Source organism: Thalassophryne amazonica, chromosome 6, assembly GCF_902500255.1.
Source record: "Thalassophryne amazonica chromosome 6, fThaAma1.1, whole genome shotgun sequence".
In the NCBI taxonomy this organism is placed as follows: domain Eukaryota; kingdom Metazoa; phylum Chordata; class Actinopteri; order Batrachoidiformes; family Batrachoididae; genus Thalassophryne; species Thalassophryne amazonica.
Window position 1 is genome coordinate 75,468,287 of NC_047108.1, and position 72,089 is coordinate 75,540,375.

Consider the following 72,089-nt stretch of genomic DNA (forward strand, 5'->3'; position numbering starts at 1 on the left):
AATCTTTTTAGTCACATAGCACTACTATTATTCTGAACACTACTGTATGTGATTTTTCATGATTGGAGTGTATGCTTTATTCATGAACTTATGTAGCATTTTTCCACAAAACATGGTGGGGTGGAACATGGTTCAAAAAAAAAAAAAAAAAAAAAGTCTATTCAATTTTAGACTGTATCCACTTTCAGGAGCATATCCAGGAATTTTTATTTACTTAATTGGCAAGTTTGTGAGTTTCTTCTGAAAATAATGTAGAAATCAAAATTTTGATTTATTTTATCCATGGTATTATTTTAATTATACATATGCAAGAAGGTTGTGGGATTGCGTCCCACCTGGGGCCTTTCTGTGTGGAGTTTGCATGTTCTGTGTTTGTGTGAGTTCCCTCTGGGTGCTCTGGCTTCCTCCCACATCCAAAGACATGCAGGTTAGGTCAACTGAAAATTTTAAATTGACCATGAGTGTAAATGTGTTTAAATGTGGCCCTGCAATAAACTGACATCCTGTCCAGGGTGGACCCCGCCTCATGCCCTATGACTGCTGGGATAGACACCAGCCACTCATGACCCTTGATTAGAGTAAGCGAGTATAGAAAATGGATGGATATTGTTGAAGGTGGGCAACAAGCCTCCCATGACCCTAAACTGGAATAAGCAAACTCAGAAAAAAGATATGTGAATGTTCTCATAGGTTTGAAATATTGATTGATGTTAACATGCCTGAACAAACTGTTGCACTTTGACAGAGACATGTGTTGTACCATGTGCCACAGAAATTGGGGGAATGATGCGCAAAGTGAATTTAGTTTATTCCTTTTGAGTTACTGAATTTTTATTAGAAAGTTCTATTTGAATTGTGTTTGACTTTACTAAATTGTAATGTAACTAGTGCAAACTGGGAAAATATGCTTTTAAAAGGCATTGCAGTTGTTACAAGATTAGTTCCTTTCAGGTCACTTTTAATTTGACGATCACATAATTTATCATGTCAAGCGAATACTTAATTAAATAAAGTTTAGATAGAAATCAGTTATTCTGCAATGAATTTAAGTATTACATACTGTTGTGAAAGTGTAGGAACACGGACCCACAACAGGGGGCGCAATGAACGGACAATGGAGAAGGTAAATAACAACATTTACTTCTGTGAAACAAGCACAATTAATATAACAAACACAATTTGGGGTCGAATCCGCTGGTGTCGTGTGGGCAAGCTCGAAGGTAGGAGACGTCCGTCTCAGTCGAACCGGAACCACCCAGATCTCCTCTGCCACCGAACCCTGGAAATACTGGAACCGCCAAGTCCCGAATTCCCAGGTGGCCACTGCCTCCGCTCGTCGGATCCGGTACTGCTGGCAGGAGAGAGCAACAACACACAGGCGTGGATGACCGCACCCAGTAACGGAGAGGGGAGAAGCCGCCTCCACCTCTTGTCAAAGAACAGCAGGAAGGTGAGTACTTATCCAAACAATGAAGCTATCTGTAGTCACCAGTCCTGAAAAGGTTTAACGGGTTTAGCTGGTTATGCGATATATAAATGCAGAGAATACTACCTTAGTCTTAGGCGATATCTCGGCACTGAGGTGGAGACGCCATCCTCCTGATATACCTCTGTGCTGAGTGGAACAACTGTGTCTGGTGATGGGTGACAGCTGTCACCCAGGCTACTCCCATGATGCGGCAGCGCCCTCTGGTGCCTGGAGCCCGCACTCCAGGCAGGGCGCCCTCTGGTGGTGGTGGGCCAGCAGTACCTCCTCTTCAGCGGCCCACACAACACATACAAAGTTTTTGTTACATATTCTGCCTGCAGAATTGTAAGGAAATGCATTGAATGTGATAGAACTGGTCTTTTGAATAATTTGTAACACAAAATCAGGTAATCGTGGCACATCTGTCTGAAATAAACATGCAGGTTTCAAATAAACACCTACGGCAGTGCAAGTGATGCCTGAAAGAAAACCAGTATTTGTTGTAGAGAATGGCAAACACTACAACCCCTGGCAAAAATTATGGAATCACCGGCCTCGGAGGATGTTCATTCAGTTGTTTAATTTTGTGGAAAAAAAGCAGATCACAGACATGACACAAAACTAAAGTCATTTCAAATGGCAACTTTCTGGCTTTAAGAAACACTATAAGAAATCAAGAAAAAAAGATTGTGACAGTCAGTAACGGTTACTTTTTTAGACCAAGCAGAGGAAAAAAATATGGAATCACTCAATTCTGAGGAATAAATTATGGAATCACCCTGTAAATTTCCATCCCCCAAACTAAAACCTGCATCAAATCAGATCTGCTCGTTGACATTGACCCTATGCCATGACATTGATCCTATGTGTCTTTTTGCAAGGAACGTTTTCACAGTTTTTGCTCTATGGCAAGATGCATTATCTTGAAAAATGATTTCATCATCCCCAAACATCCTTTCAATTTTCCAAAATATCAACGTAAACTTGTGCATTTATTGATGATGTAATGACAGCCATCTCCCCAGTGCCTTTACCTGACATGCAGCCCCATATCATCAATGACTGTGGAACTTTAGATGTTCTCTTCAGGCAGTCATCTTTATAAATCTCATTAGAACGGCACCAAACAAAAGTTCCAGCATCATCACCTTGCCCAATGCAGATTTGAGATTCATCACTGAATATGACTTTCATCCAGTCATCCACAGTCCACGATTGCTTTTCCTTAGCCCATTGTAACCTTGTTTATTCTGTTTAGGTGTTAATGATGGCTTTCGTTTAGCTTTTCTGTATGTAAATCCCATTTCCTTTAGGCGGTTTCTTACAGTTCAGTCATAGACGTTGACTCCAGTTTCCTCCCATTCATTCCTCATTTGTATTGTTGTGCATTTTTGGATTTTTGAGACATATTGCTTTAAGTTTTCTGTCTTGACGCTTTGATGTCTTCCTTGGTCTACCAGTATGTTTGCCTTTAACAACCTTCCCATGTTTTTTGTATTTGGTCCTGAGTTTAGACACAGCTGACTGTGAACAACCAACATCTTTTGCAACATTGCATGATGATTTACTCTCTTTTAAGTTTGATAATCCTCTCCTTTGTTTCAATTGACATCTCTCGTGTTGGAGCCATGATTCATGTCAGTCCACTTGGTGCAATCTTGGAGTCATTTTTGATCAGGATATGTCATTCAAAGCGCATATTAAACAAATATGTAGGACTGCCTTTTTGCATTTACGCAATATCTCTAAAATCAGAAAGGTCTTGTCTCAGAGTGATGCTGAAAAACTAATTCATGCATTTATTTCCTCTAGGCTGGACTATTGTAATTCTTTATTATCAGGTTGTCCTAAAAGTTCCCTGAAAAGCCTTCAGTTAATTCAAAATGCTGCAGCTAGAGTACTGACGGGGACTAGCAGGAGAGAGCATATCTCACCCGTGTTGGCCTCTCTTCATTGGCTTCCTGTTAATTCTAGAATAGAATTTAAAATTCTTCTTCTTACTTATAAGGTTTTGAATAATCAGGTCCCATCTTATCTTAGGGACCTCGTAGTACCATATCACCCTAATAGAGCGCTTCGCTCTCAGACTGCAGGCTTACTTGTAGTTCCTAGGGTTTGTAAGAGTAGAATGGGAGGCAGAGCCTTCAGCTTTCAGGCTCCTCTCCTGTGGAACCAGCTCCCAATTCAGATCAGGGAGACAGATACCCTCTCTACTTTTAAGATTAGGCTTAAAACTTTCCTTTTCGCTAAGGCTTATAGTTAGGGCTGGATCGGGTGACCCTGGACTATCCCTTGGTTATGCTGCTTTAGACGTAGACTGTGGGGGGGTTCCCATGATGCACTGTTTCTTTCTCTTTTTGCTCTGTATGCATCACTCCGCATTTAATCATTAGTGATCGATCTCTGCCCCCCTCCACAGCATGTCTTTTTCCTGGTTCTTTCCCTCAGCCCCAACCAGTCTCAGCAGAAGACTGCCCCTCCCTGAGCCTGGTTCTGCTGGAGGTTTCTTCCTGTTAAGAGGGAGTTTTTCCTTCCCACTGTTGCCAAGTGCTTGCTCACAGGGGGTCGTTTTGACCGTTGGGGTTTTTCATAATTATTGTATGGCCTTGCCTTACAATATAAAGCGCCTTGGGGCAACTGTTTGTTGTGATTTGGCGCTATATAAAAAAAAAGTTGATTGAGTTGAGACTAATGAGCAGATCTGATATGATGCAGGTGTTAGTTTTGGGAATGAAAATTTACAGGGTGATTCCATAATTTTTTCCTCAGAATTGAGTGAGTCCATATTTTTTTCCTCTGCTTGGTCTAAAAAAGTAACCGTTACTGACTGCCACAATCTTTTTTTCTTGATTTCTTATAGTGTTTCTTAAAGCCAGAAAGTTGCCATTTGAAATGACTTTAGTTTTGTGTCATGTCTGTGATCTGCTTTTTTTCTACAAAATTAAACAACTGAATGAACATCCTCCGAGGCCGGTGATTCCATAATTTTTGCCAGGGGTTGTAGTAATCTAACTTAGTTACTTTTACAACTGAGTAATCAGTAAAGTAACTAAGTTACTTTTTCAAGGAGTAATCAGTAATCAGTAACTGGATTACTTTATCAAAGTAACTGTGGCAACACTGCATATGACACACATGGATGTTCTCAGAGGTGTCAAGTAACGAAGTACAAATACTTCGTCACTGTACTTAAGTACACTTTTTAGGTATCTATACTTTACTCCTTTACTTATTTTTCTGCCTACTTCTGACTTCTACTCATTACATTTTCACACAAGTATCTGTACTTTCTATTCCTTACATTTTTAAAACAAACAGCCTTGTTACTCTTGGCAGCTTCAGTTTATATGTATATATATATATATTTCACGTCATGTGCGCCTGTAATCAACTTTTCTGCAGCGCGGCTTTGCTTTGAACCGTGAACCAATCGAAGCAGTGGTTCGCAGATTGAAGCAATGCTTCAACCTATTGCTTCGTTTATTCTTTCTTTCGCTTAATTTTCCCCCGCTAAAACCCTAAAGAGCATACTTCTGTGAGTATTATTTACCTTTTCTATGTGTTTCTTAAAGCCAGAAAGTTGCCATTTGAAATGACTTTAGTTTTGTGTCATGTGTGTGATCTGCTTTTTTTCTACAAAATTAAACAACTGAATGAACATCCTCCAAGGCCGGTGATTCCATAATTTTTGCCAGGGGTTGTAGAAGTGGTAATACATTATAAAATATGACCTTCATCCAACCCTGCACACAACTGTTTAAACATTCAAACTGATATGTAATCAAAGCAATTTTCTTTATATCTCTTCTGATCGTATGTGATTTCTCAAATTAATTGCACTTCCAGGTTTAGTGGCATGACACTCGTGTCAGAGTGTCACATGCATGCTCTTGAGCTTAACAGGCAGCTGATTATTTTGTTGGGGGGGATACTGGTGTGTGTGCAGTGCAGCAGCGGCTGTGCAGGGTAGAGTTACCTCAGCACTGCAGCATGAGCACTTTCACAGCCCCAAACTCCCCATCTGATGCAAAAGAATTTGAACATAAGGCAACGCCTTCTGAGCTTGCATCAGAAAACAAACATTTGCAAACATGACATCATTTAACAAAAAAAAAAAAAAAAAAAAAAAAACACCCCAAGACTGCAAAACCAGTTTCACAATGAACATCTGATTGTTTTATTCAGTCGACAAAGAACACAATGCTGGATTTAAAATGATTTATTCAGCATGTATAAATATGTATTTACATGCAGCTTTCTAAGACTCTTGGATTTTTGTTGATTAAAATTAAAGACACCTCACTGGTCAGTAAAAATGTTTGCCAACATCTTAATAACAGAAAAACATTGCACATCTAATTAGTTGAAATGTGCACAGGAGACATTATTTGCAACATTTTGGTAGTAGACCTTCAGCAGTCATATGTATTGTAAATTGTGTGCAATTTAGACTGTGCAGGAGAATTTTCCATTTTTCATGCAAACATGGTTAAATTTGATGTCAAAATATAGCACCATTTATGTAAGTATAAATAAATGCTGGCATGTGCACATTATTATTATTAAACTGTTCAAGAGGTTAGTGCACTTACAGTGAGGAAAATAAGTATTTGAACACCCTGCGATTTTGCAAGTTCTCCCACTTAGAAATCATGGAGGGGTCTGAAATTTTCATCTTAGGTGCATGTCCACTGTGAGAGATATAATCTAATTTATTTGTATGTTACTGCTGCAAATAAGTATTTCAACACCTGCCAATCAGCAAAAATTCTGGCCCTCAAAGACCTGTTAGTCTTCCTCTAAAAAGTCCACCTCCACTCCACTTATTATTCCAAATTAGAAGCACCTATTTGAGGTCTTTAGCTGCATAAAGACACCTGTCCACCCCACACAATCAGTAAGACTCCAACTACTAACATGGCTAAGACCAAAGAGCTGTCCAAGGACACCAGAGACAAAATTGTAAATCTCCACAAGGCTGGAAAGGGCTACGGGGCAACTGCCAAGCAGCTTGGTGAAAAAAGATCAACTGTTGGAGCAATTATTAGAAAATGGAAGAAGCTAAACATGACTATCAATCTCCCTCGGACTGGGGCTCCATGCACCTCGTGGCGTATCAGTGATCCTAAGAAAGGTGAGGAATCAACCCAGAACTGCATGGGAGGAGCTGGTCAATGACCTGAAGAGAGCTGGCACCACTGTTTCCAAGGTTACTGTGGGTAATACACTAAGACATCATGGGTTAAAATCATGCATGGCACGGAAGGTTCCCCTGCTTAAATCACCACACGTTCAGGCCTGTCTTAAGTTTTGCCCATGACCATTTGGATGATCCAGAGGAGTCATGGGAGAAAGTTATGTGGTCATATGAGACCAATATAGAACTTTCTGGTCTTAATTCCACTTGCCATGTTTGGAGGAAGAAGAATGCTGAGTACCATCCCAAAAAACACCATCCCTACTGTGAAGCATGGGGGTGGAAGCATCATGCTTTGGGGTGTTTTTCTGCGCATGGGACAGGAAGACTGCACACATTCAATTATTATCAATGCTGACACTGATAACAGAGAAGATGACCGACTGCAATCTGCCATCCCCACAGGACCTGTACACCTTCAGGGCCCCAAGGTGAGCAAGGAAGATTGTGGCCATTCCCTCTCACCCAGGACACAAACTTTTTGTCACCCTCCCCTCTGGCAGACAGCTGAGGTCCATCAGGACTAAAACCTCAAGACACAAAAACAGCTTCTTTCCATCCGCAGCTAGACTAATAAATAATGCCAGGGACCCCTATTTACTCCCCCCCCACACACACACAGTTTCACAAGTACAGATTGGTCATCCCTGCACTGAAAGGTACTGTACGTCTACACACCAATCACATAATTTTGCACAGTCCCATTCCAATACGTTATATTTATGTATTTTATAGTGAACATAGTTTTGACTATTTGTCTCTTTTACTTCTTACAGAAGTGTTTTTTCCTTTTTCTTTTATTATTGTTGTTTATGCACCAACAACACCAGATCAAATTCCTTGTAAATGAGATTACTTGGCAATCAATTTGATTCTTATTCTGATTCTGACATCACCAGAAAAATTAACAATTCTTAAAATTGTATTTCTGCAAATCAGGTTTAGCAGTTTAAGTAAGTTAAGCCTTGAAAGTTATGTAACACATGTTTTGTCAGCCTCCATGCAGAAGACTGAAAATATTCAGTAAAAACCCAAATGGAAGCTGTTTTTACAAACAATATGAAAATAATTTTTTAAAAAATGATATAAGCTCCCATTTGTGTTCCACTAGATATAGACCAGTGTGGATGGCAAGAGTGGCTGAATAAGGACTAACCCAACTTATTGTTGTCTTAAGTAGTCTTTGATTCACAGTTTTCATTTTACAAGGTTGGTTGACAAAAATGTGTATCAGCCGTGAGGAACAAGTTATTTAACAATTACAAATGGAAAAACATCTAAACTATATACATAAATATTTACAGTGGGTCACCATGCACAGCCCAGTGTCACAATTAACCCTTTAAAACAGGGTTGGAGCTACCCCAAGCAATGGTCCAGTATTTGGAGAATTGGTTCCATCATTGAGGGAAATGACTAAGGATGAATGGGCAACACTTTTTTATTCCTCTTTTTCCCATCAGCCTCATTACTGCCAATATACAATACAATAGATGGTTAAAGTTTCAACCTGTTTTAATTTGACAGATAGTCATGCAACTTGTATCATTTCAAATGTTATGCCAGGTCCTTTTAGCTTCAAACCATACAACTCTTCCACAGTGAAAGAGAGCTGGCTTCACAACTAAGGCCAGGTCATAGCTGCTTGTAATTTAATAAAGTGGCAGACAAACTAGCAAAAAGCTAATTTATGCAGAGCAGATGTTGTAAGGGGTGAACCCTACGATGAACTCCCCAACTCCAACAAAATACATGACCTGAACAATGCCAAAGAGAGGTGCAATAACCAGTGCCCGGCAACTGGCCCCCTTGAGGAACGCTCCAGGACCCTCCTTTCTCAGGATGTTTCTGCAATGAGGAGCACGGTATACAGTCAGCATCTGAATAGCACTGGACATATTTGACATTGTTTGCATTCATTTATAATCAGATGAGTTATGATCACTCTACCTGATACAGTCCATGACTCCAGTGTAGGTTTCCTCATTAGCTCCTGTTTTAAGTGACTGTAGCCTTGTCTTGACCACTACACAATGCACACAAGTTGTTTTATTTGAACTGTTAGTAACTACTTAAATGGTTAAAAATCTCAGTGGTGTTCAGATGACTCAGAAATTACCACTTCTAAATCATCGGCCATGGTTTGTACATAGACTGAGCCACTCACCATCACAAGGAGTGACAGCCACAGCTCCAAGTGATCCAGCTACGCAGCCAGACAGGAATGACCAATAGAAAGGTACATTTGGGTCTCCAGATGAATGCCTGCCAAGCTGGTGCAGGTGTGCAAAAAGAGGGAAGTACACAACTGAGAATGGGACGTCCCTAAAAAGGTAACAGAAAGAAAAATATTACCAATATTAGTTAGTGGATGGTAGGCAACCAATGAAGAAAGAGCCAGCAAGATTAAGCCAATAAGGCTCCAATAATCAGCTGTTTGTTTGTTTGTTTTTTAAACAGTTTCTGAATCACAGGATTTGTTGAAATAACCAATAAGGTCATCTCACCTCATCAATGTTGCCCCCAATCCCTTGTACAATCCCGGGACCCCTGTGGTCATTAGGAGCTCCCTGGTAATCTGAATGGCGGACACTCGTGTGATCTGTGGTGCTGGGCTGGTGATGTAGGAACAGCTAAGAGCAGCACTGGTGCCACCCATTTTCAGAGTCATCACCATGTTAGGTATCACCCTCTGCTGGGCCACTGACAGACACAGGATCAGGATGAGAGCAAGCAAGGAACTAGTACACACGTGATTTTAAAAGTGCATAAACTCTACAAAAATAGCCTTACCAAGCCGGCCAGCATCCTGTAGCTGGATCTTTAGCATCTCCATGGGTGTTGTGACAATCGCCTGGCACATTCCTGCACAACATCCTGCAAGCATCTCCTTGAAAACGGTCAGTTTACCGCTGAAAAATCAGGCACAAATCAGAAGGAGTAACAATAAAGCATGATTAATAAATGCTGTAATTACCGTCAGCTATCTTCACTGGTACCACTCACCCATGTTTGCTCAAATGGTGGCGACAAAAGTCATTAGCAGCTAGTTTGATGGCCTTCTCAGGGGTTACGAGAGTAAGATTTACTGCAGCACCTGTAATACCAGTAGGAAGGACAATTCTCACACTGCTATTATTATATATACACAGTTTTACAAAGAGCAAAATTAGCAATAATAAACCAGTCTAAACCCCCCAAAAATCTAAATAAGCATATTTCAGATGTAACAATTTAGTCTGAAATGAAGACTATTTTATTGGTTTGTGCAGATTATCCAAACATTCAGTGTAAATGTGGACTTGGTTGTAATGCTAACAACCCAAACTGCCTTTGTTTCAATGCAGGCTGGACTGCGGAATGTTTTAAAAAATATGCATTTATCACATGTATGAAGCCCAGAATATCTTACGAGATGTCCGTGAGAATTTTTTTTTTAATGACATGTCTTTTTTGGGTTCTGATTAAATTGGTGATCTTGGCATAGACTGCATGTCACACTTGTTGGATCCACCTATTATTAATCTGGTGAGACACTCAAAGTACAGATCTAAATGCCTTCTGTCAATAATTAAGCACTATATTACTGAAATAAGACTGTCTTCTAATAAGTATGTGTTATGTTTAAGGAGACTGTTTAGTCAGAAATTGAGTATGAGGCCTGGCTTACCTCTGTACATGCCGAAGTAACCTTCAGATTTAACTGTTTTTATGAGGCAGTCTAACCTGACAAAAGAAAAGAAACATAAATCAATACAATCATATGATGTTTTGCTTGCCTCTACTGGTGGTTGGCTCTCACTGCGGTATTGTATCACTTCCTGTTCCGGAGCACAGCGGTGTTTTGCTGTATCTGTTAGCTGTTTAATCTGCGCAGTTAGATTGATCTAGTTACCTAGATAACGATTTGTTTCACAGTGTAATCTTCACGTGCCTTAACTAAAGCACTCCCTCTGCTGAATCACCTCTAAATTATTTACACATTATTCACTTTGTGTGTTTTTAGGAATCCACTAGCTTAGCGCAGCTAATAGCTCTTAGCCGGTTTAGCATGGCGGCTTCTCCTGTCTCTCCTGCACTTTTCTGCTCTGGGTGTGAAATGTTTAGTTATTCCTCGGCCTCCTTTAGCAGTAATGGTACTTGTAATAAGTGTAGCTTATTCATAGCTTTGGAGGCCAGGCTGGGCGAATTGGAGACTCGGCTCCGCACCGTGGAAAATTCTACAGCTAGCCTGGCCCCTGTAGTCGGTGCGGACCAAGGTAGCTTAGCCACCGTTAGTTTCCCTCTGGCAGATCCCGAGCAGCCGGGAAAGCAGGTCGACTGGGTGACTGTGAGGAGGAAGCGTAGTCCTAAACAGAAGCCCCGTGTACACCGCCAACCTGTTCACATTTCTAACCGTTTTTCCCCACTCGACGACACACCCGCCGAGGATAAACTCTGGTTATTGGCGACTCTGTTTTGAGAAATGTGAAGTTAGCAACACCAGCAACCATAGTCAGTTGTCTTCCAGGGGCCAGAGCAGGCAACATTGAAGGAAATTTGAAACTGCTGGCTAAGGCTAAGCGTAAATTTGGTAAGATTGTAATTCACGTTGGCAGTAATGACACTCGGTTACGCCAATCGGAGGTCACTAAAATTAACATTAAATCAGTGTGTAACTTTGCAAAAACAATGTCGGACTCTGTAGTTTTCTCTGGGCCCCTACCCAATCGGACCGGGAGTGACATGGTTAGCCGCATTTTCTCCTTGAATTGCTGGCTGTCTGAGTGGTGTCCAAAAAATGAGGTGGGCTTCATAGATAATTGGCAAAGCTTCTGGGGAAAACCTGGTCTTGTTAGGAGAGACGGCATCCATCCCACTTTGGATGGAGCAGCTCTCATTTCTAGAAATCTGGCCAATTTTCTTAAATCCTCCAAACCGTGACTATCCAGGGTTGGGACCAGGAAGCAGAGTTGTAGTCTTACACACCTCTCTGCAGCTTCTCTCCCCCTGCCATCCCCTCATTACCCCATCCCTGTAGAGATGGTGCCTGCTCCCAGACCACCAATAACCAGCAAAAATCTATTTAAGCATAAAAATTCAAAAAGAAAAAATAATATAGCACCTTCAACTGCACCACAGACTAAAACAGTTAAATGTGGACTATTAAACATTAGGTCTCTCTCTTCTAAGTCCCTGTTAGTAAATGATATAATAATTGATCAACATATTGATTTATTCTGCCTTACAGAAACTTGGTTACAGCAGGATGAATATGTTAGTTTAAATGAGTCAACACCCCCGAGTCACACTAACTGCCAGAATGCTCGTAGCACGGGCCGAGGCGGAGGATTAGCAGCAATCTTCCATTCCAGCTTATTAATTAATCAAAAACCCAGACAGAGCTTTAATTCATTTGAAAGCTTGACTCTTAGTCTTGTCCATCCAAATTGGAAGTCCCAAAAACCAGTTTTATTTGTTATTATCTATCGTCCACCTGGTCGTTACTGTGAGTTTCTCTGTGAATTTTCAGACCTTTTGTCTGACTTAGTGCTTAGCTCAGATAAGATAATTATAGTGGGCGATTTTAACATCCACACAGATGCTGAGAATGACAGCCTCAACACTGCATTTAATCTATTATTAGACTCAATTGGCTTTGCTCAAAATGTAAATGAGTCCACCCACCACTTTAATCATATCTTAGATCTTGTTCTGACTTATGGTATGGAAATTGAAGACTTAACAGTATTCCCTGAAAACTCCCTTCTGTCTGATCATTTCTTAATAACATTTACATTTACTCTGATGGACTACCCAGCAGTGGGGAATAAGTTTCATTACACTAGAAGTCTTTCAGAAAGCGCTGTAACTAGGTTTAAGGATATGATTCCTTCTTTATGTTCTCTAATGCCATATACCAACACAGTGCAGAGTAGCTACCTAAACTCTGTAAGTGAGATAGAGTATCTCGTCAATAGTTTTACATCCTCATTGAAGACAACTTTGGATGCTGTAGCTCCTCTGAAAAAGAGAGCTTTAAATCAGAAGTGCCTGACTCCATGGTATAACTCACAAACTCACAGCTTAAAGCAGATAACCCATAAGTTGGAGAGGAAATGGCGTCTCACTAATTTAGAAGATCTTCACTTAGCCTGGAAAAAGAGTCTGTTGCTCTATAAAAAAGCCCTCCGTAAAGCTAGGACATCTTACTACTCATCACTAATTGAAGAAAATAAGAACAACCCCGGGTTTCTTTTCAGCACTGTAGCCAGGCTGACAAAGAGTGAGAGCCTGCTTTTAAACTCAGATAAAACTGAAGTTATTGTACTTGGCCCCACAAATCTTACAAACATGGTGTCTAACCAGATCCTTACTCTGGATGGCATTACCCTGACCTCTAGTAATACTGTGAGAAATCTTGGAGTCATTTTTGATCAGGATATGTCATTCAATGCGCATATTAAACAAATATGTAGGACTGCTTTTTTGCATTTACGCAATATCTCTAAAATTAGAAAGGTCTTGTCTCAGAGTGATGCTGAAAAACTAATTCATGCATTTATTTCCTCTAGGCTGGACTATTGTAATTCATTATTATCAGGTTGTCCTAAAAGTTCCCTGAAAAGCCTTCAGTTAATTCAAAATGCTGCAGCTAGAGTACTGATGGGGACTAGAAGGAGAGAGCATATTTCACCCATATTGGCCTCTCTTCATTGGCTTCCTGTTAATTCTAGAATAGAATTTAAAATTCTTCTTCTTACTTATAAGGTTTTGAATAATCAGGTCCCATCTTATCTTAGGGACCTCATAGTACCATATCACCCCAATAGAGCGCTTCGCTCTCAGACTGAAGGCTTACTTGTAGTTCCTAGGGTTTGTAAGAGTAGAATGGGAGGCAGAGCCTTCAGCTTTCAGGCTCCTCTCCTGTGGAACCAACTCCCAATTCAGATCAGGGAGACAGAGACCCTCTCTACTTTTAAGATTAGGCTTAAAACTTTCCTTTTTGCTAAAGCTTATAGTTAGGGCTGGATCAGGTGACCCTGAACCATCCCTTAGTTATGTTGCTATAGACTTAGACTGCTGGGGGGTTCCCATGATGCACTGAGTGTTTCTTTCTCTTTTTGCTCTGTATGCACCACTCTGCATTTAATCATTAGTGATTGATCTCTGCTCCCCTCCACAGCATGTGTTTTTCCTGGTTCTCTCCCTCAGCCCCAACCAGTCCCAGCAGAAGACTGCCCCTCTCTGAGCCTGGTTCTGCTGGAGGTTTCTTCCTGTTAAAAGGGAGTTTTTCCTTCCCACTGTCGCCAAGTGCTTGCTCACAGGGGGTCGTTTTGACCGTTTGGGTTTTTACGTAATTATTGTATGGCCTTGCCTTACAATATAAAGCGCCTTGGGGCAACTGTTTGTTGTGATTTGGCGCTATATAAATAAAATTGATTGATTGATGTTTGGGAATGTAATCGGGATCTGGAAGTTTGTCCCGTTCCTACAATGAGCCTTCACACAATGAAGAAGCCATCAAATGATTCTATGTTTTTTATAAAATACAGTGACAGAGGTGAGTTTTTCAGACTTGACAGGTCACGTCAGGACTGGTTCTGTACATCGTTGCATCCACACCACGAAGGATCCAGCCTTGGAAGCATGCTTCTTCACTGTAGGTGATGTTCTCTCACAATGCAAGTGGTATACGAGGTCTATTAGAAAAGTATCCGACCTTATTATTTTTTTTAAAAACCATATGGATTTGAATCACGTGTGATTACATCAGCCAAGCTTGAACCCTCGTGGGCATGCAAGAGTTTTTTCACGCCTGTCGGTGACGTCATTCGCCTGTGAGCACACCTTGGGGGAGGAGTGGTCCAGCCCCATCGTCGGAATTCCTTTGTCTGAGAAGTTGCTGAGAGACTGGCGCTGTGCTTCATCAAAATTTTTTCGAAAACTGTGAGGCACATCCAAGTGGACACCATTCGACAAATTAAGCTGGTTTTCGGTGAAAATTGTAACGGCTGATGAGAGATTTTGGATTGTTTCTATCGCTGTAAGGACTTCCCATGGAGCGGGACATCGTGCAGCACTCCGAGGCGACGTCGTCATCCTGTTTCAAGCTGAAAACCTCCAGATTTAAGCCTCTGTTGACCCAGGACGTCGTGAGAGAACAGAGAACTTTCAGAAGAGGTCGGAATCAGCAGTTTATCCGGACATTCCACTGTTAAAGATTTTTTTTAATGAAAGACGTGCGGATGGATTGGCGTGTCGGCTCACAGCCGGCGCGGCGCACCCGCCACAGGAAAAGCACCTCCGTTGGAAGCCTTAAGGACAAGTTGGAACATGCCCTGCTGTTAAACAATTTCTCAGATACTCACTCAACTGAAAGCCACCAAAAGCCACCTGGATTTTACAAATGGTTATCAACACGGAGGTGTTTTTCCTGTGGCGGGCGCACCGCGCCGGCTGTGAGCCGACGCTCCAATCCGTCCGCACGTCTTTCATTAAAAAAATCTCCTTTAACAGTGGACTGTCCGGATAAACTGCTGATTCCGACCTCTTCTGAAAGTTCTGTTCTCTCACAACGTCCTGGGCCAACAGAGGCTTAAATTTGGAGGTTTTCAGCTTGAAACAGGATGACGACATCGCCTCGGAGCACTGCACGACGTCCCGCTCCGTGGGAAGTCCTTACAGCAATAGAAACAATCCAAAATCTCTCATCAGCCATTAAAATTTTCACCGAAAACCAGCTTAATTTCTCGAATGGTATCCACTCGGATGTGCCTCACAGTTTTCGAAAAAATTTTGATGAAGCACAGCGCCAGTCTCTCAGTAACTTCTCAGACAATGAAAATCCGACGAGGGGGCTGGACCACTCCTCCCACAAGGCGTGCTCACAGGCGAATGACGTCACCGACAGGTGTGGAAAAACTCACGCATGCGCACGAAGGTTCAAGCTTGGCTGACATAAAAACATATGAATCAAATCCATATAGTTTTTTTAAAAAAATAAAATGGTCGGTTTCTTTTCTAATAGACCTTGTAAAGTCATTCCATCAATACCCAAAAGCTCCTCCAAAGAGACCTAGTTCCAAAGAGACCAAGTACCAAAGACACACAGTTGTTGCCTTAGGTCACTGGTTAGTGTTCACAGTAAGACAGGAAGCACCAGGAACCTAATGACCTGGACCATCAGCATCACCAGACACCTCTGGGCTTGGACTTCGTGACTTCACAATTTCTTAAAGGGGTTCTCAAGCTCACAGGCTGAGGACCCAGAGACATGAATGACAGTGTAAAGATATGAAAGTGAATCTCATGAAATGTTCCACACATTTACAATATACAAATTCACTTCACATAGCCAAGTCCATGATATCACTGAAAGCCTGGATCTTCATTTTGATCCCGGACAAGTATAAATTCAGAAGCTCCAACTCCTCGCTCAAGTGTCAAAATCAGCACATCCTCTGAATGTGCAAAGATCACATTCTTGTCCACAAAATCTAGGACTGCCAATAAAGATGCATGAGCTGATGGACTCCACAACCCTGTGACTTCATCCCATTTGAATTCTGGCATTCATCAGAGATGTGTTCTGGCTGCAACACTGTGTGATGATGGAGTCAAAATTAACACTTTAAGTAACATGTTCTCCTTCCTGATGGTCAGAGACCACTTTATAAAGGATCCACTTACTGTCACAGCATCACCAAATCTCCAGGAAGTAGCACAGAAGTGTGTATGTTGACAATTTTGTATGTGTGTGTGTTTATAGCTTATCCTGTTCTTTTCTTGTTCGTGTAGAGCAAATGCAATTGATTCATTGAGTCATGAAATGTACATCATAAATAAAATTGTCTTGCAGAGTGAGAAAACATTTGTGGAATTATGTGCATTTCAATAACTATACAGTTTCCATTAAAGAGAAAGAGTTACTATTTTGGTCTTACATGTTCTTGTAGAGTTGCTGCCCGCTGCGTTGGTTCTGCAGGCGTGTCTTGGCCAGGTCGATTGGGAACACACAAGTGACTCCTACTATACCTGCAATCCCTCCATTGATCAGTTTGGCTGGGAGGCTGTGCGAGTCCAAACAGACATGGGCATAAATGGTGGCATTTTTCAATTCACTCAAAAAGTGAAAACTACTCTCTAAAAATGCCACTAAAGCTGCAGAAAAGTTTGCATTGTTGAACTACAAGACAGTATCAGTGACAACCTCAAAAAGCAAATTCTAAAGACACAGTTTGAGTCATTGCATCAACTCACAATATGCACTGACTACCTCAACAGAGGAAATCCTGTTGTACATATGACGGATTATCCATTATATAATGCCTGAATAGATCCTTGTCATTTGATTGGTGGTTTGTATGTGACGTGATATTGATCATTCATCCCACTTTTTTTTTTACTTTTTTACTGTGCTCCAACGCCTAAGGAAGACCTCTAACGGTCGAAACATCGCGACGGAGCACTTTTATCTGCTAACTTTCATCAGCGTTGGCAAGCTAACTAGCTTGCTAACGCTTTCGTTTTTTATTTATTTATTTATTTATTTATTTATTTTTTTTTTTTTTTAGCACTGTTGTCGTGCGTTGCCTGTGCTGCTTCATGGCCTGTTTGGTGCCTTGATTGGGGCACTCCTTCTGCTGAATCACCTTTAAATTATTTACACATTATTCACTTTGTGTGTTTTTAGGAATCCGCTAGGTTGCGTAGCTACTAGCTCTTAGCCGATTTAGCATGGCGGCTTCTCCTGTCTCTCCCGCACTTTTCTGCTCTGGGTGTGAAATGTTTAGTTATTCCTCGGCCTCCTTTAGCAGTAACGGTACTTGTAATAAGTGCAGCTTATTCGTAGCTTTGGAGGCCAGGCTGGGTGAATTGGAGACTCGGCTCCGCACCGTGGAAAATTCTACAGCTAGCCGGGCCCCTGTAGTCGGTGCGGACCAAGGTAGCTTAGCCGCCGTTAGTTTCCCTCTGGCAGATCCCGGGCAGTCGGGAAAGCAGGCTGACTGGGTGACTGTGAGGAGGAAGCGTAGCCCTAAACAGAAGCCCCGTGTACACCGTCAACCCGTTCACATCTCTAACCGTTTTTCCCCACTCGACGATACACTCGCCGAGGATCAAACTCTGGTTATTGGCGACTCTGTTTTGAGAAATGTGAAGTTAGCGACACCAGCAACCATTGTCAATTGTCTTCCGGGGGCCAGAGCAGGCGACATCGAAGGACATTTGAAATTGCTGGCTAAGGCTAAGCGTAAATTTGGTAAGATTGTAATTCACGTCGGCAGTAATGACACTCGGTTACGCCAATCGGAGGTCACTAAAATTAACATTAAATCGGTGTGTAACTTTGCAAAAACAATGTCGGACTCTGTTGTTTTCTCTGGGCCCCTCCCCAATCGGACCGGGAGTGACATGTTTAGCCGCATGTTCTCCTTGAATTGCTGGCTGTCTGAGTGGTGTCCAAAAAATGAGGTGGGCTTCATTGATAATTCAATCAATCAATCAACTTTTTTCTTATATAGCGCCAAATCACAACAAACAGTTGCCCCAAGGCGCTTGGCAAAGCTTCTGTGGAAAACCTGGTCTTGTTAGGAGAGACGGCATCCATCCCACTTTAGATGGAGCAGTTCTCATTTCTAGAAATCTGGCCAATTTTCTTGGATCCTCCAAACTGTGACTGTCCAGCGTTGGGACCAGGAGGCAGAGCTGTGGTCTTATACACCTCTCTGCAGCTTCTCTCCCCCTGCCATCCCCTCATTACCCCATCCCCGTAGAGACGGTGCCTGCTCCCAGACCACCAATAACCAGCAAAAATCTATTTAAGCATAAAAATTCAAAAAGAAAAAATAATATAGCACCTTCAATTGCACCACAGACTAAAACAGTTAAATGTGGTCTATTAAACATTAGGTCTCTCTCTTCTAAGTCCCTGTTGGTAAATGATATAATAATTGATCAACGTATTGATTTATTCTGCCTAACAGAAACCTGGTTACAGCAGGATGAATATGTTAGTTTAAATGAGTCAACACCCCCGAGTCACACTAACTGTCAGAATGCTCGTAGCACGGGCCGAGGCGGAGGATTAGCAGCAATCTTCCATTCCAGCTTATTAATTAATCAAAAACCTAGACAGAGCTTTAATTAATTTGAAAGCTTGTCTCTTAGTCTTGTCCATCCAAATTGGAAGTCCCAAAAACCAGTTTTATTTGTTATTATCTATCGTCCACCTGGTCGTTACTGTGAGTTTCTCTGTGAATTTTCAGACCTTTTGTCTGACTTAGTGCTTAGCTCAGATAAGATAATTATAGTGGGCGATTTTAATATCCACACAGATGCTGAGAATGACAGCCTCAACACTGCATTTAATCTATTATTAGACTCTATCGGCTTTGCTCAAAAAGTAAATGAGTCCACCCACCACTTTAATCATATCTTAGATCTTGTTCTGACTTATGGTATGGAAATAGAAGATTTAACAGTATTCCCTGAAAACTCCCTTCTGTCTGATCATTTTTTAATAACATTTACATTTACCCTGATGGACTACCCTGCAGTGGGGAATAAGTTTCATTACACTAGAAGTCTTTCAGAAAGCGCTGTAACTAGGTTTAAGGATATGATTCCTTCGTTATGTTCTCTAATGTCATATACCAACACAGAGCAGAGTAGCTACCTAAACTCTGTAAGGGAGTTAGAGTATCTCGTCAATAGTTTTACATCCTCTTTGAAGACAACTTTGGATGCTGTAGCTCCTCTGAAAAAGAGAGCTTTAAATCAGAAGTGTCTGACTCCGTGGTATAACTCACAAACTCGTAGCTTAAAGCAGATAACCCGTAAGTTGGAGAGGAAATGGCGTCTCACTAACTTAGAAGATCTTCACTTAGCCTGGAAAAAGAGTTTGTTGCTCTATAAAAAAGCCCTCCGTAAAGCTAGGACATCTTTCTACTCATCACTAATTGAAGAAAATAAGAATAACCTCAGGTTTCTTTTCAGCACTGTAGCTAGGATGACAAAGAGTCAGAGCTCTATTGAGCTGAGTATTCCATTAACTTTAACTAGTAATGACTTCATGACTTTCTTTGCTAACAAAATTTTGACTATTAGAGAAAAAATTACTCATAACCATCCCAAAGATGTATCGTTATCTTTGGCTGCTTTCAGTGATGCCGGTATTTGGTTAGACTCTTTCTCTCCGGTTGTTCTGTCTGAGTTATTTTCATTGGTTGCTTCGTCCAAACCATCGGCATGTTTATTGGACCCCATTCCTGACAGGCTGCTCAAGGAAGTCCTACCATTATTTAATGCTTCAATCTTAAATATGATCAATCTATCTTTGTTAGTTGGTTATGTACCACAGGCCTTTAAGGTGGCAGTAATTAAACCATTACTTAAAAAGCCATCACTTGACCCAGCTATCTTAGCTAATTATAGGCCAATTTCCAACCTTCCTTTTCTCTCAAAGATTCTTGAGAGGGTAGTTGTAAAACAGTTAACTGATCACCTGCAGAGGAATGGTCTATTTGAAGAGTTTCAGTCAGGTTTTAGAATTCATCATAGTACAGAAACAGCATTAGTGAAAGTTACAAATGATCTTCTTATGGCTTCGGACAGTGGACTTATCTCTGTGCTTGTTCTGTTGGACCTCAGTGCTGCTTTTGATACTGTTGACCATAAAATTTTATTACAGAGATTAGAGCATGTCATAGGTATTAAAGGCACTGCGCTGCGGTGGTTTGAATCATATTTGTCTAATAGATTACAGTTTGTTCATGTAAATGGGGAATCTTCTTCACAGACTAAAGTTAATTATGGAGTTCCACAAGGTTCTGTGCTAGGACCAATTTTATTCACTTTATACATGCTTCCCTTAGGCAGTATTATTAGACGGTATTGCTTAAATTTTCATTGTTACGCAGATGATACCCAGCTTTATCTATCCATGAAGCCAGAGGATACACACCAATTAGCTAAACTGCAGGATTGTCTTACAGACATAAAGACATGGATGACCTCTAATTTCCTGCTTTTAAACTCAGATAAAACTGAAGTTATTGTACTTGGCCCCACAAATCTTAGAAGCATGGTGTCTAACCAGATTGTTACTCTGGATGGCATTTCCCTGATCTCTAGTAATACTGTGAGAAATCTTGTGTCATTTTTGATCAGGATATGTCATTCAAAGCGCATATTAAACAAATATGTAGGACTGCCTTTTTGCATTTACGCAATATCTCTAAAATCAGAAAGGTCTTGTCTCAGAGTGATGCTGAAAAACTAATTCATGCATTTATTTCCTCTAGGCTGGACTATTGTAATTCATTATTATCAGGTTGTCCTAAAAGTTCCCTAAAAAGCCTTCAGTTGGTTCAGAATGCTGCAGCTAGAGTACTGACGGGGATTAGCAGGAGAGAGCATATCTCACCCGTGTTGGCCTCTCTTCATTGGCTTCTTGCTAATTCTAGAATAGAATTTAAAATTCTTCTTCTTACTTATAAGGTTTTGAATAATCAGGTCCCATCTTATCTTAGGGACCTCGTAGTACCATATTACCCCATTAGAGCGCTTCGCTCTCAGACTGCATGCTTACTTGTAGTTCCTAGGGTTTGTAAGAGTAGAATGGGAGGCAGAGCCTTCAGCTTTCAGGCTCCTCTCCTGTGGAACCAGCTCCCAATTCAGATCAGGGAGACAGATACCCTCTCTACTTTTAAGATTAGGCTTAAAACTTTCCTTTTCGCTAAGGCTTATAGTTAGGGCTGGATCGGGTGACCCTGGACCATCCCTTGGTTATGCTGCTTTAGACGTAGATTGTGGGCAGGGTTACCATGATGCACTGTTTCTTTCTCTTTTTGCTCCGTATGCATCACTCTGCATTTAATCATTAGTGATCGATCTCTGCCCCCCTTCACGGCATGTCTTTTTCCTGGTTTTTTCCCTCAGCCCCAACCAGTCTCAGCAGAAGACTGCCCCTCCCTGAGCCTGGTTCTGCTGGAGGTTTCTTCCTGTTAAAAAGGAGTTTTTCCTTCCCACTGTTGCCAAGTGCTTGCTCATAGGGGGTCGTTTTGACCGTTGGGGTTTTTCATAATTATTGTATGGCCTTGCCTTACAATATGGAGCGCCTTGGGGCAACTGTTTGTTGTGATTTGGCGCTATATAAGAAAAAAGTTGATGGTTGATTGATTGACTTGTCATTGTTCTCCATTTAGTGTGCAATTTTGGTTCCATATGATTTGTACCATTGCACACTGTGCACAAGAATGGCGGCAGCACTTTAGCAGCTTACTGATAGTCGCTGCTCATTATTCTAACACAAGAAAGAGCAAATCCAGTACTCTGTAAACTGTCTGGAGGCATTTGCAATATTCGCCTACATATCCAGCTAAAGTAGAAGCACTGTTGGATGAAGAACTCGACAAATTTCTGTTGCAAATTTTCGATTGAGAAAAGCAGAAGTAGTACACGAAGACGTCAGTGCACGGCATCAGCTACAGACTACATCATTAGGATTGTTTTTGAACTACAACCCCTGGCAAAAATTATGGAATCACCGGCCTCGGAGGATGTTCATTCAGTTGTTTAATTTTGTAGAAAAAAAGCAGATCACAGACATGACACAAAACTAAAGTCATGTCAAATGGCAACTTTCTGGCTTTAAGAAACACTATAAGAAATCAAGAAAAAAAGATTGTGGCAATCAGTAACGGTTACTTTTTTAGACCAAGCAGAGGGAAAACAAATATGGAATCACTCAATTCTGAGGAAAAAATTATGGAATCACCCTGTACATTTTCATCCCCAAAACTAACACCTGCATCATATCAGATCTGCTCATTAGTCTGCATCTAAAAAGGAGTGAACACACCTTGGAGAGCTGTTGCACCAAGTGGACTGACATGAATCATGGCTCCAACATGAGAGATGTCAATTGAAACAAAGGAGAGGATTATCAAACTCTTAAAGAGAGTAAATCATCACGCAATGTTGCAAAAGATGTTGGTTGTTCACAGTCAGCTGTGTCTAAACTCTGGACCAAATACAAACAACATGGGAAGGTTGTTAAAGGCAAACATACTGGTAGACCAAGGAAGACATCAAAGCGTCAAGACAGAAAACTTAAAGCAATATGTCTCAAAAATCGAAAAATGTACAACAAAACAAATGAGGAACGAATGGGAGGAAACTGGAGTCAACGTCTGTGACCGATCTGTAAGAAACCGCCTAAAGGAAATGGGATTTACATACAGAAAAGCTAAACGAAAGGCATCATTAACACCTAAACAGAAAAAAACAAGGTTACAATGGGCTAAGGAAAAGCAATCGTGGACTGTGGATGACTGGATGAAAGTCATATTCAGTGATGAATCTCGAATCTGCATTGGGCAAGGTGATGATGCTGGAACGTTTGTTTGGTGCCTTTCCAATGAGATTTATAAAGATGACTGCCTGAAGAGAACATGTAAATTTCCACAGTCATTGATGATATGGGGCTGCATGTCAGGTAAAGGCACTGGGGAGATGGCTGCCATTACATCATCAATAAATGCACAAGTTTATGTTAATATTTTGGACAATTGAAAGGATGTTTGGGGATGATGAAATCATTTTTCAAGATGATAATGCATCTTGCCATAGAGCAAAAACTACAAAAACATTCCTTGCAAAAAGACACATAGGGTCAATGTCATGGCATAGGGTCAGTGTCAATGAGCAGATCTGATTTGATGCAGGTGTTAATTTGGGGGATGAAAATTTACAGGGTGATTCCATAATTTTTTCCTCAGAATTGAGTGATTCAATATTTTTTTACTCTGCTTGGTCTAAAATCTTTTTTTCTTGATTTCTTATAGTGTTTCTTAAAGCCAGAAAGTTTCCATTTGAAATGACTTTAGTTTTGTGTCATGTCTGTGATCTGCTTTTTTTCTACAAAATTAAGCAACTGAATGAACATCCTCTGAGGCCGGTGATTCCATAATTTTTGCCAGGGGTTGTATATGACTGTTTTTGCAAACTGACTGAGATCAATTTTGGATTGGATTGAACTGCTGTTTAAAGTTCGTGTTGGGCTGTTTGGAACCTCTTGACGTCAAAGGACCAATCCCTTTTCTCTTGTTTATAAATTAATAAAATTTCAAATTCTTAGTTGTTATATAAAACAAATAATGATTTTTTTTTTTTTTTCATTTGTTCAATGGCACAAACATTTCATTCGGTGAAACCATTGCACTCACAAACATTCATTATTTATATATTATTTATTTATTATGTATGTATTATTTATGAAATATACAGCACAAACATTACCACTGAAGAACACATGGCAACCTGTCACACAATACACAGTATTTAAACCACACAAAATGCAATATTTGGATATTAAAAAGAGAAGAGTTTAATACCTTATCTGCTGTTGCTGGGACATGTTCTTGGTGGTATTTAGTGCAATAGTTGGTCAGCACAATGGGGTAGGCCCCAGAGAAAAGCAGGCTGAGTCCTTGAGGAGACACTGAGCAAGGCAAGAGGAGAAAGAAGCACCAGGATATATAAAGGCACTCTGAGCAGATGCAATGAAAAGTTAGACTTTGCTCTCCACCCATTGCACTGTCTGCCAACAAATGAAGCGTGGATCAGCCAGATCCCAAAATCATGTCATCAGACCACAAACCAAACAGCTTCTATAAATACACACACACACACACATACACACATATATATATATATATATATATATATATATATATATAATATATATATATATATATATATATATATATATATATATATATATATGATTCAAATCCATATAGTTTTTGAAAAAAATAAAAAGGTCCGTTACTTTTCTCACAGACCTCGTATTTTCATATTGATTATCATTAAAGTTGGAATTCATCACACTTTTCTTTCATTTGTGAATATTTGTCAAGTTTTCATAATTTTTAATGCTTTCATGCTTCCCACTCGGGAACTTTCTGTGTGGAGTTTGTATGTTCTCCCCATGTTTTCATGTGTTCCCTTAGTATTGCTATTGTGCAAATGTTTTAGGCATGCACATGTTCAGGCTTGCCTCACCTTGACTAAACATATGCTTTCATGGTCCTGCACATGTTGTCTGTGAAGGAATAAGAGTGCAGCAGCAACATGGAATAAGAAGCTGTAGTGAGTGACCTGAAGGAAACATTGCATCAGTTTCGCATCTGCTAGACAATTTTTCTTTCTGAATGGAATATGTTGTAATAACCAGCTCTGCAAAGAAACTGTTTGCTTTGGCTTCGAATTAAGTTAAAATGACATCAGCTTTTGCATGTGCCATCATGTACTTTTCATTAATCCTTTTGGATTGAATGTTGCCAAGGAAAACAGTATTTAACAATTTTCACTGCTCCTGTAGCATGTGTGCAACCCCTGGCAAAAATTATGGAATCACCGGCCTCGGAGGATGTTCATTCAGTTGTTTAATTTTGTAGAAAAAAAAAGCAGATCACAGACATGACACAAAACTAAAGTAATTTCAAATGGAAACTTTCTGGCTTTAAGAAACACTATAAGAAATCAGGAAAAAAAATTGTGGCAGTCAGTAACAGTTACTTTTTTAGACCAAGCAGAGGGAAAAAAATATGGACTCACTCAATTCTGAGGAATAAAATATGGAATCACCCTGTAAATTTTCATCCCCAAAACTAACGCCTGCATCAAATCAGATCTGCTCATTAGTCTGCATCTAAAAAGGAGTGATCACACTTTGGAGAGCTGTTGCACCAAGTGGACTGACATGAATCATGGCTCCAACACAAGAGATGTCAATTGAAACAAAGGAGAGGATTATCAAACTCTTAAAGAGGGTAAATCATCATGCAGTGTTGCAAAAGATGTTGGTTGTTCACAGTCAGCTGTGTCTAAACTCTGGACCAGATACAAACAACATGGGAAGGTTGTTAAAGGCAAACATACTGGTAGACCAAGGAAGACATCAAAGCGTCAAGACAGAAAACTTAAAGCAATATGTCTCAAAAATCAAAAATGCACAACATGTTGTGTGGGCCGCCGAAGAGGAGGTACTGCTAACCCACCACCACCAGAGGGCGCCCTGTCTGGAGTGCAGGCTCCAGGCACCAGAGGGCGCTGTCGCCTCACAGGAGCAGCCAGGGTGACAGCTGTCACCCATCACCTGAGACGAGACAGCTGATATCAATCAACAGGGAGGTATATCAGCAGGACGGCATCTCCACCTCATTGCCGAGATATCGCTTTACCAAGGAGGTAACGTATCCAGCCGATTATATCAACCTTAATTACCTTTTGCCTTTATACAGAGAGAGAGAAGAGCAGCAGAAAACAGTATTTGGATAAGTACTCACACTCCTGCACTTTAGTGTTTTCCTGACAAGAGGTGGAGGTGGTGTTCCACCCTGTGTGTTGCTGGGTGCAGCCGCACCCACACCTGACTGTTTCTGTTCCTTGCCAGCAGTACCGGATCCGACGAGCGGAGGCAGTGGCCACCTGGGGTTCGGGACTTGGCGGCTCCAGTATCCCCGGGGTTCGGTGGCAGAGGAAATCGGGTGGTTCCGGTTCGACTCGGACAGACGTCTCCTATCGTCGAGGCCTGCCCACACGACACCTTGGAAATTCGGTTACTGCTGTATTTGTAATCTGTTGTGTTTGTTGTGTGAATTCAAACAGTAAAACTTGTGATTTGACTTTCTCCATTGTCCGTTCATTTGCGCCCCCTGTTGTGGGTCCGTGTTCCTACACTTTCCCAACAGGATATCTCGGCCAACGTCATGGATCCCGAGGGGCGTCAACCGGCTGTTGAACGGCCAATGGAAGAACAGGACGCGCAGGCGTCCGCAGGAGGGGTAATCGGTGAGTTGCAGCGGATCCTCTCCGCTTTCACGACTCGGTTAGATTTGATGACCGAGCAGAACGTCCTCCTGAACCGCAGGGTGGAGGCTCTCGCCGCGCAGGTGGAAGCGCGCCCCCCGGGCGCCGCTGCGGCTCTCCCTCCCGTAGACCCTGTGCGTAACATTGACGTTCCACTGGTCGTTCAACGACCCCTCCCACCTTCCCCGGAAGCATACATAAGCCCCCCAGAGCCGTACGGAGGCTGTGTGGAGACGTGCGCGGATTTCCTTATGCAGTGTTCGCTCGTCTTCGCACAGCGTCCAGTCATGTACGCGACCGATGCTAGCAAGGTAGCTTATGTAATAAACCTGCTTCGCGGCGAGGCACGCGCTTGGGCTACAGCGCTCTGTGAGCAAAAGTCACGGCTCCTTCAGACATATGATGGGTTTGTGAGGGAGTTCAGAACTGTGTTCGATCACCCCAATAGAGGAGAAACCGCTTCAACTGTGCTACTGTCGATGAGACAGGGGCGTCGGCGCGCAGCTGCCTATGCAGTCGACTTCCGCATCGCGGCTGCGAGGTCCGGCTGGAATAGCACTGCCCTCCGCGCCGCCTTTGTAAACGGACTGTCATTGGTTCTTAAGGAGCACCTGGTGGCTAAGGACAAACCGCGGGATTTAGACGGGCTCATCGATCTTGTCATACGATTAGACAACCGGTTAGAAGAACGTCGGCGGGAACGAGACGAAGGGCGTGGCCGGGCACGCGCCGTCCCTCTCCCTTCCGGATCCGACCGCGCTCCGCCTTCCCCACGCTCCACGGCCCCTGCGCTCCGTGGGGCCACAGCTCCCCCTGCTGACGAAGCTAAAGACATGAGTAGGGCAACATTTAGGGCACCAGATGCACAGAGGAGGCAGGCCCACGGAGCTTGTTTTGTTTGTGGCTCGACAGAGCACCACGTAAGAGACTGCCCCGAGCGGTCAAACTCCAAACGCCCGCCCCTAGAGACAGGGCTAGGGGTGGCCGAGACATTCACGTGGGACACACCCACATTGCCACACGACTCCCAGTCACGATCCTTTATGAGGACTCAACCCTGAAGGCCCCAGCACTGGTGGACACGGGCTCTGAGGGGAATCTGTTGGATAGCAGATGGGCTAGGGAGATAGGGCTCCCTCTGGTGGCGCTTACCTCGCCTGTACAGGTTCGGGCACTAGATGGCTCCCTACTCCCTCCGATCACGCATAAGACACCACCTGTAACTCTGGTGGTGTCAGGGAATCACCAGGAGGTGATCGAGTTTTTTGTGACTCAGGCCACCTCCCGTGTGGTTTTAGGATTTCCCTGGATGTTGAAGCACAATCCCCGGATTGATTGGCCGTCCGGGGTAGTGGTTCAGTGGAGCGAGACCTGCCATCGGGTGTGTCTAGGTTCCTCGGTTCCTCCCGGCTCCCGAGCTAAGGAGGAGGTCAGAGTCCCGCCCAATCTGGGGGCGGTGCCGGTGGAGTACCATGACCTTGTCGACGTGTTCAGCAAGGATCTGGCGCTCACCCTTCCCCCCCACCGTCCTTATGATTGTGCCATTGATTTGGTTCCGGGCAGTGAGTTCCCGTCCAGCAGGCTGTACAGTCTCTCACGGCCTGAGCGCGAATCAATGGAGACCTACATCCGGGACTCGTTAGCCGCCGGGTTGATCCGGAATTCCACCTCCCCGATGGGTGCAGGTTTCTTTTTTGTGGGTAAAAAAGACGGCGGTCTTCGTCCATGCATTGATTATAGGGGGCTGAACGAGATCACGGTTCGCAATCGATACCCGTTGCCCCTGTTGGATTCAGTGTTCACTCCCCTGCATGGAGCCCAAATATTCACTAAGCTCGATCTTAGAAATGCATACCACCTGCTTCGGATCCGGAAGGGAGACGAGTGGAAGACGGCATTTAACACCCCCTTAGGGCACTTTGAGTACCTGGTCATGCCGTTCGGTCTCACAAACGCTCCCGCGACTTTCCAAGCGTTGGTTAACGATGTCTTGCGGGATTTCCTGCACCGGTTCGTCTTCGTATATCTAGACGATATACTCATCTTTTCTCCGGATCCTGAGACCCATGTCCAGCATGTACGTCAGGTCCTGCAGCGGTTGTTGGAGAACCGGCTGTTTGTGAAGGGCGAGAAGTGTGAGTTCCACCGCACATCTTTGTCCTTCTTGGGGTTCATTATCTCCTCCAACTCCGTCGCTCCTGATCCGGCCAAGGTTGCGGCGGTGAGAGACTGGCCCCAACCCACAAGCCGTAGGAAGTTGCAACAGTTCCTAGGCTTTGCTAATTTCTACAGGAGGTTCATTAAGGGCTACAGTCAGGTAGTTAGCCCCCTGACAGCCCTGACCTCACCAAAAGTCCCCTTCACCTGGTCGGATCGTTGCGATGCCGCGTTCAAGGAGTTGAAACGGCGCTTCTCGTCTGCACCTGTTCTAGTGCAGCCCGATCCTAGTCGCCAGTTAGTGGTTGAAGTGGACGCCTCGGACTCAGGGATAGGAGCCGTGCTGTCCCAAAGCGGGAAGACTGATAAGGTCCTTCACCCGTGTGCCTATTTTTCCCGCAGGTTGACCCCAGCCGAACGGAACTATGACGTCGGCAATCGAGAGCTCCTTGCGGTGAAAGAGGCTCTTGAGGAGTGGAGACATCTGTTGGAGGGAACGTCCGTGCCATTCACGGTTTTCACTGACCACCGGAACCTGGAGTATATCAGGACCGCCAAGCGGCTGAATCCCAGGCAAGCCCGCTGGTCACTGTTCTTCGGCCGTTTTGACTTCCGGATCACCTACCGTCCCGGGACCAAAAATCAAAGATCGGATGCTTTGTCCCGGGTACATGAAGAAGAGGTCAAAACGGAGCCGTCGGATCCCCCGGATCCCATCATCCCGGAGTCCGCTATCGTGGCCGCCCTCACCTGGGACGTGGAGAAGACCGTCCGGGAGGCCCTGACACGAGACCCGGACCCCGGAACCGGACCGAAGAACAAACTTTACGTCCCACCAGAAGCCAGGGCTGCAGTTTTGGACTTCTGTCACTGTTCTAAGCTCTCCTGTCATCCTGGGGTGCGAAGAACCGTGGCAGTCGTCCGGCAGCGCTTCTGGTGGGCGTCCCTGGAGGCCGACGTCCGGGGTTACATCCAGGCCTGTACCACCTGCGCCAGGGGCAAGGCCGACCACCGCAAGACATCGGGGTTGGCTGCAGCCGCTGCCCGTGCCTCATCGCCCCTGGTCTCACATCGGCCTGGATTTTGTCACGGTCTTCCGCCGTCCCAGGAAACACTGTCATCCTCACGATAGTGGACCGATTCTCCAAGGCGGCCCACTTCGTGGCCCTCCCGAAGCTACCAACGGCCCAGGAGACAGCGGACCTCCTAGTCCACCACGTCGTCCGTCTGCATGGGATACCATCAGACATCGTCTCTGATCGCGGTCCCCAGTTCTCCTCGCATGTTTGGAGGAGCTTTTGCCGGGAACTGGGGGCCACGGTCAGTCTCTCGTCCGGGTATCACCCCCAGACCAACGGACAAGCAGAACGGGCCAACCAGGAGATGGAGCAGACCCTACGCTGTGTGACAGCCGCGCACCCAACGGCCTGGAGTACCCACCTGGCCTGGATCGAGTACGCCCACAACAGCCAAGTGTCATCAGCCACCGGCCTCTCCCCTTTCGAGGTGTGCTTGGGGTATCAACCCCCGTTGTTTCCGGTGGTTGAGGGGGAGGTCGGTGTGCCCTCGGTCCAGGCCCACCTACGGAAGTGCCGTCGGGTGTGGCGTGCCGCCCGTTCTGCTTTGTTGAAGGCCCGGACGAGGGCTAAGAACCATGCAGACCGGCGGCGGACCCCGGCTCCTACGTATCGTCCTGGGCAGGAAGTGTGGTTGTCCACCAAGGACATTCCCCTACAAGTGGACTCCCCAAAACTGCAGGAACGATACATTGGTCCGTTTAAAATTCTCAAGGTCATCAATCCCGCCGCAGTGAGGCTTCAGCTCCCGGCCTCACTGCGGATTCATCCAGTGTTCCATGTTTCCAGGATAAAACCTCATCACACCTCACCCCTCTGCACTCCGGGTCCGGCACCACCTCCTGCCCGGATCATCGACGGCGAGTCGGCTTGGACTGTACGCCGGCTCCTGGACGTCCGACGGATGGGCCGGGGTTTGCAGTATCTGGTGGACTGGGAAGGGTACGGCCCTGAAGAGCGCTCCTGGGTGAAGAGGAGCTTCATCCTGGATCCGGCCCTCCTGGCCGACTTCTACCGTCGCCACCCGGACAAGCCTGGTCGTGCGCCAGGAGGCGCCCGTTGAGGGGGGGGTCCTGTTGTGTGGGCCGCCGAAGAGGAGGTACTGCTGGCCCACCACCACCAGAGGGCGCCCTGTCTGGAGTGCGGGCTCCAGGCACCAGAGGGCGCTGTCGCCTCACAGGAGCAGCCAGGGTGACAGCTGTCACCCATCACCTGAGACGAGACAGCTGATATCAATCAACAGGGAGGTATATCAGCAGGACGGCATCTCCACCTCATTGCCAAGATATCGCTTTACCAAGGAGGTAACGTATCCAGCCGATTATATCAACCTTAATTACCTTTTGCCTTTATACAGAGAGAGAGAAGAGCAGCAGGAAACAGTATTTGGATAAGTACTCACACTCCTGCACTTTAGTGTTTTCCTGACAAGAGGTGGAGGTGGTGTTCCACCCTGTGTGTTGCTGGGTGCAGCCGCACCCACACCTGACTGTTTCTGTTCCTTGCCAGCAGTACCGGATCCGACGAGCGGAGGCAGTGGCCACCTGGGGTTCGGGACTTGGCGGCTCCAGTATCCCCGGGGTTCGGTGGCAGAGGAAATCGGGTGGTTCCGGTTCGACTCGGACAGACGTCTCCTATCGTCGAGCCTGCCCACACGACACCTTTGGAATTCGGTTACTGCTGTATTTGTAATCTGTTGTGTTTGTTGTGTGAATTCACAACAGTAAAACTTTGTGATTTGACTTTCTCCATTGTCCGTTCATTTGCGCCCCCTGTTGTGGGTCCGTGTTCCTACACTTTCCCAACACAACAAAACAAATGAGGAACGAATGGGAGGAAACTGGAGTCAACGTCTGTGACTGAACTGTAAGAAACCGCCTAAAGGAAATGGGATTTACATACAGAAAAGCTAAACGAAAGCCATCAACACCTAAACAGAAAAAAACAAAGGTTACAATGGGCTAAGGAAAAGCAATTGTGAACTGTGGATGACTGGATGAAAGTCATATTCAGTGATGAATCTCGAATCTGCATTGGGCAAGGAGATGATGCTGGAACTTTTGTTTGGTGCCGTTCCAATGAGATTTCTAAAGATGACTGCCTGAAGAGAACATGTAAATTTCCACAGTCATTGATGATATGGGGCTGCATGTCAGGTAAAGGCACTGGGGAGATGGCTGTCATTACATCATCAATAAATACACAAGTTTACGTTGATATTTTGGACACTTTTCTTATCCCATCAACTGAAAGGATGTTTGGAGATGATGAAATCATTTTTCAAGATGATAATGCATCTTGCCATAGAGCAAAAACTGTGAAAACATTCCTTGCAAGAAGACACATAGGGTCAATGTCATGGCCTGCAAATAGTCCGGATCTTAATCCAATTGAAAATCTTTGGTGGAAGTTGAAGAAAATGGTCCACGACAAGGCTCCAACCTGCAAAGCTGATCTGGCAACAGCAATCAGAGAAAGTTGGAGCCAGATTGATGAAGAGTACTGTTTGTCACTCATTAAGTCCATGCCTCAGAGACTGCAAGCTGTTATAAAAGCCAGAGGTGGTGCAACAAAATACTAGTGATGTGTTGGAGCATTCTTTTGTTTTTCATGATTCCATAATTTTTTCCTCAGAATTGAGTGATTCCATATTTTTTTCCCTCTGCTTGGTCTAAAAAAGTAACCGTTACTGACTGCCACAATTTTTTTTCTTGATTTCTTATAGTGTTTCTTAAAGCCAGAAAGTTGCCATTTGAAATGACTTTAGTTTTGTGTCATGTCTGTGATCTGCTTTTTTTTTTCTACAAAATTAAACAACTGAATGAACATCCTCCGAGGCCGGTGATTCCATAATTTTCCAACTTCCAGCACCTCCCCAGTTACAGTAGGGGAGCATGATGTGAAGCACGTGCAGTGCACTTGGCAAGGAACCCCAGGAAGGCTGTTGGCCCAGATGGAGTATTTGGTAAGGTGCTCAGAGTATGTGCCCACCAGCTGTCTGGCATCTTCTGTAGGATCTTTAATCTTGCTCTGGCCCAAGCAGTCGTCCCCACCTGCCAGAAATCTGATACAATCATCCCTGTACCTAAAAGGTCACCCACAACCAGCCTCAATGACTACTGCCCTGTAGCCCTCACACATGTAAATATGAAGTGCTTCGAGAGACTGGTTCTCCAGCACATCAATGACTGCCTGCCTGCCCCCCCACCGACACATGCACACACACACTTAACTCCCACCAGTTTGCATACCAGGTGAACAGATCCACAGAAGACACCACCACCATAGCTCTGCACGCTGTGCTGAGTCACATGGAACAACAGCAGAGCTACGCCAGGATGCTTTTTGTGGTTTACAGCTCACCATTCAACACGATCACCTTGGGCCTCCCCCTCTCACAAGCACCTGTATCAAGGACTTTCTGGCCAGCAGACCACAGACTGTGAGACTTGGCCCCTGCCTTTCCTCCACCCACACACTGAGCACCAGTTCACCACAGGGCTGCGTGCTGATACCCCTCCTCTACTGTCTCTACACCTACGACTGCAGTCCAGACCACAGAAACAACATCATCATCAGATTTGCTTATGACACCACAGTGGTCGGACTGATTTCAAAGTGAGCTGAGGCAGCCTACAGAAGGTCCAGAAGGTAATGACCTGGTATTCAGACAACAACCTGTTATTGAAGACCAAAAAACAAAGGCGATCATCATGGACTTCAGTAGGAACAGCTCTGACCCCCCCCCACCTCCACCACACACACACACACACACACACACACACACATCAACGGTGAGTCTGTGGAGACAGGGTCCACACATTCAGGTTCCTGGGAGTCCAGCTCACTGATGACCTCTCTTGGACAGACAACATCTCAGCTGTCATTAAGAAAGCCCAGCAACATCTACACTTCCTGAGAGTACTCAGGAAGAACAACCTGGACAGAAAGCTGCTGCTGCTGGCCTTCTACAGCATTTCCATGGAGAACCTGCTGACATATTGTGTTTCCACATGGTACAGGAGCTGCACTGAGGCTGACAAAGGAAGGCTTCAGAGGACAGTCAAAGCTGTGCAGAGGATTGTTGGCTCCCCCTCCCTGATGGACATCTACACCACCCAGTGCCTCAGCAGAGTTCAGAACATCATCAAGGATAGTTCACAACCCATCTTCCAGCTGTTTGACCTGTTGCCCTTTGGCAGGCACTACAGGTGCATCAAAGAGAAGCAGCTACAGTAACTAAACTTTGACTGCAGATGACAAATTCTGTTCAATACTGGAATAGTGCAGATTTATCCAGAGGGACAAACATTTGAAATTAAAGTATTTTCAATCTGAAGAACTTTGATATAATGTCAAAATCAGAACACACAGTAAGTGTTATGGTTAGGGGTTCGGGTGGGGAGTGCCTGCAGTATGGACAGTGGCCCGCCCTCTATCAGTGAAATTAGGGAGCTGCAGTATGTCGAGCCAGTCTTGAAGGAATGTGTCAACAAAGAATTCTGAGACCAGGGCCAGCTGGGATGTTCGCCTCTGCAACCAGGAACTAAGGAAGAATACACAATGGGTGAGTGGAAGGCATTCGTAACGCTGGAGTTTCACACAGTCACAGTTCATAAAAGATATAACACAGGTTGTTGCAGAGTTCAGGAAACACAGTTCTTCTTAAGAAATACAGTTCACTGTTCAGCAATAGTTCATAAGTTGTCTCCACAGGTCAGAGGTCAAGTTCTGCATGTTGAAGCGCGGCACTAATTAAACAGGACTTGATACAGCTGGACTGAGTTCTCAATTGTTTGATATCAGAGTTCATGCAGTTGTTAGAGTTCTTGAAATAGTTCTTTATCATAGCACAGTCACAACAGGAACAAGTGAGAACAGGATGTCACTGAGATGTTGGGAACACTTATGGACGATAGGTTGGATTGGTCAGCCAATACTGACACCCTCTACAGGAAGGGACAGAGCAGACTGTACTTCCTGAGGACGTTAGGGTCCTTCAGGATCTGCCATAAACTTCTGCGAATGTTCTACCAGTCTGTGGTAGCCAGTGTCCTCTTCTCTGTGGTGGTCTGCTGGGGGAGCAGCATGAAGAGGAGGGACGCCGGGCGACTGGACAGGCTGGTGAGGTAAGCTGGTTTAGTGCTGGGAACAGAGCTGGAGACACTAACATCAGTGGCAGAGAGAAGGACCCTCTGTAAACTGCTGGCCATCATGGACAATGTTGAGCACCCTCTGCACAGCGCCATCAGGCAGAGGAGCTCATTCAGCGGCAGACTGCTGTCCCAGTCCTGCCACATGGACAGATTCAGGAAGTCTTTTGTCCCTCAGGCCATCACACTGTTCAACTCTTCCCATCTCAGTAAGAAATAATCCTGTGACACATCTGTTTGACCTTTGATTGCTTTCTTTTGCACTATCAACACTGTTTACACTGCTTACTTCTTTGCACAACCTACACTGTTCACATTGTGTACTGTTTACATCTGTGCTACCTCCTCACTACTGCACTACTACATTTACTCCTCCATCATATTCTCTGAGACTGGATGCTGCACTTGCACACAAATTTTATTTTTATTTTTAGTTAGTAGCTTTTATTGATTAGTCCATTTTTCTTTTATTTACTTAACCCTATTTTGTGTGTCTTGTCTAATGTGTAAGCTGCTGGATGCCTTGAATTTCCCTCTGGGATCAATAAAGTATCTATCTATCTATCTATCTAACTGAGGTTTAGTCAAGACGCGCTCCACACCGGGAGCCGAGGAGTTCCAAATGTGGTTGCGGTGCCGGTATTTAGTACCAGGGTTCAGGTCTGCTTGGAAGCCGTATTGGAATTGTCTGGAAGAGTAGGAAAAGACCGTTCGCTCTAATGCGGGAATTAGAGGGAGAGACCAGTGTTACCTGAGCATAAGCTGCAGGAAGCTTCGGCGTCATGAGCGCACAACTGGAAGACACGTTCAAGGTCAGCAGTCAGGCTTGGTCCATCGGGTCACTGTCATGATCATGACGAGGCTGGGAAGCTGGCGAGGCAAAATGAGGAAAGCAAGGCACAGACAGCAAAATATGCAAGTCTCTAGATCTCAAGGATCAAAGATCTGAGAAGTATCTGGCTATTCTCAGAACAGCAGTTCTGAGTTTATATAGATTCTCAGCTAATCAGTCAGTAGGATTCAGGTGAGAATAAAAACTGAGGATGCCATCTGGTGCAGGGCATAACACATGACAACAAGACAAAAACAGAGTAAAGGGCTGAGTCCAGAGGAAATCCTGACAGTAAGAATGAGCTTCACAATAAAAAACTTGTGCATTGTGTTGGATAAATGTCCTAGCAGCTGTGACTGCATCAGAAAACTAACCAGCACATTATTGTGCTGCAATTAATAACCAAATATTCAAAAACTTCACCTTGGCTCGTGACCTCAGCATTTAACCAATTTTCTTCAAAATCAAAACACATTGCCATTCATTACACCAAGCTGGGTCTAAATGTGATTTTATTTATTGTGGGGTCATGGTCAGGTGACTGAATATTAAGCCCCGGCTTCCAGCAACCTTTGATTATTTTGCTTTGATGTAGTCTTCTTCTTTTGGCTGCTCGTCACAGCACATCGTTGGTCTCCATCTCACCCTGTTCTCTGCATCTTCCTCTTCATGTCCTCCTCCATCACATCTACAAACTTCCTCTTTGAGCTCATTCTTCTCCTCCTGCCTGTTGGCTTCATCCGCAGCATCCTTCTCCCTATATACCCTGGGTCCTTCCTCTGCACATGTCCAAACCATCTCAATCTCACTTCTCAGAATTTGTCTCCAAATTGTCCTGCCTGTGCTGTCCCCCTGATATGTATGTTCAGTCCTAACCTTGTCCATCCTCTTCACTCCCAATGAAAATCATAGCAGCTTCACCAAAAACATGCCAAAGTCAAATGGTATGAGGACTTTCCACAGACACTGGGTTGATGACATTTATTCTCATGCATTTGATAAATGATTTTATCTTTATTGCTTTACAGGACAAATTCAGACAATACATGCAGTCACGAGATAGATTTGCTTGAAAATCCACAATCCTGTTTTTCAGATTGGCTCGTCTTCTCATATTTGTTGTCAACTGATCAGAGAACTTGTGTGCTTGGAGAGAACCAAGAGAGTCCTCAGTCTCTATCCAAGCCTGAGAACTAAATAAATGACCTGTTAACTCTTAGATAAAAGCCACAAACAATGAATATATTCAAACATTTTACACATTAATGAAGGTGGATTCCAAGATATTTACATATTTACAAGGTAAAAAACCAGTTCAGTGTTTTGGTGGATGGATGTCCAACACAGCTCACATATACTCAGGACTTTTTTCGCTATGAAAAAAGAAAACAAAACATTCAGATGTCAGGTGCTAAAAATAAAGGTCACGTGTGAGGGATGTGAACATACAACATGTATGATCTGATTGTTTACTCATCTTTTTGTTATTGGCCACCCACCTGGGATGGAGCTCCTATAGTGCCTTTTTGCATCTATCCTTGAGAAAGTAAAATACCTCTCTTTATCGTCAGCTGCCAAAGAATTCCACTGCAAGCAGATGACAACACACTATCAGTTAACACACTAACTGACACAACTACAAGCCTGTACATGTGCGGGGCGTGCACGCTCATCATCTCTCCCAAGATCTTGTTTACAGCAGTGCAGTCTGTCACCCGACGCTGCTCCACAACCTTGGGCCGCTGCTCCTTTCTTGAAAGCATGAATGCATTTGGCGGCTTTTTAATGTATGGAGGTTTGGCCTGAGCGGTGGCCTGGGGGGCAGCCTGAGGGGCAGCCTGAGGGGCAGTCTGAGCAGCGGCCTGAGTGACGTCCTGAGGGACAGTAGGGATAGGGTTTACAGGGGTCACTGGAGGGTGTGCATGGATCGGGATCACTGACATGACACGACTCAGAGTGACATATGGCACTGTCACAGTGGAATTGAGTGTCGGGAAAGGAGGTGCAGGGGTGACTAGGGGTGAAATCTCTACTCACATCCAACAAACAACACAGATGTGGAATCTGCATCCAAGGCTAGCAACAAACATGACACAAAACAAATGCACCAAAAACAAATAAATACTAAATAAAACCACAAACACAGACATCATCTTTATCCAAAGCATTAATTGGCAGTATAAAAAGTCACAGTCACAGAAGCTCATAGACCTATGTGTAATAAATATTGTCATTGTAAGGGAAAACCAACTGTCCTGTGGCTAGGTATGTGGTGTTTTATTCTTTCAGTGCAACTATTAAAAAAATCCACTATTGCTATATTATCCATCATGACTTTTGTTATACATCCACTTTCATTCTTGTTCACTTTTGTTCATTATATGGTATCTATATATATATATATATATTGCTGATGATTATACAGCACTTGTATATGGCAGCACCCTGACATCGGGGTGAATGTGAGGCATAATTGTAAAGTGCTTTGAGCGTCTGATGCAGATGGAAAAGCGCTATATAAATGCAGTCCATTTGTATAAGAGGAAGCAGAGACTGGGGACTCAGACGCGGACTCGTCCATCACCCATGCCAAAGTCACCAAGGTGGTCAGATAGCTCCTTGGTGGCAAGGCTCCTGGGGTGGATGAAATCCGTCTTGAGTACCTTAAGTCTCTGGATGTTGTGGGACTGTCCTGGTTGACACGTCTCTGCAACATCGTGTGGTGGTCGGGGACAGTACCACTGGATTGGCAGACCAGGGTGGTGGTCCCTCTGTTTAAGGAGGGGGACCGGAGGGTGTGTTCCAACTACAGGGGGATCATACTCCTCAGCCTCCCCGGTAAGGTCTATTCCAGGGTGCTGGAGAGGAGAATTCGACTGATTGTCGAACCTCGGATTCAGGAGGAGCAGTGTGGTTTCGTCCTGGTCGTGGCAACACTGGACCAGCTCTACACCCTCCATCGGGTGCGTGAGGATTCATGGGAGTTCGCCCAACCAGTCCACATGTGCTTGTGGGATCTGGAGAAGGCGTTGACCGTGTCCCTCGAGGTGCCTTTGTGGGGGTGCTCCGGGATTACGGGGTCCGGGGTTCTTTGCTAAGGGCTATCCGGTCCCTGTACAACCACAGCAGGAGCATGGTTCGCATTGCCGTAGTAAGTCACACCTGTTTCCAGTTCACGTTGGCATCCACCAGGGCTGCCCTTTGTCCACCAGTTCTGTTCATTACCTTTATGGACAGAATTTTTAGGGCGCAGCCAGGGGGTAAGGGGATTCTGGTTTGGGAACCACAGAATCTCATCGCTGCTTTTTGTGGATGATGTGGTCCTCGTGGCTTTCGTTCAAACCAGACCTTCAGCGTGCACTGGGGCAGTTTGCAGCCGTGTGTGAAGTGTCCGGGATGAAGATATTTGTATATTTGACTTACAAACGATGTGTGATGTGTTGTGAGTATTATACGGTAGAACAGGCTGAATAGTGAAAAAATTGCAGAAGATACCCTGTCACTCATACATATAAACAGCCAAAGCTTGTATTGTAAAATGTCACAAATAAAAGATTATTTAAATCAGTTTAAAAATAGATTTAGTATGTTGCAATCACTGAATCTTGGCTTAAAGATGATCTCATGGATGAAGTTCAAATGGAGGGATATGAGCTGTATTTTGTAAACAGAAGATATAAAAAAAGGCGGTGGTATTGCTCTGTATACAAAAACAGATCTGATGTGTACAATTGTTGAAGAAATGACAATTATGAATGATGTCATAGAAATTGTAACAGTGGAACTTGTACATGAAACATCTAAGAATATTCTAATCAGTTGTGTATACAGAGCACCAGATTCTTGTGTTGTGAAATTTACAGATAAAATATTGAATTATTCCATCAAATTAAAACAAAACACTTTTTATGTGTGGGGACTTTAACATTAACATAGAAAGCTCCAGTTGCCAAAGATTAAGTGATTTTGTGAATTCAATGTATAGTTTGGGGTTATTCCCCTTGATAACAAAACCAACCAGAATTACATCGCAAAGTGCAACGGTAATCGATAATATATTTACAAACAGAACAGATGAAATTATCAAGAATGGGATCTTCATGACAGATATTAGCGATCATTTACCACTTTTTTCAATATTTAAATATAAAATAGGTACAACAAAAAAACTGTTATAAACTTTAAAGAGATAAGTCAGTAAAAGCCTTAGAGGCATTAAATATGACCTTAAAAATCAAAATTGGGAGAAGTTTATGTCAGTGATGTTAATGTAGCATATAACTCATTTATGAAAATATTGATGAAATCATACAATAAAAATTGTAAATTAATTGAAATTAGTAAGAAAAGAGTAAATAAACCATGGCTGACAAAGGGATTAAAAAATGCTTGTGCAAAGAAAAACTATATATACAGGTGCTTTTTAAATTGCAAACAAAGGAATCAGAACATAAATACAAAAAATATAAAATAAACTATTAACAATAATTAGGAAACAAAAAAAGATTATACAGTGAACAACTAAATAAGAGTAAAGATAATATGAGGGTAATATGGGGAATTATAAAAAGTGTGATTGATAGTGATGGAGCGAAAGCAACTATTCCAAATTACTTTGTTAAGGAAAATAAAGAGATATATGATATAAAGAAGTTGCAAATGGGTTTAATGATTATTTTTCAAATGTAGGATCAAGTCTGGTGGGAAATAAACCAATAATAGAAGATAAATTACGTATATTGGTAAATACGGTCAATAGTATTTTCCTGGACAATGGTGGAAAAAGATGAAATAAGAAATATTGTAAAAAACTGTGTAAGCAAAAGATCAACTGACCATGAAGATTTAGACATGATGACTGTAAAAAGTACAATAGAAATTGTTATGAACCATTTACTTATATTTGTAATCTGTCTCTGTCAACTGGAATTTTTCCAGATGAAATGAAAATTGCTAAGGTAGTCCCATTATATAAAAATGGAGACAAACATAATTTTCTAATTACAGGCCAGTATCATTGCTTCCACAGTTTTCTAAAATTATGGAAAAAGGTTTGGTGACAAGATTGGATAAATTTATTGAGAAACATCATATTTTAAATAATGCTCAGTATGGATTTAACAGCTATGGCAATTATGGAACTAATAGAGAAAATATCAACAACAATAGATAATAAGGATTATTTTGTAAGTATTTTTATCGACCTGAAAAAGGCTTTGATGTTATAGACCACTCAAGATTGCTTCACAAGTTACAACAATATGAATAAGAGGTGTTGCACATCAGTGGGTAAAAAGCTACTTAGAAAATAGAAAACAGTTTGTTCAGATAAATAATACCAAATCAGAATTGTGTAACATTATTTATGGAGTACCACAAGGATCAGTACTTGGACCCAAACTGTTTATTTTGTATATCAATGATTTTGTGAATGTATCCATGTGCTTGGCAGCATTTTATTTGCTGATGATACACGCTGTTTTACTCTCGATCAGATATACAGGAAGTAGCACAAGTGATAAATACAGAGTTGGAAAAAGTTAAACATTGGTTTGATATAAATAGAGTGTCACTAAATATTAATAAGAACAAATTTTATATGTTTAATGATAGAAACAAAAAGAAAAGAAACAAAATTTTAATGGAGTCATGATTGATGAAGATCTTACATGGAAGTCACACATAAATTACATAAAAGGAAAAATAGCGAAAGCCATTGCTGTTTTGCATAAAGTAAAATATTCATTAAATAGTTATGGTTTATTAACATTGTACAATTCATTGATTGTCCCATATTTAACTTACTGTGTAGAAATCTGGGGATCAACATATACAACCTATATACAACCTTATTTATTTTGCAGAAAAAGAGCTTTAAAGTGATTAGTAACAGTGGTTTTAGAGATCCATCTAATCCATTGTTTATTAAGTATAGGGTACTTACATTTCATGATTAGTCGATTTGAAAATATACAACAATGTACCAGTTAATAAAAATACTTGACCAACAAACATTCAAAATATGTTTGAAAAAAGAGTAAGTAGTTATAAATTGAAAGGAATAGAAGTCTTTAAAAAAACAAGATTTAGAACCGAAGGAAAGGAGTATTGCAGTAAATGGTGTCAAATTATGGAACAATCTTAATAAAGAAATTAAAGAATTAAGGTTGCTTAAATTATTTAAAAAACGTATTAAATTAGATGTATTAAATAAATATGAAACTATGAAATAAGTCAGTGGGCTGCAAGAAAGTCAAAAAAAAAAAAAAAGGTAATCTTGTTATGTGTCGATGCGGGTTGAGGAGCGGACCTGCGTCTGACGGAACCCAGCGCTAAAATAAAGAAAGAAATCATAAGAAATCATAAGACTTGTTCTTCTTTCTGCTCCTTTTCATTCTGGTATTGTGGTGCTTTGTTTTTGCTTTTCTGTTTTCTTTTAAATTATGAAATAATATTAAAGGAAAAAAAAAAGAAGATCAGCACCTCCAAATACGAGGCCATAGTTCTCGACCTGAAAAAGATGCCTTGCCCTCTTCAGGTCGGTGGGGTGTCCTTGCCTCAGGTGGAGGAATTTAAGTATCTCGGGACTTGTTCACAAGTGAGGGACAGATGGAGAGGGAGATCGATAGACAGATCGGTGCAGCGTCTGCAGTGAGCGGTCACTGCATCAGATCGTCATGGTGAAGAGAGAACTGAGTAGGGGAGCAAAGCTCTTGATTTATTGATCGATCCTACGTTCCGACCCTCACCTATGGTCATGAGATTTGGCTCATGACCGAAAGAACAAGATCGCGAGTACAAGCGGCCGAGATGAGTTTCCTCCGCAGGGTGGCTGGGCGCTCCCTTAGGGTGAGGAACTCTGTCACTCGGGAGGAGCTCGAGTCGAGCCGATGCTCCTCCACGTCGAAAGGAGCCAGCTGAGGTGGCTGGGGGCATCTTTTCCGGATGCCCCCTGGATGCCCTCACTGGAGAGGTGTTCCAGGGCACGTCCCATCGGGAGGAGGCCCTGGGGAAGACCCAGATCACGCTGGAGGGACTACGTCTCTCAGCTGGCTTGGGAACGCCTCGGGGTTCCCCGAGGAGCTGAGGGAGGTGTGTGTGGATCGGGAGGTCTGGGCAGTCTTTGCTTGAGCTGCTGCCCCCACGACCCGACCTAGGATAAGCGGAAGAAAATGGATGGATGGATGGATGGATGGATGGATGGATGGATGGATGGATGGATGGATGGATGGATGGATGGATGGATGGATGGATGGATGGATGGAGTATTTTTCCCAGTGAGATCTGAGTAAGGAGAGAATGTGGAATGTGTCAAAGTACTAAAAGAAACAAAGGAAATCAATCAAATAGCTAATCATGGCAGACATAGATTAGGAGGGATGAAGGTTACATTAACTAAAGAAGAAAAAGAAGGAAATGAGAGAATCAGCTCAGTTATTACTCAAAAATGTTGACATTCTAATAGCCATCTATGTGTCACCCACATAACCTGCGAGTGGTAAGACGGCCGCCCGCTTGCTTCAGCGGTTTGTACTGAGTGCGTGGGCCAATGAGCTATCCAGAGTTATATACAGATCAGTGGGACAGCTGCTCTGGTGTACTGTTTTGTTTTCTGCTGCAATCACCGAAGCAGTCACGAAAGTGCAGTTTTTTTTTTCCGTTCCCAGGGAAGAAGGGAAGATGAGGCAAATGGGAGACTTTGTGTCGGTAAGTGTTAGCCTACACGGCTAACCAGAGGAGCTCTGTTTTCTCACCTGCGCAACCGACTCTACACGTTTGAGGTCTAGTGTCGCTGACCCAACTGCCCCCCATAAAATAGGTCCGCCCTGCCCTACACTGCGCATGCTCATCAGCCGCGATTCACGGATTATCACCACGTTGCTGCTTATGGGCCCGGTCACACATGGCGATAACTGAACAAATGAAAAAAGTCACAAATCACAAAGAAAAAGTGGACAAATGAGCCTGCAGTTCTCCCATCACCGAAAAGACTGCAAGTCCAAAGCGCATAAAAGAACGACACAAAACCGAAAACTAACAAACTATGCAAACGATGAGGAACCATCAACACAGAAAGCAAAACAGAATAAGGATGAACTGAAAGCTATCATCAAGATTCATTCACATTTTTCAACAGTTTGAAAATTCTGATGACGCGCCAGCTACAGGAACGAAGCTAGACGACGGTTAAACAATGTCTCCAAAAGTCAGTGTAAGTCCAGATTTCTTGTTTCATTTTGGCTTCGGTGTCCTTCATTAGTGCCGTGTGACCGGGACTTAAAACTGCACTCAAAACCTATTTTTATTCTCTTTCTTATGAATAGTTATTTTTTTAATGGTTTTATTCTTTACTTCTGTTTTTATTTATGTATTTGAATTTCTTTATTCATTTTTAATTATTTATTCAATTTTATGTTGACTTGTTTTATGTAAGGCGCCTTGAGATGGCTTTTGCTGTGATTTGGTGCCTTATAAGCTAATTAAATTAAATTAAAATAAACTGTCTCCACCAGTATTTATGAATAAAAAGAACCTGGATTATTAATCATGGTATTTATTTCAAACATGTTTGAAGTTTATCGTCACTACAGTGTGCTCATGTGTGACCGGGGTGACATATTTTTATTTTTCTTATGATTCCTTCACCTCCGGTTGACAATCCCCTTCGCTGGTAGCCTGGGCCCTCATTAGTTTTCTGGCTTTTGTCTCATATGAATGATATTTTGTTTAGAACCCCAATTCCAATGAAGTTGGGACGTTGTGTAAAATTGAATACACCACAAAGACAAGATATTTAATAAAAAAAGAAGAAATAACTGGTGCAGCACAGAAATAAGTGCAAAAAGTCTTTAATAAGGTGCTGAAAAAAAATGTTCATAGGGACTGATAAGAGTTGATAATGTTTGGCATTATTCAACAATTTCAGTATGCCATTTTCATACTTCTCCAACCCATAACTACAAACAGCACCCCCTTTATCGGCAGGGCGGATGATGAATTCCCGTCTGGATTCCAAAGATCGTATACATCCAATTCACTCTTTGTCATATTCTTATTTTTACATGGACATAAAAGCCCCTAATTTAGCAAGTTCCCGCTACAACTACCTGGCTTACAGTCACTGTAGTGGGATTTAAATTTGAAGACGGCAAAAAACTACTTGATTTCTTTTTAAAGGAGTAACTTCTCTTGGAGACTCACTAATGTTAGAGTCCAAATCCCTTTTATTATTAAGCTCATTGTTAGATTTGGAAAAAAAAAATATTTCAAATGCAACTGTCTAAAGAATTTGAAAGAGTCAACTATAAGAGAGAAAGAGTCAAGGTGGTTAGAAGGGGCAAAGGAAGAGTCCTTTCTGTAGAACTGCTGTCTCAGTATCTGTGAGGACAGAATCAGAAATGTTAATCACAGTCTCCTCTGATGCATCCGCATAGACCAGCGAGTGGGCAGCGGGGGTTCTCTTCTTCTTCCCCCTCGAATCCCGCCGCGTTTTACTCTTTGACGAGTGGGGCCTTGATCTAAAAAAGAGGAACTGCTGGATTGAGAGGCACCACGACCTCCGACGTCACCTCAGTTCATCAGAAGAATCTCTCTCACTTGCCGTAGAAAGAGGCATGTCCCTGTTGTCTTAAGAAGAGGCAAGCGTTTATTCACAAAAAACTTCCTCTTTTTGCCATGCCAGTCATAAACTGATCCATCCACATAGTCTTTAGTGTCCCGTTCATACTTCCTTATCTTATATGCCTGTAGAATCTTTTACAAAGGACGACAAGGAGATGGAGGATTTCTCTATAATCTTAGCAAACACATAAGCATTGACCTTGCTCCTCATTTCTTCTTCCAACCCGCAGCACATCCATTCTCAGATTCTCTTGTTCAGATTTAGTCTTCTCAATTATCAAAAGTATCAGATCAAGTGAGCATTTATTTAAAATTTGCTCCCATTTCAAAATGAAGAGTTCATCATTCAACCCGAATGACAGAGTTTATTAATGCGCAAACCACGCGGAATGCGCTTTAGCTCATCCATAATTCAGACAAAGTTATAGAATGCCACAAAAATCTGGATTCAGACTTCTTCAGATCTTCTAATTCTCTAGACAAAGACAGTATATGGACTCTGAAGATTTAAGAGTATCCTTAAATAAGGAGTGAGGCAAAACAATTGGTCAGGCACCTTGCTCATCAGTGAAAGACAAGTTTGTGAACGTGCAGTAGTACTTGCGTTAATCGATTCAAAACTTCTCTTATCAGTCCCTATGAACATTTTTTTTTCAGCACCTTATTAAAGACTTTTTGCACTTATTTCTGTGCTGGCAGCCAGTTAGTTCTTCTTTTTTACAAATTGGTCCTGCCTGGTTGCACCAGATTTGTTTGTGCTGTGCAGAAGCGCGGTGAACTCTTTGTCTTTGCTTTACAACTTTTTGGCCAGAGGACAGGCCTGTTGTTCCTGCTGCATGCTGCAAGAAGAAGTCAAGATGTCAAGTTTTGAATCGATTAACGCAAGTACTACTGCACGTTCACAAACTTTGTCTTTCACTGATGAGCAAGGTGCTGAAATTGTTTTGCCTCACTCCTTATTTAAGGATACTCTTAAATCTTCAGAGTCCAATATACTGTCTTTGTCTAGAGAATTAGAAGATCTGAAGAAGTCTGAATCCAGATTTTTGTGGCATTCTATAACTTTGAATATTGGAGAGCTAAGTGCATTCCGCGTGGTTTGCGCATTAATAAAACTGTCATTCGGGTTGAATGATGAACTCTTCATTTTGAAATGGGAGCAAATTTTAAATAAATGCCCACTTGATCTGATGCTTTTGATAATTGAGAAGACTAAATCTGAACAAGAGAATCTGAGAATGGATGTGCTGCGGGTAGAAGAAGAAATGAGGAGCAAGGTCAATGCTGATGTGTTTGCTGAGATTATAGAGAAATCCTCCATCTCCTTGTCGTCCTTTGTAAAAGATCTACAGGCATATAAGATAAGGAAGTATGAACGGGACACTAAAGACTATGTGGATGGATCAGTTTATGACTGGCATGGCAAAAAGAGGAAGTTTTTTGTGAATAAACGCTTGCCTCTTCTTAAGACAAACAGGGACATGCCTCTTTCTACGGCAAGTGAGAGAGATTCTTCTGATGAACTGAGTGACGTCGGAGGTCGTGGTGCCTCTCAATCCAGCAGTTCCTCTTTTTTAGATCAAGGCCCCACTCGTCAAAGAGTAAAACGCGGCGGGATTTGAGGGGGAAGAAGAAGAGAACCCCCGCTGCCCACTCGCTGGTCTATGCGGATGCATCAGAGGATTTCTGATTCTGTCCTCACAGATACTGAGACAGCAGTTCTACAGAAAGGACTCTCCTTTGCCCCTTCTAACCACCTTGACTCTTTCTCTCTTATAGTTGACTCTTTCAAATTCTTTACACAGTTGCATTTGAAATATTTTTTTTCCAAATCTAACAATGAGCTTAATAATAAAAGGGATTTGGACTCTAACATTAGTGAGTCTCCAAGAGAAGTTACTCCTTTTAAAAAGAAATCAAGTTTTTTGCCGTCTTCAAATTTAAATCCCACTATAGTGACTGTAAGCCAGGTAGTTGAGCGGGAACTTGCTAAATTAGGGGCTTTATGTCCATCTAAAAATAAGAATATGACAAAGAGTGAATTGGATGTATTACGATCTTTGGAATCCAGACGGGATATCATCATCCGCCCCCCCCCCCTCCCCCGATAAGGGGGGTGCTGTTGTAGTTATGGGGTTGGAGAAGTATGAAAATGGCATACTGAAATTGTTGAATAATGCCAAACATTATCAACTCTTATCAGTCCCTATGAACATTTTTTTCAGCACCTTATTAAAGACTTTTTGCACTTATTTCTGTGCTGCACCAGTTATTTCTTCTTTTTTTACAAATTGGTCCTGCCTGGTTGCATCAGATTTGTTTGTGCTGTGCAGAAGCGCGGTGAACTCTTTGTCTTTGCTTTATAAGATATTTAATGTTCAAACTGATAAACTTTATTGTTTTGTGCAAATATTTGCTCATTTTGAAATAGATGCCTGCAAACATGTTTCAAAAAAGCTGGGACAGTGGTATGTTTACCACTGTGTTACATCACCTTTCCTTCTAACAACACTCAGTAAGCATTTGGGAACTGAGGACACTAATTGTTGAAGCTTTGTAGGTGGAATTCTTTCCCATTCTTGCTTGATGTACGACTTCAGTTGTTCAACAGTCCGGGGTCTCCATTGTTGTATTTTGCGCTTCATAATGCGCCACACATTTTAAATGGGCTACAGGTCTGGACTGCAGGCAGGCCAGTCTAGTACCCTCTAGACTACGATGCCACGCTGTTGTAACACGTGCAGAATGTGGCTTGGCATTGTCTTGCTGAAATAAGCAGGGACATCCCTGAAAAAGACGCTGCTTGGATGGCAGCATGTGTTGCTCCAAAACCTGGATGTACCTTTCAGCATTGATGGTGCCATCACAGATGGTAAGTTGCTCATGCCATTGGGCACAAACACACCCCTATAACATCACAGATGATGGTTTTTGAACTTTGCGCTGGTAACAATCTGGATGGTCTTTTTCCTCTTTTGTCCGGAGGACACGACGTCCATGATTCCAAAAACAATTTGAAACGTGGATTCTCAGACCACAGCACACTTTTCCACTTTGCGTGTGTCCATTTCAAATGAGCTCAGGCCCAGAGAAGGCGGCGGCGTTCTGGATGTTGTTGACGTTTGGCTTTCGCTTTGCATGGTAGAGTTTTAAACTTGCACTGTAGATGTAGTGACGGACTGTGTTAACTGGCAGTGGTTTTCTGAAGGGTTCCTGAGCCCACGCAGTAGATCCTTTACACAATGATGTTGGTTTTAATGCAGTGCCACTTGAGGGATCAAAGGTCACAGGCATTCAATGTTGGTTTTCCACCTTGTGGCTTACATGTAGAAAGTTCTTCAGATTCTCTGAATCTTCTGATTATATTATGGACTGTAGATGATGGAATCCCTAAATTCCTTGCATTGAAAATTGAGAAACGTTGTTCTTAAACTGTTGGACTATTTTTTCATGCAGTTGTGCACAAAGTGGTGGATCCTCACCCCATATTTGCTTGTGAACAGCTGAGCCTTTTGGGAATGCTCCTTTTATACCCAATCATGACACTCACCTGTTTCCATTTTCTTTGACCTGTCATCAACTTTCCCAGTCTTTTGTTGCCCGTCCCAACTTTTTTGAAACGTGTTGCAGGAATCCATTTCAAAATGAGCGAATACTTGCATAAAAACAAGTCTATCAGTTTGAACATTAAATACAACCCCTGGCAAAAATTATGGAATCACTGGCCTTGGAAGATGTTCATTCAGTTGTTTAATTTTGTAGAAAAAAAGCAGATCACAGACATGACACAAAACTAAAGTCATTTCAAATGGCAACTTTCTGGCTTTAAGAAACACTATAAGAAATCAGGAAAAAAAACTGTGGCAGTCAGTAACGGTTACTTTTTTAGACCAAGCAGAGGGAAAAAAATATGGACTCACTCAATTCTGAGGAAAAAAATACGTAATCACCCTGTAAATTTTCATCCCCAAAACTAACACCTGCATCAAATCACATCTGCTTGTTAGTCTGCATCTAAAAAGGAGTGATCACACCTTGGAGAGCTATTGCACCAAGTGGACTGACATGAATCATGGCTCCAACACGAGAGATGTCAATTGAAACAAAGGAGAGGATTATCAAAGTCTTAAAAGAGGGTAAATCATCACGCAATGTTGCAAAAGATGTTGGTTGTTCACAGTCAGCTGTGTCTAAACTCTGGGACCAAATACAAACAACATGGGAAGGTTGTTAAAGGCAAACAGTACTGGTAGACCAAGGAAGACATCAAAAGCATCAACACAGAAAACTTAAAGCAATATGTCTCAAAAATCGAAAATGCACAACAAAACAAATGAGGAACGAATGGAGGAAAACTGGAGTCACGTCTGTGAGCCGAACTGTAAGAAACCGCCTAAAGGAAATGGGTTTTACATACAGAAAAGCTACACAAAAGCCATCATTAACACCTAAACAGAAAAAAACAAGGTTACAATGGCTAAGAAAGCAATTGTGGGACTGTGGATGACTGGATGAAAGCCATATTCAATGATGAATGTCGAATCTGCATTGGGCAAGGTGATGATGCTGGAACTTTTGTTTGGTGCCGTTCCAATGAGATTTATAAAGATGACTGCCTGAAGAGAACATGTACATTTCCACAGTCATTGATGATATGGGGCTGCATGTCAGGTAAAGGCACTGGGGAGATGGCTGTCATTACATCATCAATAAATGCACAAGTTTACGTTGATATTTTGGACACTTTTCTGATGTTTGGGGGATGATGAAATCATTTTTCAAGATGATAATGCATCTTGCCATAGAGCAAAAACTGTGAAAACATTCCTTGCACAAAGACACATAGGGTCATTTCATGACATAGGTAATGTCAACGAGCAGATGTGGTTTGATGCAGGTGTTAGTTTTGGGGATGGACATTTACAGGGTGAATTCCATAATTTATTCCTCAGAATTGAGTGATTCCATATTTTTTTCCCTCTGCTTGGTCTAAAAAAGTAACCGTTACTGACTGCCACAATTTTTTTCCCTGATTTCTTATAGTGTTTCTTAAAGCCAGAAGTTGCCATTTGAAATGACTTTAGTTTGTGTCATGTCTGTGATCTGCTTTTTTCTACAAAATTAAACAGAATGAACATTCTCCCTGGCCGGTGATTCCATAATTTTTGCCAGGGTTGTATCTTGTCTTTGTGGTGTATTCAGTTGAATATAAGTTGAAGAGGATTTGCAAATCATTGTATTCTGTTTTTATTTACATTTTACACAATGTCCCAACTTCAGTGGAATTGGGGTTGTTATGTAAATTTTATTAATCAGGTTTGAGCTGCATTTTAACTTTATGCCACATGTATTGCCTGCCAATACATGAACATTAGTGTCTTACTGGTTGTGTTTATTCTGCATGACTGTCTCCTTGGGCAAAATTTCCAAGGTGGCATTGTCGGCTTATTTGAATAGGTAAAATTTTGTGTTAACAAGTTTGTGACACGTTTCCTCGACACTCAGTTACACACAGATTCTGCTAAGATCCCAGCATCCTCACTCAAGTCGAGGTCAGTTAACCTTTCCTCGTCAAAAAGGCCTCTAAGCCACTGGTTTCTGCAACCCTGCCTAACACCAAACAGGCAAGCATTGAACAGTGTAGGAACCAGAACACATCCTTGAAGAATGCCAATTTTCAGTGGCCAAAAGTCACATTCTACCCCTGCTCCTTACAGCACTCACAGCATCTTACAGGCTGGTTATGATGTCCAGCAAGTCCTTGGGGATCTCATGAGTTCTCATGCCATTTTCCATAGAGCAGCTCAATCACACCTGTTCAGCATTTAACCTTTTACACGTGCAGCTCTACAGAATTTGTACACCAATGAATGTGAGATATTTGCAGTAATATTTTCCTTTAATTTTGTCACATTCTCATTGGAAATAAAACCTGAATAAAGCTCTTAAGCATGCTCAATAAAGTACGTCTTATTTAAATTTATTTCTAACACAATTACAGAAAAGATAAGTGAACAGTAAAGGGTGTCAGATGTTCTAAGACAACATCAACTATTACAGAAATGATGCCGAGCCATCAGTGCATTTGCTTTGTGCTTGGCGTCCATGTGTACTGTTTATACTGGAGTATTCTGAAGTTTGCTTCTTGGTCTTCAAGCCTGTGGATGTCACTGAGCATCGATCAGCAGATACAGGGTTGGCACAGAGACAGCAGTGAGTGCGTGTGTCACAGCGCTTACAGCTGCAACGATGGGCCATGGGATAAAAGAACAGAGCGTAGATGTCATGAGGGCATCCTGGCACATGAGCAGTCTGGTAAACCAAAGACACTGGCAGACAGTTCCGCTGGATTCAGAACTTTCTTCCAAATTGTCCCTTTATTAAATTGGTGTCCTGGTGAAGAAACATCAGGAATATTCCTGTATATTTTTACAGACAATGTCTGTAACGCCACCTGGGTGAAACAATCTGCTGCAGATAGTCGTGTTGACAGCCACACACTGGGTGCAGTTGTGCTTCTCAACCCAAAAGGTGTAATTCTGCAGGCATACACCATTCCACCCATACGGCGCCCAGGAGCATGCACGTTAGCACAAATGAGGGCATGCTGAAATGCGGGCATGCCAGGCGTCACATTTGGAGGAAACCAGGCACCATCACTACAGTGAAGCATGGTGGTGGCAGCATCACGCTGTGGGGATGTTTTTCAGCAGCAGGAACTGTGAGATTAGTCAGGATTGAGGGAAAGATGAATACAGCAATGTACAGAGACATCCTGCATGAAAACCTGCTCCAGAGTGCTCCTGACCTCAGACTGGGCAACGGTTCATCTTTCAGCAGGACAATGACCCTATAAGCACAAAACCATATCAAAGGAGTGGCTTCAGGACAACTCTGACAATGTCCTTGAGTGGCCCAGCCAGAGCCCAGACCTGAATCCAATTGAACATCTCTGGAGAGATCTGAAAATGGCTGTGCACCGACGCTCCCCATCCAACCTGATGGAGCTTGAGAGGTGCTACAAAGAGAATGGACAAATCTGCCCAAAGATAGGTGCACCAAGGTTGTGGCATCATATTCAAAAGACTTGAGGCTGTAATTGCTGCCAAAGGTGATCAACAAAGTATTGAGGAAAGGGTGTGAATGCTTATGTCCATGTGATTTCTTAGCTGTTATATATATATATATATATATATATATATATATATATATATATATATATATATAATATATATATATAATTTGCAAAATTGAAAAAAAACAACTTCTTTCATGTTATCATTTTTGGGTGTTGTGAGTAGAATTTAGAGGGCTAAATTAATTTACTTTTATATATTTTTTATTGAGTCAACATGATGAGGAAAATATATTCTTTATTGCATCGAAAATTTTTAAAAAATATATGTTTGAATACTTCAGTTTTTGAGCACACTTCAAGGAAAATAATTTATTTGAAGATAGGAAAACTCACATTTGAGTGAAACGTCAGATGACATTTAATTTGTTGTTGCTATATTGATGAATAAAAAATGTATTCTTGTTATTACACAGAAAACAATCTCACATTTGGCTTTGGAATGTTTGGACATTTCAAATTAGATTTACTTCTCATTGTTGACACTCTGAACTTTTACGTGATGTGGTTCATTTAACAGTAGAGGGAATGACAGAATGAGAATCATATAGATTTGTGTATGCTTTATTATGTTTCATACATCTATAGGTCAACAAAATAGAAGATATTAGGACAAAAACATCTTTGCACACTTCAGTTATGACCGTATCATTATGTTCGAGGATAAGTCTGATAGAAAACCAATATTTACCAATGTTGACACTCATAACTTGGAATGATGTTGAAAATTGTGGATGATGATGAAAACATGGCTGGACTCTTTTGCCAACTAAATTATTTAAAGATTTGTGTCCCTCATTAAGAGGGTGTGAAAGGGGTTTTAGAGAGATTAAGATGAGGACGATCACTTACTTGTACATTGTGAGGGATCGCCAACCTTGACATTTTGCCCATGCGGCCCATTTCTCTGTGCATGATTCAGTATACAGGTGTCTGAGTGTTGAAAACCACAGTAGAAGAAGAAGACCAAGGGTATGCCTACGTTTCACCTGGTTGTGGTAGATAGATGGTTATTTTAGATGAAATGTAAAATTAAATAATTTGTAATTAGAATAGCTATGGCATTCATCATCATGCTTTGGTACACTCTCCACAACCTCATCAAACTCACTCCAGAAATCTCTCTTAATCTCACAACCTAGCTGTGGGACATATGCACTGATGACATTTGTCATTACTCCTTTAATTTCCAAGTTTACACTCATCACCCTGTCAGACACTCACCTCCGTCACACTTAACAACACTCTTTCTTTACAATGACCCCAACACCGTTTCTCCTCCTATCCACTCATGGCACTACAGTTTCAACCCACCTTTGATGCACCTGGCCTTACTGCCCATCCACTTGATTTTTTTTGTTTTATATGCACAGTATATCTAACTTTCTCCTCTCTCATCATAGCCAACTCTCTCCCTTTGGCAGCCATGCTGCCAACAGTCAAAGCCTCAACTCTCACTACCACACTTTGAACTTTCCTTCTTATCTCTCCCACTGACTTCGTACACATTCGCCACCTCATCTTATTTTCCCAACAGTAGCCCAATTTCCAGCGGTGCCATGATGGACTATAGCACTGGAAGTGATCCTTGTTAACCAAGGCCTCAACTGATCCTGTATGAAAATTTGATTTGTGATCACCATGATAGGTTTTTCAAAATTTCGGTGTGAGCATGTTCATTTGTCTATATGCAGCCTTGCATCCAGGGTGTACCGCTCACCCTGTCACATCTGGGATAGGCTCCTACCCCTGTGACACCTTTACAGTACTAATCAGTGTTAGAAAATGTATATGTATGTTTGATGGTTTGCTTTTTCCAACATCCTTCCTGCTGTGGCTGGGTCTGACCACCAGATGGTAGGAGAGCACAAGCCTAACCTTGGTTTTCAGCCACTGAAAGGGATGTTGCCTTCTCTTCAGTGCAATTTGTTCAAATCTTCATGTAATCTTAACAGTATTAATTGTGTGGGCAGAAATCTTCCATAACACTCAAGAACACACACACACACAGGGATAACACAAATTTGAGAAGCAAAAGTTGGATTTGACCTGCCCCTAATATCAAAGCTTGTATCAAAGGATACATGGCCCTTCTTTTCATGATCATTCATGCATTCATTTTGTGTAGTTTATCCAGGTCTGGGTCACAGTGGCAGCAGATCAAGCAACTCATCCAACACTTCTCCATCCTCTGCCAAGTCCTCTAGCTCTTCCTGGGAGTTTATGAGCCATTCCCAAACTAGTTGGTAAATATAATCCCTCCAGCATCTCATGGATCTTCCCTGACATCTCCTCCCAGTTTGACATTTCTGGAAGTGCTCCGTAGGGAGACGACAAGATGGCATCCTCACCAGTTGCGCACCTTTTGATGCAAAGAAGCAGTGACTCTACTCTAAGTCCCTCCTGGATATTCAAGCTTCTCACCTTGTCCCTCAGTGTAAGACCACACACCCGACAGAGGAACCTCATTTCTGCCACAAATCTGTGACCTTGATTTTCCATCATTACCCAAAACTCATGATCATAGATCAGGATAGGAGTGTAAATCGACTGGTAAATCGAAAGCTTCACCTATAACTCAGCCAAAAGATACAGCCTTCTACTCGTAACTACACAAAAAATATGTATTGTTATTTTATTAAAGTCAACAAACTGTATAAGGAGAGGCATAAACATGGACTGTGGAGGTAGTTGCAACACGGCCTGTACAATGGGGGACTGACATGGATTATATTGGATCCTGTTAGGAAAGTAAATCAGAAACAAGCCTGTGTTCCAAGGAGAATGCAAACTAACAATCCAGTCATGCCATTTGATGATATATAGATACTACAAAATACAAACCTATTTCTATCATACTTTTCTAAATATATACTTATTTAATTGAATAGGTTTTTAGATCATTTTTATGAGTATTTTCTTGTTTTATTTGGGATTTTGTCATATATAGATATGCAGTAATGGTTGCTGGCTAATATGTATGTTGATGTTTTATGTTAAATCTCGTTTTATTTATGTGATGATATGACACAATTCTGGCTAATTTAGACCGAAAATCTGTTATGATTTACAAATTGTTCACACCTGTAAGGCAAGCCAAGTGATCAGTTATGCTATTAAACATAAAGTTGTTTGCAACAAAAAATAGAATGTGAGAGAGCAGAACAGGAGGAAAGATAGCAAACCTCATTAAATTAGAGGCAATTATTTTGGATTTTTTTACAGTGACCAGTAGGTTGGAACAATACACTTATCTTCCACTTTGATAGTATCATGATACTTAAGTACTGAGTCAATATTCAATACACGTTGCGATTCTTAAGAGGAGTCCATCATGATGACATCACTACATATATGCTGCCACCTGACAGTATACAATAATAATAATAAAAAAATCAGTAACCCTGAAATCAGAAGAGCCAGAAGGATGATGTAGAGTCTCGGAGTGTAATTTATGTGACATTATGATGTCACATATATCAACAGATGGTATTTTGCTTTTTATCATGATGTCACATACAGATCAGCCTATAGCAATGTGGTTCATAGCGTATATGCACTTGAAATAATCCTTGTAGCTTTCATCTTTTGATAACCTCATTTGATGATGTCATCATGATGCCACATAGAAAGTAGCAGATGGTACTGGATTTGCTGATCCATATGCACTGGAAATCATCCTTCTAGCTCTCTTTGTTTGAACGTGATTGAAGAAAAATTTGTTTTGATCATATCATGCCACATGATGTCACAATAGCATCATCATAATGCCACATATAGCTCACCAGATGGCATTGTGTTTGCTGGTTTATGTGCACTTGAAATCATTGTTCCGGCTGTCTTAGTTTCAAAGTTATTGAGGAAAATGTGATTTTTATCATTTATTATCACATGATGCAATTTGATGACATCATCATCAATCAATTAACTTTTTTCTTATATAGCGCCAAATCACAACAAACAGTTGCCCCAAGGCGCTCCATATTGCAAGGCAAGGCCACACAATAATTATGAAAACCCCAACGGTCAAAACGACCCCTATGAGCAAGCACTTGGCAACAGTGGGAAGGAAAAACTCCCTTTTAACAGGAAGAAACCTCCAGCAGAACCAGGCTCAGGGAGGGGCAGTCTTCTGCTGAGACTGGTTGGGGCTGAGGGAAAAAAACAGGAAAAAGACATGCCGTGAAGGGGGCAGAGATCGATCACTAATGATTAAATACAGAGTGATGCATACGGAGCAAAAAGAGAAAGAAACAGTGCATCATGGGAACCCCCCCCACAATCTACGTCTAAAGCAGCATAACCAAGGGATGGTCCAGGGTCACCCGATCCAGCCCTAACTATAAGCCTTAGCGAAGGAAAGTTTTAAGCCTAATCTTAAAAGTAGAGAGGGTATCTGTCTCCCTGATCTGAATTGGGAGCTGGTTCCACAGGAGAGGAGCCTGAAAGCTGAAGGCTCTGCCTCCCATTCTACTCTTACAAACCCTAGGAACTACAAGTAAGCCCGCAGTCTGAGAGCGAAGCGCTCTAATGGGGTAATATGGTACTACGAGGTCCCTAAGATAAGATGGGACCTGATTATTCAAAACCTTATAAGTAAGAAGAAGAATTTTAAATTCTATTCTAGAATTAACAGGAAGTCAATGAAGAGAGGCCAACACGGGTGAGATATGCTCTCTCCTGCTAGTCCCCGTCAGTACTCTAGCTGCAGCATTCTGAACCAACTGAAGGCTTTTTAGGGAACTTTTAGGACAACCTGATAATAATGAATTACAATAGTCCAGCCTAGAGGAAATAAATGCATGAATTAGTTTTTCAGCATCACTCTGAGACAAGACCTTTCTGATTTTAGAGATATTGCGTAAATGCAAAAAGGCAGTCCTACATATTTGTTTAATATGCGCTTTGAATGACATATCCTGATCAAAAATGACTCCAAGATTTCTCACAGTATTACTAGAGATCAGGGAAATGCCATCCAGAGTAACGATCTGGTTAGACACCATGCTTCTAAGATTTGTGGGGCCAAGTACAATAACTTCAGTTTTATCTGAGTTTAAAAGCAGGAAATTAGAGGTCATCCATGTCTTTATGTCTGTAAGACAATCCTGCAGTTTAGCTAATTGGTGTGTATCCTCTGGCTTCATGGATAGATAAAGCTGGGTATCATCTGCGTAACAATGAAAATTTAAGCAATACCGTCTAATAATACTGCCTAAGGGAAGCATGTATAAAGTGAATAAAATTGGTCCTAGCACAGAACCTTGTGGAACTCCATAATTAACTTTAGTCTGTGAAGAAGATTCCCCATTTACATGAACAAACTGTAATCTATTAGACAAATATGATTCAAACCACCGCAGCGCAGTGCCTTTAATACCTATGACATGCTCTAATCTCTGTAATAAAATGTTATGGTCAACAGTATCAAAAGCAGCACTGAGGTCCAACAGAACAAGCACAGAGATAAGTCCACTGTCCGAAGCCATAAGAAGATCATTTGTAACCTTCACTAATGCTGTTTCTGTACTATGATGAATTCTAAAACCTGACTGAAACTCTTCAAATAGACCATTCCTCTGCAGGTGATCAGTTAACTGTTTTACAACTACCCTCTCAAGAATCTTTGAGAGAAAAGGAAGGTTGGAATTGGCCTATAATTAGCTAAGATAGCTGGGTCAAGTGATGGCTTTTTAAGTAATGGTTTAATTACTGCCACCTTAAAGGCCTGTGGTACATAACCAACTAACAAAGATAGATTGATCATATTTAAGATTGAAGCATTAAATAATGGTAGGACTTCCTTGAGCAGCCTGGCAGGAATGGGGTCCAATAAACATGCCGATGGTTTGGACGAAGCAACCAATGAAAATAACTCAGACAGAACAACCGGAGAGAAAGAGTCTAACCAAATACCGGCATCACTGAAAGCAGCCAAAGATAACGATACATCTTTTGGATGGTTATGAGTAATTTTTTCTCTAATAGTCAAAATTTTGTTAGCAAAGAAAGTCATGAAGTCATTACTAGTTAAAGTTAATGGAATACTCAGCTCAATAGAGCTCTGACTCTTTGTCATGATGCCACATATAGATCATCATATGGTATTCTGATTCGTATGCCTTTTAAATCATTCTTCTAGTTCTTAGTTCTGAAGTTATTGCAAAAAAAAGGGATTTTCAGACTGTTCAATGACCATGATTGACTTGAACTTTGGACTTCATATTGATGTCATACGGAGGTGTTACCACTCACAATTCATATGTGCAATGTGAATGAATGAGGGAAACCTGTTCCTGAAATGTTCACACACACACACACACACAACACACACACACACACACACACACACACACACACACACACCACACACACACACAAAGTGAGGACAATAGTTTCACAAGCACTTCTGGGAGCTCATGTAAATAATGAAAGTGTTATGCTATTCTGTTAGATATAAAATTTTAAGATGTGTTACACATGTATTATGTGCAGGCATGCACATAAATGGTATGGTGCTTGCTCGTGCTAAAAATAAATGATGCACAGCAGAAAACATGAGGAAACGCTTCATTAGAGGAAAGCAATGACAGATTGCAGCATTGTATAGTAATGAAGTAAAAATACTTCACTACTGTACGTTTTGGGAGACTTTGTACTTTACTTGAGTTTTTTCATTCAGCTTACTTTCACTTTTACTTCACTACATTTCCGACGTTAATTGCATACTTCTACTCCGATACGTTTTCTATGTGCCATGCCATTACTCGTTACAAAAAAAAACATACACACACACACACACACACACACACACACACACACACACACACACACAAAAAAGTCATGTTTTCACCCAGAGACAACTAGTGACTGCAAAGAAGTCAGGCCGATTTGTCATGTTCGGTAGGCTTTTTTGCAGTTGCGCACTTGGGGAGTGTTACAGACCTGCAGCGGGTCTGTAATGAACTTTTCTGCAGCGCGGCTTTGCTTTGAACCTCGAACCAATCGAAGCAGTGATTGGCAGATAGAAGCAGTGCTTCAATCTATGATTCGTGGATTCATTGTTTAATTTCATTTTATCCTAATTTTTCCCCGCTAAAACCCCGAAGAGCATATGTCTGTGAGTAATATTTTGTTTTTATGTTAAACCAACCTGTTATGGTCTTCTGAAACAGTTGATAGATGTATTTTAACTTAAAAACGGGACCGATGCTAACGCGTTAGCATGTCTATGGCGTTTTCAATGTTAAAGTTAGCATTAAGCTGTTCGCATCAGCACGTTTGTGTTGATCTGTTTTCTATATAATTAATGGCTCAGCGTTTATTGTTGTAAAGAGTCAAATTGTAATTTTTTTTTTTTTTATTCATATATTAATAATAGCAGCAACAATAAATCTACATAATAGACAATAATAGACTAATAATGTTACAATACAATTTTAGAGAAAGAGACAAAAAGAACCTAATGAAACAAAACACAACAGAAAAGATAAAACCATGTAACAATGAAAATAAATAAATACATATAGAAATAAATAACTGTTTCCTGTGAACACCTAGTGAGTAGCCTACTCTCGTTTAGGTTTTGAAACCTTGTTTCTGAAGTGTTTTGTGTGATGTGCACCATTTTCAGTACTTCGAATAATATTACCAGTCATTTACAAGCCTAGATAAACTTTCTAATATAAAAAATCAGCCCGTTTTTGATTATTAACATTTACTTGTACTTTTACTTTCAGTACTTGAGTACATTTAGTTGTACATTACTTGTCATACTTAAGTACAATAAATACTAGATACTTTAAGACTTTTACTTGAGTAGCATTTCAATCGGTGACTTGAACTTCTACCAAAGTCATTTTTTAAATGGTATCTGTACTTTTACTTAAGTGTGATTTTCCAGTACTTTATACAACACTGACAGATTGTCGGAAAAGTGTTTCCCCTGCTGTGCATCAATGATGTTTAGCACACTCGAGCACAATAAGTACTAGTTATGTGCACCCCTGATTATGTGATAGTGGCAACAAGTAACCGCTCCCTTCTCCAAATTTAAAGTCACTAAGACTTCCCAGATCAGCAACATGGGGCAGGTGAGGTTGAATGGGGAAACTATCCTGTTCACTAAATGCACCCAATCCAAGGAGTTGGACATTAAGCAAATTTCTTTCTATTTTGCTCGATGTAAGGCTTGACAAATATTATTTGGAATAGATCTGTGTGTGGTTCATAACTAATGAGCACTAGGGCCGTCATAACAGCGTGCAGTGAGGCCTGTCAGAACTACCTTATGCCACTGTATTTGAGTATTCTGTGAGTACAGACACGGCTCAGTGGGCGGTAATGAACATCCTGCTTCCTTGGTCATGTAATAAATAGAGGCAAGAAGCTTTTAAGTCCTATTCACAGCATGTCTGCAGACAAAAGACGGGATAGATGGAACTGTGCTATCATCATCTGATGCCAGCTACAACATATGTTTTATGCTCATCCTGTATAAAAGAGAGGTGACTCTTAAAACGGAGCAATAAACCTGTCAGTGTAAAAAATATCAAATAGTTTATCATGTTCTGTCAGTTGAGGTTATTGCCTGTATTTTCATTTGGGAGAGATATTTCTGGGACCAATTTTTGAGTGACCTTGGGACACCTCAGGAGAAAAAGAAAATAGTATGACCCAAATTGTTATTGCTGTCCTTGAAGAAACACTCTTATTAATAACCTCAAGAATCTAGAGACCACCTCTTTTCCTCTTCTCTCCCTCTTCACAGTGATGTTCCCTGGCCTACCTTTTGTTTCACGTTCCTTTTTGTGCCTTAGCTTTCATTCACGCAGACCCACAAGGCTCCCACAGGGCCCAAGAATCACAGCGCTTTAAATATTCAACTTAGATGAAGAACAGGGCTTATCGGTAACTTCTGTTGCCCAGCTCTTGGTCAATCCTACCCTACTTTCCTACTTTTCCTCTGAATGTGAGATCCACCACCTGTCTCAGAGCTTGACTGCTTCTCTAATATTAATATGCCTTCTTGGCATTTACTTTACGCATCTTAATTTAATGTTGTCAAGCAGGTAATTCAGTAGGATATGGAACTGGGCTACTAACATGTACACCTGGGTTTGATTCCCAGTCATGCTACAAGTACATGTTTTGTCCAAGGACACAGCATCTGCATTGTCCCAGTCCTCTTGTAAATGGTTACCAGCCTTGGCTGGGGAACTAACCTGCATTAGACTGACAACCTGTCCGGGGTGAATCTTAGATGCTCATCAGCATCATGCTATGGAGTCCAAGGATGAGCATATGGTCCTCAGGCCGTCTATCGGACACAATTTTTCTTCCGATTATTAATTAACTGTAAAGGCAGAAGCCATTGCTGTGTGTTAATATACTAGAGATTAGATTAGCTAGAACTTTATTGATCCCTTGGGAAGACTCACCTGTATCAAGACTTTCTGCCATCAGACCACAGACTGTGAGACTTGGCCCCTGCCTTTCCTCCACCCACACACTGAGCACCAGTTCACCACAGGGCTGCGTGCTGATACCCCTCCTCTACTGTCTCTACACCTACGACTGCAGTCCAGACCACAGAAACAACATCATCATCAGATTTGCTTATGACACCACAGTGGTCGGACTGATTTCAAAGTGAGCTGAGGCAGCCTACAGAAGGTCCAGAAGGTAATGACCTGGTATTCAGACAACAACCTGTTATTGAAGACCAAAAAACAAAGGCGATCATCATGGACTTCAGTAGGAACAGCTCTGACCCCCCCCCACCTCCCCACCACACACACACACACACACACACACATCAACGGTGAGTCTGTGGAACAGGGTCCACACATTCAGGTTCCTGGGAGTCCAGCTCACTGATGACCTCTCTTGGACAGACAACATCTCAGCTGTCATTAAGAAAGCCCAGCAACATCTACACTTCCTGAGAGTACTCAGGAAGAACAACCTGGACAGCTGCTGCTGGCCTTCTACAGCATTTCCATGGAGAACCTGCTGACATATTGTTTTCCACATGGTACAGGAGCTGCACTGAGGCTGACAAAGGAAGGCTTCAGAGGACAGTCAAAGCTGTGCAGAGGATTGTTGGCTCCCCCTCCCTGATGGACATCTACACCACCCAGTGCCTCAGCAGAGTTCAGAACATCATCAAGGATAGTTCACAACCCATCTTCCAGCTGTTTGACCTGTTGCCCTTTGGCAGGCACTACAGGTGCATCAAAGAGAAGCAGCTACAGTAACTAAACTTTGACTGCAGATGACAAATTCTGTTCAATACTGGAATAGTGCAGATTTATCCAGAGGGACAAACATTTGAAATTAAAGTATTTTTCAATCTGAAGAACTTTGATATAATGTCAAAATCAGAACACACAGTAAGTGTTATGGTTAGGGGTTCGGGTGGGGAGTGCCTGCAGTATGGACAGTGGCCCGCCCTCTATCAGTGAAATTAGGGAGCTGCAGTATGTCGAGCCAGTCTTGAAGGAATGTGTCAACAAAGAATTCTGAGACCAGGGCCAGCTGGGATGTTCGCCTCTGCAACCAGGAACTAAGGAAGAATACACAATGGGTGAGTGGAAGGCATTCGTAACGCTGGAGTTTCACACAGTCACAGTTCATAAAAGATATAACACAGGTTGTTGCAGAGTTCAGGAAACACAGTTCTTCTTAAGAAATACAGTTCACTGTTCAGCAATAGTTCATAAGTTGTCTCCACAGGTCAGAGGTCAAGTTCTGCATGTTGAAGCGCGGCACTAATTAAACAGGACTTGATACAGCTGGACTGAGTTCTCAATTGTTTGATATCAGAGTTCATGCAGTTGTTAGAGTTCTTGAAATAGTTCTTCATAGCACAGTCACAACAGGAACAAGTGAGAACAGGATGTCACTGAGATGTTGGGAACACTTATGGACGATAGGTTGGATTGGTCAGCCAATACTGACACCCTCTACAGGAAGGGACAGAGCAGACTGTACTTCCTGAGGACGTTAGGGTCCTTCAGGATCTGCCATAAACTTCTGCGAATGTTCTACCAGTCTGTGGTAGCCAGTGTCCTCTTCTCTGTGGTGGTGCTGGGGGAGCAGCATGAAGAGGAGGGACGCCGGGCGACTGGACAGGCTGGTGAGGTAAGCTGGTTTAGTGCTGGGAACAGAGCTGGAGACACTAACATCAGTGGCAGAGAGAAGGACCCTCTGTAAACTGCTGGCCATCATGGACAATGTTGAGCACCCTGCACAGCGCCATCAGGCAGAGGAGCTCATTCAGCGGCAGACTGCTGTCCCAGTCCTGCCACATGGACAGATTCAGGAAGTCTTTTGTCCCTCAGGCCATCACACTGTTCAACTCTTCCCATCTCAGTAAGAAATAATCCTGTGACACATCTGTTTGACCTTTGATTGCTTTCTTTTGCACTATCAACACTGTTTACACTGCTTACTTCTTTGCACAACCTACACTGTTCACATTGTGTACTGTTTACATCTGTGCTACCTCCTCACTACTGCACTACTACATTTACTCCTCCATCATATTCTGAGACTGGATGCTGCACTTGCACACAAATTTTATTTTTATTTTTAGTTAGTAGCTTTTATTGATTAGTCCATTTTTCTTTTATTTACTTAACCCTATTTTGTGTGTCTTGTCTAATGTGTAAGCTGCTGGATGCCTTGAATTTCCCTCTGGGATCAATAAAGTATCTATCTATCTATCTATCTAACTGAGGTTTAGTCAAGACGCGCTCCACACCGGGAGCCGAGGAGTTCCAAAGTGTGGTTGCGGTGCCGGTATTTAGTACCAGGGTTCAGGTCTGCTTGGAAGCCGTATTGGAATTGTCTGGAAGAGTAGGAAAAGACCGTTCGCTCTAATGCGGGAATTAGAGAGACCAGTGTTACCTGAGCATAAGCTGCAGGAAGCTTCGGCGTCATGAGCGCACAACTGGAAGACACGTTCAAGGTCAGCAGTCAGGCTTGGTCCATCGGGTCACTGTCATGATCATGACGAGGCTGGGAAGCTGGCGAGGCAAAATGAGGAAAGCAAGGCACAGACAGCAAAATATGCAAGTCTCTAGATCTCAAGGATCAAAGATCTGAGAAGTATCTGGCTATTCTCAGAACAGCAGTTCTGAGTTTATATAGATTCTCAGCTAATCAGTCAGTAGGATTCAGGTGAGAATAAAAACTGAGGATGCCATCTGGTGCAGGGCATAACACATGACACAAGACAAAAACAGAGTAAAGGGCTGAGTCCAGGAGGAAATCCTGACAGTAAGAATGAGCTTCACAATAAAAAACTTGTGCATTGTGTTGGATAAATGTCCTAGCAGCTGTGACTGCATCAGAAAACTAACCAGCACATTATTGTGCTGCAATTAATAACCAAATATTCAAAACTTCACCTTGGCTCGTGACCTCAGCATTTAACCAATTTTCTTCAAAATCAAAACACATTGCCATTCATTACACCAAGCTGGGTCTAAATGTGATTTTATTTATTGTGGGGTCATGGTCAGGTGACTGAATATTAAGCCCCGGCTTCCAGCAACCTTTGATTATTTTGCTTTGATGTAGTCTTCTTCTTTTGGCTGCTCGTCACAGCACATCGTTGGTCTCCATCTCACCCTGTTCTCTGCATCTTCCTCTTCATGTCCTCCTCCATCACATCTACAAACTTCCTCTTTGAGCTCATTCTTCTCCTCCTGCCTGTTGGCTTCATCCGCAGCATCCTTCTCCCTATATACCCTGGGTCCTTCCTCTGCACATGTCCAAACCATCTCAATCTCACTTCTCAGAATTTGTCTCCAAATTGTCCTGCCTGTGCTGTCCCCCTGATATGTATGTTCAGTCCTAACCTTGTCCATCCTCTTCACTCCCAATGAAAATCATAGCAGCTTCACCAAAAACATGCCAAAGTCAAATGGTATGAGGACTTTCCACAGACACTGGGTTGATGACATTTATTCTCATGCATTTGATAAATGATTTTATCTTTATTGCTTTACAGGACAAATTCAGACAATACATGCAGTCACGAGATAGATTTGCTTGAAAATCCACAATCCTGTTTTCAGATTGGCTCGTCTTCTCATATTTGTTGTCAACTGATCAGAGAACTTGTGTGCTTGGAGAGAACCAAGAGAGTCCTCAGTCTCTATCCAAGCCTGAGAACTAAATAAATGACCTGTTAACTCTTAGAAAGCCACAAACAATGAATATATTCAAACATTTTACACATTAATGAAGGTGGATTCCAAGATATTTACATATTTACAAGGTAAAAAACCAGTTCAGTGTTTTGGTGGATGGATGTCCAACACAGCTCACATATACTCAGGACTTTTTTCGCTATGAAAAAAGAAAACAAAACATTCAGATGTCAGGTGCTAAAAATAAAGGTCACGTGTGAGGGATGTGAACATACAACATGTATGATCTGATTGTTTACTCATCTTTTTGTTATTGGCCACCCACCTGGGATGGAGCTCCTATAGTGCCTTTTTGCATCTATCCTTGAGAAAGTAAAATACCTCTCTTTATCGTCAGCTGCCAAAGAATTCCACTGCAAGCAGATGACAACACACTATCAGTTAACACACTAACTGACACAACTACAAGCCTGTACATGTGCGGGCGTGCACGCTCATCATCTCTCCCAAGATCTTGTTTACAGCAGTGCAGTCTGTCACCCGACGCTGCTCCACAACCTTGGGCCGCTGCTCCTTTCTTGAAAGCATGAATGCATTTGGCGGCTTTTTAATGTATGGAGGTTTGGCCTGAGCGGTGGCCTGGGGGGCAGCCTGAGGGGCAGCCTGAGGGGCAGTCTGAGCAGCGGCCTGAGTGACGTCCTGAGGGACAGTAGGGATAGGGTTTACAGGGGTCACTGGAGGGTGTGCATGGATCGGGATCACTGACATGACACGACTCAGAGTGACATATGGCACTGTCACAGTGGAATTGAGTGTCGGGAAAGGAGGTGCAGGGGTGACTAGGGGTGAAATCTCTACTCACATCCAACAAACAACACAGATGTGGAATCTGCATCCAAGGCTAGCAACAAACATGACACAAAACAAATGCACCAAAAACAAATAAATACTAAATAAAACCACAAACACACACATCTTTATCCAAAGCATTAATTGGCAGTATAAAAAGTCACAGTCACAGAAGCTCATAGACCTATGTGTAATAAATATTGTCATTGTAAGGGAAAACCAACTGTCCTGTGGCTAGGTATGTGGTGTTTTATTCTTTCAGTGCAACTATTAAAAAATCCACTATTGCTATATTATCCATCATGACTTTTGTTATACATCCACTTTCATTCTTGTTCACTTTTGTTCATTATATGGTATCTATATATATATATATATTGCTGATGATTATACAGCACTTGTATATGGCAGCACCCTGACATCGGGGTGAATGTGAGGCATAATTGTAAAGCGCTTTGAGCGTCTGATGCAGATGGAAAAGCGCTATATAAATGCAGTCCATTTGTATAAGAGGAAGCAGAGACTGGGGACTCAGACGCGGACTCGTCCATCACCCATGCCAAAGTCACCAAGGTGGTCAGATAGCTCCTTGGTGGCAAGGCTCCTGGGGTGGATGAAATCCGTCTTGAGTACCTTAAGTCTCTGGATGTTGTGGGACTGTCCTGGTTGACACGTCTCTGCAACATCGTGTGGTGGTCGGGGACAGTACCACTGGATTGGCAGACCAGGGTGGTGGTCCCTCTGTTTAAGGAGGGGGACCGGAGGGTGTGTTCCAACTACAGGGGGATCATACTCCTCAGCCTCCCCGGTAAGGTCTATTCCAGGGTGCTGGAGAGGAGAATTCGACTGATTGTCGAACCTCGGATTCAGGAGGAGCAGTGTGGTTTTCGTCCTGGTCGTGGCACACTGGACCAGCTCTACACCCTCCATCGGGTGCGTGAGGATTCATGGGAGTTCGCCCAACCAGTCCACATGTGCTTTGTGGATCTGGAGAAGGCGTTTGACCGTGTCCCTCGAGGTGCCTTGTGGGGGGTGCTCCGGGATTACGGGGTCCGGGGTTCTTTGCTAAGGGCTATCCGGTCCCTGTACAACCACAGCAGGAGCATGGTTCGCATTGCCGGTAGTAAGTCACACCTGTTTCCAGTTCACGTTGGCATCCACCAGGGCTGCCCTTTGTCACCAGTTCTGTTCATTACCTTTATGGACAGAATTTTTAGGCGCAGCCAGGGTGTAGAGGGGATCTGGTTTGGGAACCACAGAATCTCATCTCTGCTTTTTGTGGATGATGTGGTCCTCGTGGCTTCGTCAAACCAGGACCTTCAGCGTGCACTGGGGCAGTTTGCAGCCGTGTGTGAAGTGTCCGGGATGAAGATATTTGTATATTTGACTTACAAACGATGTGTGATGTGTTGTGAGTATTATACGGTAGAACAGCTGAATAGTGAAAAAATTGCAGAAGATACCCTGTCACTCATACATATAAACAGCCAAAGCTTGTATTGTAAAATGTCACAAATAAAAGATTATTTAAATCAGTTTAAAAATAGATTTAGTATTGTTGCAATCACTGAATCTTGGCTTAAAGATGATCTCATGGATGAAGTTCAAATGGAGGGATATGAGCTGTATTTTGTAAACAGAAGATATAAAAAAAGGCGGTGGTATTGCTCTGTATACAAAAACAGATCTGATGTGTACAATTGTTGAAGAAATGACAATTATGAATGATGTCATAGAAATTGTAACAGTGGAACTTGTACATGAAACATCTAAGAATATTCTAATCAGTTGTGTATACAGAGCACCAGATTCTTGTGTTGTGAAATTTACAGATAAAATAATTGAATTATTCCATCAAATTAAAAACAAAACACTTTTTATGTGTGGGGACTTTAACATTAACATAGAAAGCTCCAGTTGCCAAAGATTAAGTGATTTTGTGAATTCAATGTATAGTTTGGGGTTATTCCCCTTGATAACAAAACCAACCAGAATTACATCGCAAAGTGCAACGGTAATCGTATATATTTACAAACAGAACAGATGAAATTATCAAGAATGGGATCTTCATGACAGATATTAGCGATCATTTACCACTTTTTTCAATATTTAAATATAAAAATAGGTACAACAAAAAAACTGTTATAAACTTTAAAAGAGATAAGTCAGTAAAAGCCTTAGAGGCATTAAAATATGACCTTAAAAATCAAAATTGGGAAGAAGTTTATGTCAGTGATGTTAATGTAGCATATAACTCATTTATGAAAATATTGATGAAATCATACAATAAAAATTGTAAATTAATTGAAATTAGTAAGAAAAGAGTAAATAAACCATGGCTGACAAAGGGATTAAAAAATGCTTGTGCAAAGAAAAACTATATATACAGGTGCTTTTTAAAATTGCAAACAAAGGAATCAGAACATAAATACAAAAAATATAAAAATAAACTATTAACAATAATTAGGAAACAAAAAAAGATTATTACAGTGAACAACTAAATAAGAGTAAAGATAATATGAGGGTAATATGGGGAATTATAAAAAGTGTGATTGATAGTGGGAGCGAAAGCAACTATTCCAAATTACTTTGTTAAGGAAAATAAAGGATATATGATATAAAAGAAGTTGCAATGGTTTAATGATTATTTTTCAAATGTAGGAATCAAGTCTGGTGGGAAATAAACCAATAATAGAAGATAAATTACGTATATGGTAAATACGGTCAATAGTATTTTCCTGGACAATGTGGAAAAGATGAAATAAGAAATATTGTAAAAAACTGTGTAAGCAAAAGATCAACTGACCATGAAGATTTAGACATGATGACTGTAAAAAGTACAATAGAATTGTTATTGAACCATTTGACTTATATTTGTAATCTGTCTCTGTTCAACTGGAATTTTCCAGCTGAAATGAAAATTGCTAAGGTAGTCCCATTATATAAAATGGAGGACAAACATAATTTTTCTAATTATCAGGCCAGTATCATTGCTTCCACAGTTTTCTAAATTATGGAAAAAGGTTTGGTGACAAGATTGGATAACTTATTGAGAAACATCATATTTTAATAATGCTCAGTATGGATTTAACAGCTATGGCAATTATGGAACTAATAGAGAAAATATCAACAACAATAGATAATAAGGATTATTTTGTAAGTATTTTTATCGACCTGAAAAAGGCTTTTGATGTTATAGACCACTCAAGATTGCTTCACAAGTTACAACAATATGGAATAAGAGGTGTTGCACATCAGTGGGTAAAAAGCTACTTAGAAATAGAAAACAGTTGTTCAGATAAATAATACCAAATCAGAATTGTGTAACATTATTTATGGAGTACCACAAGGATCAGTACTTGGACCCAAACTGTTTATTTTGTATATCAATGATTTTGTGAATGTATCCAATGTGCTTGGCAGCATTTTATTTGCTGATGATACAACGCTGTTTTACTCTCGATCAGATATACAGGAAGTAGCACAAGTGATAAATACAGAGTTGGAAAAAGTTAAACATTGGTTTGATATAAATAGATTGTCACTAAATATTAATAAGACAAATTTTATATTGTTTAATGATAGAACACAAAAGAAAGAAACAAAATTTTTAGGAGTCCATGATGATGAAGATCTTACATGGAAGTCACCATAAATACATAAAGGAACAATAGCGAAAGCCATTGCTGTTTGCATAAAGTAAATATTCATTAAATAGTTATGGTTTATTAACATTGTACAATTCATTGATTGTCCCATATTTAACTTACTGTGTAGAAATCTGGGGATCAACATATACAACCTATATACAACCTTTATTTATTTGCAGAAAAGAGCTTTAAAAGTGATTAGTAACAGTGGTTTTAGAGATCCATCTAACCATTGTTTATTAAGTATAGGGTACTTACATTTCATGATTTAGTCGATTTGAAAATATTACAACAATGTACCAAGGTAATAAAAAACTTGACCAACAAACATTCAAATATGTTTGAAAAAGAGTAAGTAGTTATAAATTGAAAGGAATAGAAGTCTTTAAAAAAACAAGATTTAGAAACGAAGGAAAGGAGTATTGCAGTAAATGGTGTCAAATTATGGAACAATCTTAATAAAGAAATTAAAGAAGTAAGGTTGCTTAAATTATTTAAAAAACGTACTTAAATTAGATGTATTAAATAAATATGAAACTATGAAATAAGTCAGTGGGCTGCAAGAAAGTCAAAAAAAAAAAAAGGTAATCTTGTTATGTGTCGATGCGGGTTGAGGAGCGGACCTGCGTCTGACGGAACCCAGCGCTAAAATAAAGAAAGAAATCATAAGAAATCATAAGACTTGTTCTTCTTTCTGCTCCTTTTCATTCTGGTATTGTGGTGCTTTGTTTTTGCTTTTCTGTTTTTCTTTTAAATTAATGAAATAAATATTAAAGGAAAAAAAAAAGAAGATCAGCACCTCCAAATACGAGGCCATAGTTCTCGACCTGAAAAAGATGCCTTGCCCTCTTCAGGTCGGTGGGGTGTCCTTGCCTCAGGTGGAGGAATTTAAGTATCTCGGGGACTTGTTCACAAGTGAGGGACAGATGGAGAGTGAGATCGATAGACAGATCGGTGCAGCGTCTGCAGTGATGCGGTCACTGCATCAGATCGTCATGGTGAAGAGAGAACTGAGTAGGGGAGCAAAGCTCTTGATTTATTGATCGATCTACGTTCCGACCCTCACCTATGGTCATGAGATTTGGCTCATGACCGAAAGAACAAGATCGCGAGTACAAGCGGCCGAGATGAGTTTCCTCCGCAGGGTGGCTGGGCGCTCCCTTAGGGTGAGGAACTCTGTCACTCGGGAGGAGCTCGGAGTCGAGCCGATGCTCCTCCACGTCGAAAGGAGCCAGCTGAGGTGGCTGGGGCATCTTTTCCGGATGCCCCCTGGATGCCTCACTGGAGAGGTGTTCCAGGCACGTCCCATCGGGAGGAGGCCCTGGGGAAGACCCAGATCACGCTGGAGGGACTACGTCTCTCAGCTGGCTTGGGAACGCCTCGGGGTTCCCCCGGAGGAGCTGAGGGAGGTGTGTGTGGATCGGGAGGTCTGGGCAGCTTTGCTTGAGCTGCTGCCCCCACGACCCGACCTAGGATAAGCGGAAGAAAATGGATGGATGGATGGATGGATGGATGGATGGATGGATGGATGGATGGATGGATGGATGGATGGATGGATGGATGGAGGAATGGATGGATGGAGTATTTTTCCCAGTGAGATCCTGAGTAAGGACGAGAATGTGGAATGTGTCAAAGTACTAAAAGAAACAAAGGAAATCAATCAAATAGCTAATCATGGCAGACATAGATTAGGAGGGATGAAGGTTACATTAACTAAAGAAGAAAAGAAGAAATGAGAGAATCAGCCTCAGTTATTACTCAAAATGTGACATTCTAATAAGCCATCTATGTGTCACCACATAACCTGCGAGTGGTAAGACGGCCGCCCGCTTGCTTCAGCGGTTTGTACTGAGTGCGTGGGCCAATGAGCTATCCAGAGTTATATACAGATCAGTGGGACAGCTGCTCTGGTGTACTGTTTTGTTTTCTGC

At 42.0% G+C, this 72,089-nt stretch overlaps 1 protein-coding gene across 1 annotated transcript; it reads right to left on the bottom strand.

The window, feature by feature from the left end:
- Positions 1-8,092: 8,092 nt before the first annotated feature.
- Positions 8,093-24,186, bottom strand: LOC117511663 (mitochondrial glutamate carrier 1-like). The gene is made up of 9 exons (XM_034171600.1): positions 24,044-24,186; positions 16,592-16,717; positions 10,336-10,391; positions 9,672-9,762; positions 9,459-9,577; positions 9,173-9,368; positions 8,833-8,990; positions 8,616-8,691; positions 8,093-8,513 (listed from the first exon to the last, which is right to left on the bottom strand). Exons 1-9 carry the CDS (start codon positions 24,064-24,066, stop codon positions 8,354-8,356), a joined length of 1,005 nt encoding a protein of 334 aa, XP_034027491.1. The 5' UTR covers positions 24,067-24,186; the 3' UTR covers positions 8,093-8,353.
- Between the last annotated feature and the right edge of the window lie 47,903 nt (positions 24,187-72,089).

Bases quoted from the DNA above. Each gene is read 5' to 3' on its own strand.
- LOC117511663 (XM_034171600.1), bottom strand. From the start codon at position 24,066: ATGTCCCAGCAACAGCAGATAAG. The intron at 10,392-16,591 runs GTAAGACCAAAA...TTCTTTTGTCAG, and splicing joins CAGCAACTCTACAAGAACAT to GTTAGACTGCCTCATAAAAA. The intron at 9,763-10,335 runs GTAAGCCAGGCC...CTGGTATTACAG, and splicing joins TTACTTCGGCATGTACAGAG to GTGCTGCAGTAAATCTTACT.